Below are 72,089 nucleotides of genomic sequence, written 5' to 3' on the forward strand. Positions count from 1 at the left end.
AAGCGGATGGATTTTGAGTTTGTTTCGATCACTGATGGTAAAGAAGCAGTTGCTAAAGCAGCTAACCTACTCTTTGAAAAGTATTATGTAAATGGAGATTCAGAAAAACCGTTCTTTACTGAAACACACTTGACCGAGGCATTAAAAACCCTAGGTTTGTTGTTTTGTTAATGATTTCTTCCCATTCGATACTTTTGTTCATATAATGAGAGTATAAATGATATCTTGTGTCTTGCTATGATTTACTATTAGGTGCCGTAGAGCCAGATCCCGATCTTATACTAATTTATGGGCCCGCAAGGTGCCACCTTGGTTTTCCAGCATGGCGTATTCGTTACACAGAGATTGTGTAAGCCTACTTTTTATCTCTTGGTAAAACTATGGTAACTTTTACTTTGTTAGTCTACCATGTTGATGAAAGTTGACATTTTTATATTGCAGACACATGGGACCACTCAAGTACAAGAAATACGGTTTGATTTTGAAAGCCATTCATAGGTTCACTAAGGTGAAGCAAAACTACGGTATGTATTTATTGTTGACTCTATTTTTATTTGGAGATAACGGTTATATATGAATGTTACAATCTCATTACTCAAAGAGACACAATTAAAAAATCACATTGGTGTTTCATCTTTTTACTGGCCAGGGACTTATGTGTAGAGGTGGTAATTCCTACTCATTTATTTATAAATGTGTATGTAGACTTGGTTTTGTATATCTGAAGGAGTCACGTAAAACACATTAGATACAAAAAGGAATGTGTTAAATGGTTGAAAGTGTAAAAAATCGTACAAAGTGTATTTTTACTACTATCAACCTTTTGAATCGTACATTATGAAATGCCAAGTGGAGTGAAAGTGTTTACGGGTACTGCAACCCAGCCCGAAGGGTAGAATAACACACTTTGACGTGAACCCATTTTAACCCATTACCCAACCTGTTTATTTTGCCACCTAGTGGCAGAATGAACACTTGCAGTGCGAGGTACCAAATATAGGCTATTATGAAGAAAAGTAGTTCACTAAGAAAAAGATTCGGATCAAATTTGTTCTTTTTGGAATTTGGACAAAACAAAGTACCTGGGATGGCCTAGTTTCCTATACTGACAACTCCATGTTTTTATTTCATAATTAGCTAATTTATGTATTTTGACGAAAAGGTTTTAAACATTTGATTATGAGTATATAGGTGCAGCAAATCTTAAACCCATTCGGCACATTTCCCCCTATATGACATGTTTTACGTTTTCGAATAAACTTAAGGCTTAACTGTACTTTTACGTATATGGGTTTAATTTCTCCCAAAAACCTCAATTTTCATCTTTTGAGCCAAGTATAAATTAGTTTGTGGTTCTTCTGTCACTGAAATATTCCTATGCGAGTTTATGTCTATGTTAGAGAATTCATAATTTTTACTCACATATTGTGTATCATTATGTCCATCAGGTTCTTAAAATTCAAATACAAGAGAGGTTGCTATATGAAGGGAGCATATGTATGTAACTGTTACATGAAGCCACTTCCATCTATAAATTCTTCTACATAAGGTTAAGATCAGCAATATTGAAGTCTAGGGTCCTTACAGTGGGGATTAAGCTATGATTGTGTGCTATATAAGTGGATCGGTTCTCTTTAATTTAGTTCAAGTGATAATAGGTCCTGACTGTATAAAATAATGTTTGAATTGTATTTCATATGATTATATATTTGTTGATAGCAAGTAAATGGTTATTACAAAGTTATCCTCTATGTTTACAGAAGTTTTGCTTGATGGCTACAGTTTTGTTTTTTTTTTTTTTTTTTGTTCTTGATGTACACAATGTTTACCAGGAACATCAATTCGAAAACACCAAGGTAAAAGGTAATGAAAACACTAATTTTGATTACAAGTACTCTAACGACTTTTGCAATACATCATAATTGTCGGTCATCTTCCTTGTTTTCGTTTGATACATTACAATGAACGAACATAGTTACTCTCAGTTTTTCGAGTGAAATAATATTAGAACAACCTGAAGTAGTCCTTTTGCTCTAAACTAGAAAAAAATTCGACCGCGCGTTGCTGCGGTTGTATTCAACGCGCGGTCGAATTTGAATATACGTTGTTTGGTACCTAATATATCTAGTAGGTTGGGTTGCTTGTTGGACGCATATGTATATGTATGAAATATAGCCCAAAATATTTAGTGTTTTTTTAACGACTTCCGTTTCGCGTATAGTTAGTCGCATTGTGTTCGTAAAATTATTTCGAGTTGAATGGTGGTCTCGAAAAAATTTAACTCGCACCGAGCGAGAATATAGGGCCCGTTATTTAGTGTTTTTTAACGATGTCCGTTTCGCGTATAATTAGTCACGTTGTGTTCGCGAGATATTTTCGAGTTGAACGGTGAGCTCCGAGAAATTTAACTCGCACCGAGCGAGAAGATAGGGCCCGTTATAAATTCTGGTGGAATTAGGTTTTTATTTTTATTTTAATAAAATTATATATTTACACTTTCTACTCATGAAAAAGTGTAAACCCGAGGAGTCGTTGTGAACGCAAACCCAAAACGACGATGCGGTAAAACTGAAACGACCAAAAAGCCGATGGGTTTTAGTATATAGGAGTAAAGTAATAATAATGTTTGAGCACTTGAGCAGTAATGGCACTTGAGCAGTAATTGCTGCGAAATTCGAAATACTGATTGCTAATTCCCGGTAGTTGGTATGGCAATTACCGTTACAAGATGTGGATGAGTACATGATAGGGTTTCAATGAGTATAATGATTTTTAGGAAGGTCAAGGATTAATGAAGTTGTTGGTAAATTTACTGCTAATGTGGTGGAACATGAAAGGTTCCCCAGTAACAAATACGTGTATGTCCAGATTACATTAAGGCTAATCTGAAAAGTCGAAGTTGACTGGTTGGAAGTGTGATAAAACTGGATATTTTGAAAAGAATTGTAAGATTATTTTTGGTAATAACAACGCTAAAAGATCTTGCACAGTTTTGAAGTCAAAGTATAACTTTGAAAGATGTAGAGATCTAAGAATGATGTTACTGGTTCAGAGTTATGACTTGGATTCTGATCCGTCAATATCAGAATATGTAATTGAATTTGTATGAAAACGATTGTATATCGTTGTGAGTATTGTTAATAATTTTTTTTTTTTTTGAATCAAAGTTGAAGAATGTACAGTGTAACATATTAATTGCGAACTTAAATATTTTTCGGGTATTACCTACCCGTTAAAGATTTCACAAGTAATATTTTGTACAAAAGAATTTTCATTACAATCTTTATGAAAATATATGTATGTATATTTTCTTCAGATGTAATACAGATTTAATGAGTTAATATCATATTAAGCTCATTTAATTTTCGGCTGGATTAGAAATGAATAATCTCTAAAACATTAAAGATTTCATAATCTTCGTGGAGTATTTTACTAATGTAATCAATACTTCGTTATTCAGTTTTATTGATATTTCCTCAGTGAATCATGTTGGTGCTTATGGAACTCTTGCTAACTTCGCAAGGTACGAATGATATTTTCTAGAAAGTTTCAAGTACATCGAAAATGAAAGTGTTAAAATCAATCATGTATTTGAATAATACACTTGATTTATTATGAAATGGAATCTATTAAGTCGAAGCAGAGATTATAGTTAACGATTGTTAAGTCATTAACGAAGAATGTATAGCATATTAGTAACATGAACTAACCGAGTAGTACCTACCAGTTATGATTCACATGTAATAGCTTAGTACGAAAAGATTTATTTTGATTTCAAATTTCACATATATATATAAAATATACATATAATTTCTTCAGAGGAAATGAGTTAATACTTCATAACTCGTTGATACAATATATGCGTTGTTGATTTGTGATGATGTTGGTGATTATGGAACTGGTGGAAATCGTGATGTTATAGGTGCTGCTAGTGCTGACGATGCTGATAGTACTGACGTGCTGGTGATGCTGACGGTACTGTTGATGCTGCTTGTATAACAAGTCTAGCTTGTAAATTGCGCACTATTCCTGTCAGGGTTTCACTTTATTATTTCTATCCGCCCACTACTAATTTACAATATATAATCTCTAAAACTTTTAGAAACTATATATTCTCTGCAGAATATTTATTCGATGAAGTTATGAATCAATACTTCATCGTTTGTTGTTGTTGATATTCCTTGGTATCTATAGGGCGTATGACGTTGATGCTCGTGGGACAGATGGTGAAGTTGGGGCGTGTGATGGGGATGTTGTTGTTGGTGGTGGTAATGGTACTGTTGGTGTTGTTATCGGTGGTACTGTTGTTGCTGATACTGGTGGTGCCTGTGATGCCTGCAAGTTGCGCATCATGTTCTCCAAAGTCACGACTCGAGCGCGAAGCTCGTTGACTTCTTCTACTACCCCCGGATGATTGGCGGTTCGGACAAGCGGATGAATAAGATTTAGAATATTGGATATTACGTAGTCGTTGCGAGCTGTTCTGGAAATGAGGGTGAAAATGGTGTTACGAACAGGTTCGCCGGTAAGTGCTTCAGGTTCTTCGTCAAGAGGTGAATGTGGTGGATGGAAGGGATCACCTTCTTCTTGTCTCCAATGATTAAGTAGGCTACGAATCCATCCCCAATTCATCCAGAATAGATGATGGCTAATTGGCTGATTCATTCCGGTTATGCTACTTTCGGAGCTCGAGTGAAACTCTATATCGGAATAGCTGTCGGAATCTAAGGAATTTGAACTAGATACGAGATCCATCTTGTGTAATCAGGGAAATGGTTTTTGATATGAAATAGATTGTAGGATTTAGATTGGTATTCTTCAATACATGATTTACATATGTATATATAATACCAAAATTCCATAAATCACGGAGGAATCTTCGGAAGATGTCAGGCAAAGTTTACTGTAATAGATATGCCAAGATATGAATTTTGTCTATACTATCTATGCAATCAACGCAATAAGACGCATTTAGACTTAAGATGATAGACAAGTAATTTTCGATAAGAAATGATAAGCAAAACTTTTGACATGCAGACACGGTTAAAGTCCAGACTTACTAATGCATCTTAACAACTATCAGTTAGACACACTCATGCAAGACCTGGTTCGCTAGGACCAACGCTCTGATACCAACTGTGACGATCGCTCCAAATCCATATGGACGAACACGTCATTCATCGATTTCATTGCGAGGTATTTGACCTCTATATGATACGTTTTGTAAACATTACATTCTTTTGAAAAGGCACACCATAAATGAATATTTAAATCAAAGATTTTCGACATCTAATGATTTCTACACATAGACAATCACCGTAAATAATAGTTTACAATAGTACTTCCGTTTGACAATGCAGTCAAAATAAGATACATGGTGATGATTTGGTGAATGTGTGACGACCCGGAAATTTCCGACCAAATTTAAACTTAATCTTTATCTAAGTTCGACACGATATGCAAAGTCTGTAATGTTGAGTCTCAAAATTTTGGAACTGTTTCATATATTCAATTGACCTTCGATTATTTCTGACGATTCACGAACCACTGTTTGTAAACATATATATAGGTATATATATAAATATATGTATATATAATAACTTGAAACATGTTAAAATAATAATTTAGGTTATGTATATTATAGGTTTGTTAAAAATATATTCACTAGCTATTGATAAGTTTTAATAGCTCTTCTCACATTTACTTGTATCAACTTTTATTGAATTGGAAAAAATGCCACATACTACATACCAATTTATTGTTATGACTCACTTCAAAATTATATTCTAAAAACAGAATGAAACCATTGATGCGAATAATGAATTAAATAAATGTCCCAAACATCTCGTATCGTATCATTTAATTTCCTTTTTCTCATTGTTTCCTATTTCTACAACTTGCAAGGTTCTCTCTAATTGATAAATTAAAAACTAGAAGCACATATGTCAGGTTTATAAAATATCGGACAAGAATTCACGGGTTGGTAAATGTTTTTGATTTCTTTTGTACAACCATCACAACTTTACAACTGTTAATTGTTTCTTTCTTTGTGACCTTCTACTACAACTAAGAGAGATTCTTTTATGTATTGGATCCCACATAAAGACTTTTGCACATATATATTTTTACATACACGCATCGATAGGAAACTCATCATCATTCATCAATATATACTACTTCTACTTCTAGCCTAACCCATTTTCCATTCTTCATTACTACTACTTGAATCACATAAACAACCCCCATTTTTTTAATCACCTTCGAAACCACCATAATCAAACCCCACTTCCAGGTTTTATGTTTTTGTTTAAGTTCAAGAACGAAACTACCAAGTAACCACCATCCGAACTTATCACAACCATCATCAACTGCTACTTGATGTGACCTTTTATGTGTCGATAACCATCTACCCCATCATCGTCATCAAACCCGAAACCATCACCTCTAATCGATAACCACCTTCAATATGAAAACCATCTTCTATCACCTTGACTGCCACCATTAGGATCACAATCATCACCATCATCAAAGAAACCACCATCGAGTACAACCACACTCGCCACCACCTTATTTTCTTTTCTATTTCTTTCCTACCATCGTGACTCATCCATACACCACCATCGACATCATATCAACCACCATCACCATAGTTAATTTTTTTTTCTGTTTCTCTTCTTGATAAACCACACCATCGTCTTCAACCAAGAACTAAATCACCACTCTTGTTTGATCACCTCACTACCATCACCACTCGAAACGCCATCGCCACCAAGAACCACCTTCACCTTCTCTCTCCCTCCAAATTTCTTTGTGAACTCATCACGACAGCCTACAATTATAACCAACGTAAACCTTACAGCCAATAATGAATCAAGTAAGAACTATTTTAAGAGAGCAATTTTCTATTATAAAATTTTCTTCCTTGATGGCCGATAGCCTTTAATCAGACAAACCCCACACCCATTAGCTATCCTTTTATTGTTTCTTTTCTATATTCTGCAATGACAGATAAAGAATGATTATAATTAGTGAATGGATGATGACACAAGGATGATGCATAGATGATGCTATTCCGTGTTCCTGTTCAACTAATCGAAACCCTTTAATTTTCCTTATATCCTGCAGCTTCGTGTTTTAAACTGGACAATGAAACCTAATACAACTTGGGCCACTATTTAGTAATGAACTATCTATTTTGGTTGGGCCGTGATAAAGCTTTTGGGCTGTAAGCGTGATTGTTGGGATGCTATGTCCGATTTACATTTTAAGTATTGAACTAGGCTGGTGAACTCATGAAACCATTATTAGACTGAGACCCATTTTTTTTTTGTTGGACTATGAATGATGATGACAAGAGTAACATGATATTGGAGAAGTGATGTTAAAATGGTAACGTGTTGATGATGACAATTTTTGTGTTAGTAAAGATTAAATGATAATGGTGATCGAGATGCAAAGATTATTAAGTTGAAATAATGAGTTAGTGATAATTATAATCATGATTATGATTATGATTATGATATAGACTATGATAATGATGATACGATATCATGATCATGGTTAGATAATGATTAGGTTATGATAATGGGAATGATATGATGATGATGACAGTATGACGATTATGATAATTATGTATATGATGTTGGTAGTATGATAATGACGATTAAGATGATTGTGATGATGATAATCTAGTGGAGACGATTATGAAACTGCGATGATGAAATGTGATAATCTTTCATAATGATGATAATCGATCAATGATAGTGATTATAGATGATGATGTATAGAAGTGGGTTAGTATTTAGATGAAGATAGTAAAAATCGAGTTAAAAATAATAAAGTAATAATAATTTCATAAAGAAACAAGATGGAGTAATGGTTAAGGGATGTTATCGGGTTAGCGGGAGGTCGCGTGTTCAAACCCGGACTTGGGCATTTTTTAAGGGCTACTTCTTTGAGGTAGTTTACTCAATTACTCATTAGTATTATTATTATTATTATTATTATTATTATTATTATTATTATTATTATTATTATTATTATTATTATTATTATTATTATTATTATTATTATTATTATTATTAATGTAAGTAATATTATTATTGAAACTAATTTTTTTTTATCATTTTATGATTAGAACTATTATTATTATTATTATTATTAGAATTACCATTATTTTGTTCATTATTATTTTCATTATCATTTTTATTAATATTTTAACACTAACATTATTATTTTTATCATTATTATTACTAGTATTATTAATATATCAAATAAAGATTTTCTATATAAAAATATATTATTTACATAAAACATAACTATATTAATAAGTTTGTAATAAATATTAATTACCTATTTAAAGTATATAAAAATAAATATAGTTAATTTAGTTATTAATGAAACGTACATATTACTAAGGTAAAAATTAATAATAATATCTAAATTTGTTCGATTACCATTATATGTGTTAATATACATATAAATGATATAGGTTCGTGAATCCGAGACCAACCCTACACTTGTTTAATGACGTCATATGTATTTGACTACAAAATACAGTATGGTGAGTTTCATTACTCCCTTTTTAAATGCTTTTGCAATATATATTTTTGGGACTGAGAATACATGCGCTGTTTTTATAAATATTTTACGCAATAGATACAAGTAATCGAAACTACATTATATGATTGAATGATCGAAGCCGAATATGTCCCTTTTACTTGGTAACCTAAGAATTAGTAAACCAGTCTACTAATTGACGCGAATCCTAAAGATAGATCTATTGGGCCTAACAAACCCCATCCGTTGTAGCGGATGCTTTAATACTTCGATGTTGCTTTATATCATGTTCGATGGATGTCCCGGAATGATAGGGGATATTCTTATATGCATCTAGTTAATGTCAGTTACCAGGTGTTCAATCCATATGAATGATTTTTGTCTCTATGCATGGGACGTATATTTATGAGAAATGGAAATGAAAATCTTGTGGTCTATTAAAATGATGAAAATGAATGATTATGATAAACTAATGAACTCACCAACCTTTTGATTGACACTTGAAAGCATGTTTATTCTCAGGTACGAAAGAAATCTCCCGCTGTGCATTTGCTCATTTTAGAGATATTACTTGGAGTCATTCATGACATATTTCAAAAGACATTGCATTCGAGTCGTTGAGTTCATCAAGATTATTATTAAGTCAATTATAGTGGGATATGTTATGAAATGGTATGCATGCCGTCAACTTTCGATGTAATGAAAGTTTGTCTTTTTAAAAACGAATGCAATGTTTGTAAAATGTATCATATAGAGGTCAAGTACCTCGCGATGTAACCAAATGTAATGTATTCGTCCAGATGGATTAGGACGGGTCATTTCAGTTGGTATCAGAGCGGTGGTCTTAGCGAATCAGGTCTTGCATTAGTGTGTCTAACTGATAGTTGTTTAGATGCATTAGTGAGTCTGGACTTCGACCGTGTCTGCATGTCAAAAGTTTTGCTTATCATTTCTAGTCGGAAATCATCTACTTATCATCCGTAGGAAATTACCTGCTTATCATTCTTAGTCTAGACACGTCTTACTGCCTCTATTGCACAGACAGTGTATAGATAAATTCATATCTTAGTGTATCTGTTATTATTACCTTTGCCTGATAGCTTCCGTAGATTCCTCCGTAACTTATGGGATTTTAGTATTATATATGCATATGTAAATTATGTATTGCAGGGTACTAATCTACATCCTATAATCTAATTCTTATCGAAAATCCTTCATCTGATCGTACAAGATGAATCCCTCAATCAGTTCGAATTCCTCAGATTACGACAGCTATTCCGATATGGAGTTTCATCTAAGCTCCGAAAGCAGTGTCACCAAAATGAATCAACCAATCATCCATCCCCAATTCATCTGATGAGTTCGTAGCCTACTTAATCATTGAAGACAAAAAGAAGGTGATCCTTTTCATCAACCAAATTCACCGCTTGGCGAAGAACCTGAAACACATACCGGCGAACCTGTTTGAAACATCATTTCCTCTCTCAGAGTATCTCACCACGACTATATCATAACTCAGATTCTAAACATTATTCATTCGCTCGTACCTATCGACAATCATTCCACAATAATGGAAGAAGTCAACGAGCTTCGCGCTCGAGTAATCAAATTGGAAAACTTGGTGCAAAACCTACCAGCTTCAGCAACATCACCAGTGCCAACAGTACCATCAACATCAACACCAGTACCACTAACAACCCAAGTCTCAACATCACATGTCTCAACATCTCATTTTGTACATCGAGTATAATTATCGTTCTACATGACGTTCTACATCATTTATCGTCGTTCAACATGATGGTTATGTAACCTATAATGTTTTAGAGATTATGTACTCTAGTTCTAAACGTAAACCAAATAAGTTTAATATCATTTTAACTCATTAAATCCATGATTACATCTGAAGAAAATATATACGTATATATGTTTTCATAAAGATTGTAATTAAAAATTCTTTGTACAAACTGTTAATGGTGAAAATATTTTAACGGGTAGGAAATACCCGAGGAATATTTAGATTTCACCTTAATAAGTTACACTGTACATTCGTCGAAGCTGATTCAATAGTCATTTACTATCCTACTTACAACCACCGATATACGAATCCGTTCACCGCAGAATAACCATTTTCATTCAATTTCATATTTGAATTTTGACCTATCAGAATCCAACAAGTGGCATAATGAAGAAAACATATGACAAAATAAAATTTGTTAAAAACAGACAAATTAACTATGAGAAATTTTGTTAAGAATCCACGCTAACTGTTCCTAGCTAACTGATTACATTTTATTTATCGCAATTTAATTATCGCAGTTTATATTCTCGCAATTTTATTTATCGTCATTTAATTTATGTTATTTATTTTATGCATTTTAAATATCGGGACACGTATACAAGGTTTTGACATATCATATCGACGCATCTATATATATTATTTGGAATAACCATAGACACTTTATATGCAGTAATGCTGGAGTTAGCTATACAGGGTTGAGGTTGATTCTACAATAATATATATACTTTGAGTTGTGATCGCGTCTAAGACATGTACACGGGTCACGATACGTATTAATTAATTCGAATATTATATATTAAACTATATATGAATTATTGGACTGTTAACTGTGGACTATCAACTGTGGACTGCCAATATTGGACAATTAAAATGAATTAAAATATTGATTATAACATATGAAACTAAATAATTCTTCAAGTTTGCCACTTGATTTCATCTTAAACCTCATTTGTATCTTGACGATTACAATCTGCGTTCAAACCTTTCGTAATTCTTGCAAACACCTCAATCGAGAGAATAAACCAACCGCACTTCATCTACGTAAGAAGAGATTGATGCAGATAGTTATGCACTTGAAAACTCTCGGAATCTGAATAAACGTTTAACACATATCTGTGCTAGCTTCTTTGGCGTTGTTATTACCGAAAATAACTTTGTAATCCCTTTCCAAATTAGCCAATTTTGTCACAGCTCCAGCAAATCAACTTCGACTTTAATTCAGATTAGCCTTATTATAACCTTGATATATAAGTTTGCCTTCATCATCGTTACCGGAGAACCTTTTATATTCCACCATATTACCATCAGCGTTTAATCATCTAAAAACACAATTCTCTTGACACCACCTCATATTGATAACCGACGATTCAGATATAGCTGCATTAAATGCAGAGGAAATAGTAAAATTGTAGATGGCCTAAATGGTCAAGAGTTTGATGATAAAGAATGGAGTGTTGGGAACGCTCGATAGAAAATTTGGTACTGAAAAACGGATTAAGCTAACCATGAAGGAGACTAAGGACAAATACAAGGACCAAACCCTATATTCAAAGAATCCAGGTAATTCTGGATCCGATGAAATCTTTAGAGAATATCTTGCTCCGAAGTCATGTTAAAATCTTGAGAAAAATTTTTCTTCATCAATCTTCAAACTTAGAAATTCCAAAATATCATCATAAATATCTTTGATATTTCTGAGGATATTTTCATAAATATTCTTGTCCAAAATTATCTACCTCTTCGTGTTTTATGTATTCTATTATATTGGAAACTTCTGTAAAATCTAAGTATAAATTATGAATGAATTGTGGAGAAGTGTTGGGAATTGAAGAATGGGTTAGTATAATATAATGACGCTTGGCCAACGTGATTATATTACAATAAGTCATGCTGAGTTTCTAATGAAACGTGATAAAGGATCACAGATCATACCTTTATCATGAATCATGTTACATAACTCTTTCATTCTACTTAACCTCTGAACATATCAAGAAAATATATTCTTGATAGTTCCATCCTCAGGGATTCTGGTAATTTGACAAATTAAATCGTGCTAATACATTCCTTTCTACTTAGAATACTATAATCATTCGAAAACTCCATACTTACAAATTCTGTACCACTACTCGCTTTACTAGAGGTCGAGAAGAGATTAAAAAGGCAAAGAACTCCAAAACACAAGGGAGGTTATAAAACTCGACAACAACACAGAAATCACAAACCGTGTGCATTAATACGAATAGCAATATAAAGACACGGGAGTATGATAAACACAATAACCCCAAGAGTGAAGTAGAAGTAAACAGATTCCTCCGGTGGTAGATGAAAAAGGAGAATGATCGATATGAAAGTCAGGAATATATCCAGAATTAAAATTGGATGAAGCATATTGACTGACGATTTGAAAGTATGAATTAAAATATAGAAAATGGGAGTGGTGGGAAGTAATGGAACGGAAGAAGTTCATTTATAGTGAAAATACCAGACAAAAATAATCGAGACAGATGATCGCATTTAATTATAGACATCTTAATTTCCATAAATCCCAGAGAATCAGATCTTATAGATTTCCAAGATTTTCTTTTTAATTCCTTGATTTCCGGAAATCAACTGTGATTACGTCAGAAAGTTAAATCTCTATCTTTTGTGATAACTTCACTCGTACTCTTCATAAAAATCGAATTATTTTATCCCTATTACTCAATGGTAATAAAACTCTAATTTCTAGCTTGTATGTGTCATGAAAACATATTTATTGTTAGCCATGACTATCTCACTCAAATTTCGGGACGAAATTTCTTTAACGGGTAGGTACTGTGACGACCCGGAAATTTCTGACCAAATTTAAACTTAATCTTTATATAAGTTCGACATGATAAGCAAAGTCTGTAATGTTGAGTCTCAAAATTTTGGAACTGTTTCACATATTCAATTGACCTTCGATTATTTCTGACGATTCACGAACCACTGTTTGTAAACATATATATATGTATATATATAAATATATGTATATATAATAACTTGAAACATGTTAAAATAATAATTTAGGTTATGTATTGATAATGCTAAAAACGAACATATATTTCATAGCATTATCCCTCAAGAAAGACAAGCTTTTAGTTACAATTGTTCTATTTACAAGTGATATTCGTTTAAATAATAAAAGGTGAAGACAAAAGACAGATTCGACGAATTGAAGACGCAAACGACCAAAAAGCTCAAAAGTACAAAGTACAATCAAAGTGGTTCAAATTATTGATGAGAAACGTCTAAAAGTTACAAGAGTACGAGCCGCAAAACGCAAAGTACAAGATATTAAATTGTACGAATGGACGTTCGAAAATCCGGAACCGGGACCCGAGTCAACTCTCAATGCTCGACGCAACGGACTAAAAATTACAAGTCAACTATGCACATAAATATAATATAATATATAAATAATTCTTAAAATTATATATATATATATATATATATATATATATATATATATATATATATATATATATATATAAACCGTCGGCAAATAAACAAACAAAAGCATGTGAGCTGGAAAAGCAGGCCATGAGATCGCATGGCCTGAAAGTGAAAAATCCATGCGGTCGCATGGTGAACAGTATCAGCTGACATCCTATAAATTTCGCGTGTTTTGGTAGAATGTTTTACACTTTTTCTATCCTCTCTATCTCTACGATATATATATATATATATATATATATATATATATATATATATATATATATATATATATATATATATATAATTTTAATTTTAATTTTAATTTAATAATAATAAGGGTATGTTAGCGAATGTTGTAAGGGTGTAAGTCGAAATTCTGTCCGTGTAACGCTACGCTATTATTAATCATTGTAAGTTATGTTCAACCTTTTTAAATTAATGTCTCGTAGCTAAGTTATTATTATGCTTATTTAAATTGAAGTAATCGTGATGTTGGGCTAAAATATTAAGATTGGGTAATTGGGCTTTGTACCATAATTGGGGTTTGGACAAAAGAACGACACTTGTAGAAATTAGACTATGGGCTATTAATGGGCTTTATATTTGTTTAATTGAATGATAGTTTGTTAATTTAATATAAAGATTTACAATTGGACGTACCTATAAATAACCACATACACTCGATCGGACACGATGGGCGGGATATTTATAAGTACTAATAATCGTTCATTTAACCGGACACGGGAATGGATTAATAGTTAATGGATTTATTAAAACATGGGTGAATTACATACAAGGAAAATTGATGTAATTATAGTTTAAGTCCCCAATTAGTTGGAATATTTGACTTCGGATATAGGGATAACTTGACGAGGACACTCACACTTTATATTTATGACTGATGGACTGTTATGGACAAAAACTAGATGGACATATCGAATAATCCAGGACAAAGGACAATTAACCCATGGTAATAAACTAAAATCAACACGTCAAACATCATGATTACGGAAGTTTAAATAAGCATAATTCCTTTATTTCATATTTTATCGCACTTTTATTTACTGTCATTTTATTTAATTGCACTTTTAATTATCGTACTTTTTAATTATCGCAATTTTATTTATTGTCATTTTATTTATCGCATTTTTATTTATCACACTTTAATTTATTGTCATTTACTTTACGCTTTAAATTAAGTTATATTTATTTTATTTTACATTAGGTTTTAACTGCGACTTAAGTTTTAAAATCGACAAACCGGTCATTAAACGGTAAAAACCCCCTTTTTATAATAATAATTCTACTTATATATATATATATATATATATATATATATATATATATATATATATATATATATATATATATATATATATATATATATATAGTTTTAAAAATATAGCGTTAAACTTGGCTAGCTCCCTGTGGAACGAACCGGACTTACTAAAAACTACACTACTGTACGATTAGGTACACTGCCTATAAGTGTTGTAGCAAGGTTTAGGTATATCCACTCTATAAATAAATAAATAACTTGTGTAAAATTGTATCGTTTTTAATAGTATTTCGTAGTAAATATATAACTATTTTGTATACATCTCTACGCACATCATGTATATTATAGGTTTGTTAAAAATATATTCACTAGCTATTGATAAGTTTTAATAGCTCTTCTCACATTTACTTGTATCAACTTTTATTGAATTGAAAAAAATGCCACATACTACATACCAATTTATTGTTATGACTCACTTCAAAATTATATTCTAAAAACAGCCATGAAACCATTGATGCGAATAATGAATTAAATAAATGTCCCAAACATCTCGTATCGTATCATTTAATTTCCTTTTTCTCATTGTTTCCTATTTCTACAACTTGCAAGGTTCTCTCTAATTGATAAATTAAAAACTAGAAGCACATATGTCAGGTTTATAAAATATCGGACAAGAATTCACGGGTTGGTAAATGTTTTTGATTTCTTTTGTACAACTATCACAACTTTACAACTGTTAATTGTTTCAATCTTTGTGACCTTCTACTACAACTAAGAGAGATTCTTTTATGTATTGGATCCCACATAAAGACTTTTGCACATGTATATTTTTACATACACGCATCGATAGGAAACTCATCATCATTCATCAATATATACTACTTCTACTTCTAGCCTAACCCATTTTCCATTCTTCATTACTACTACTTGAATCACATAAACAACCCCCATTTTTTTTAATCACCTTCGAAACCACCATAATCAAACCCCACTTCCAGGTTTTATGTTTTTGTTTCGGTTTAAGAACGAAACTACCAAGTAACCACCATCCGAACTTATCACAACCATCATCAACTACTACTTGCTGTGACCTTTTATGTGTCGATAACCATCTACCCCATCATCGTCATCAAACCCGAAACCATCACCTATAATCGATAACCACCTTCAATATGAAAACCATCTTCTATCACCTTGACTACCACCATTAAGATCACAATCATCACCATCATCAAAGAAACCACCATCGAGTACAACCACGCTCGCCACCACCTTATTTTCTTTTCTATTTCTTTCCTACCATCGTGACTCATCCATACACCACCATCGACATCATATCAACCACCATCACCATAGTTATTTTTTTCTGTTTCTCTTCTTGATAAACCACACCATCGTCTTCAACAAAGAACTAAATCACCACTCTTGTTTGATCACCTCACTACCATCACCACTCGAAACGCCATCGCCACCAAGAACCACCTTCACCTTTTCTCTCTCTCTCTCCAAATTTCTTTGTGAACTCATCACCATGACAGCATACAATTATAACCAACGTGAACCTTACAGCCAATAATGAATCAAGTAAGAACTATTTTAAGAGAGCAATTTGCTATTATAAAATTTTCTTCCTTGATGGCCGATAGCCTTTAATAAGACAAACCCCACACCCATTAGCTGTCCTTTTATTGTTTCTTTTCTATATTCTACAATAACAGATAAAGAATGATTATAATTAGTGAATGGATGATGACATAAGGATGATGCATAGATGATGCTATTCCGTGTTCCTGTTCAACTAATCGAAACCCTTTAATTTTCCTTATATCCTGCAGCTTCGTGTTTTAAACTGGACAATGAAACCTAATACAACTTGGGCCACTATTTAGTAATGAACTATCTATTTTGGTTGGGCCGTGATAAAGCTTTTGGGCTGTAAGCGTGATTATTTGGCTGCTATGTTCGATTTACATTTTAAGTATTGAACTAGGCTGGTGAACTCATGAAACCATTATTAGACCAAGACCCATTTTTTTTGTTGGACTATGAATGATGATGACAAGAGTAACGTGATATTGGAGAAGTGATGTTAAAATGGTAACGTGTTGATGATGACAATTTTTGTGTTAGTAAAGATTATATGATAATGGTGATCGAGATGCAAAGATTATTAAGTTGAAATAATGAGTTAGTGATAATTATGATCATGATTATGATTATGATATAGACTATGATAATGATGATACGATATCATGATCATGGTTAGATAATGATTAGGTTATGATAATGGGAATGATATGATGATGATGACAGTATGACGATTATGATAATTATGTATATGATGTTGGTAGTATGATAATGACGATTTAGATGATTGTGATGATGATAATCTAGTTGAGATGATTATGAAACTGCGATGATGAAATGTTATAATCTTTCATAATGATGATGATCGATCAATGATACTGATTATAGATGATGATGTATAGAAGTGGGTTAGTATTTAGATGAAGATAGTAAAAATCGAGTTAAAAATAATAAAGTAATAATAATTTCAGAAAGAAACAAGATGGAGTAATGGTTAAGGGATGTTATCGGGTTAGCGGGAGGTCGCGGGTTCAAACCCGGACTTGGGCATTTTTTAAGGTCTACTTCTTTGAGGTAGTTTACTCAATTACTCATTATTATTATTATTATTATTATTATTATTATTATTATTATTATTATTATTATTATTATTATTATTATTATTATTATTATTATTATTATTATTATTATTTTTAATGTAAGTAATATTATTATTGAAACTAGTTTTTTTTATCATTTTATGATTAGAACTATTATTATTATTATTATTATTATTATTATTATTATTATTATTATTATTATTATTATTAGAATTACCATTATTTTTATCATTATTATTTTCATTATCATTTTTATTAATATTTTAACACTAGCATTATTATTTTTATCATTATTATTACTAGTATTATTAATATATCAAATAAAGATTTTCTATATAAAAATATATTATTTACATAAAACATAACTATATTAATAAGTTTGTAATAAATATTAATTACCTATTTAAAGTATATAAAAATAAATATAGTTAATTTAGTTATTAATGAAACGTACAAATTACTAAGGTAACAATTAATAATAATATCTAAATTTGTTCGATTACCATTATATGTGTTAATATACATATAAATGATATAGGTTCGTGAATCCGAGACCAACCCACACTTGTTTAATGACGTCATATGTATTTTTACTACAAAATACAGTATGGTGAGTTTCATTACTCCCTTTTTAAATGCTTTTGCAATATACATTTTTATGACTGAGAATACATGCGCTGTTTTTATAAATGTTTTACGCAATAGACACAAGTAATCGAAACTACATTATATGGTTGAATGATCGAAGCCGAATATGCCCCTTTTACTTGGTAACCTAAGAATTAGTAAACCAGTCTACTAATTGACGTGAATCCTAAAGATAGATCTATTGGGCCTAACAAACCCCATCCGTTGTAGCGGATGCTTTAGTACTTTGATGTTGTTTTATATCATGTCCGATGGATGTCCCGGAATGATAGGGGATATTCTTATATGCATCTAGTTAATGTCGGTTACCAGGTGTTCAATCCATATGAATGATTTTTGTCTCTATGCATGGGACGTATATTTATGAGAAATGGAAATGAAAATCTTGTGGTCTATTAAAATGATGAAAATGAATGATTATGATAAACTAATGAACTCACCAACCTTTTGGTTGACACTTGAAAGCATGTTTATTCTCAGGTACGAAAGAAATCTTCCGCTGTGCATTTGCTCAATTTAGAGATATTACTTGGAGTCATTCATGACATATTTCAAAAGACGTTGCATTCAAGTCGTTGAGTTCATCAAGATTATTATTAAGTCAATTATAGTGGGATATGTTATGAAATGGTATGCATGCCGTCAACTTTCGATGTAATGAAAGTTTGTCTTTTTTAAAAACGAATGCAATGTTTGTAAAATGTATCATATAGAGGTCAAGTACCTCGCGATGTAACCAAATGTAATGTATACGTCCAGATGGATTAGGACTGGTCATTTCATAATGTAACATTTCCTTGAAAAAAATATGCCATGTAAGACTCCATGCACATAACTTGTATAACATATAAGCAAACAGCGGAAGACTTCTAGGGAACCTGAGAATAAACATGCTAACAAGTGTCAACACAAAGGTTGGTGAGTTCATAGTTTTAATGTTTTGCATAATCTGTACGTAAAAGTGGATCACAAGATTTCAGTTGTTTCATCCAGAAACGTTTATCAAAATATTCTACAAGATTGAGCACTCTGGTAACTAAACTTTAACGTCTATATAATAAGTACCCCTGTTTTAACATACATGCAACCAACATGTATAATACACGCAAACCAACGTGTACTAAACTCAAATAGCATACGTATGTTTTATAGTTCAGGTTAGGGTTTCTATACCTGGAACAGACGGGGATGTCAAGCCCTATGGATCCATATATAACTACTCGCGCCCACCAGTTCTTATAACCGACAGTTACTAGTTACCAAAGTTAAGGGATTTTCGGTTCAAACTCGGTGTAGAATTTAGTATGTAATTGTATCCATTGCGTTTAAAATAAAGTGCATGTATTCTCAGCCCAAAATATAGATTGCAAAAGCAATTAAAAAGGGAACAAATGAAACTCGCCTTAGCAGCACATAAAGTCGTTCACCGAAATGTGACCGAAAACTCGGAATACCAAATAACCGTAGATCTCAACCTAGAGAACATATGTTGGTCAATAAATGTCTATCAAGCTAGGTCCGGTCATAGTGTATCATAATCCTAATGCTCGAGATCGACATACAAAAGTTATCCAAAGTCGTTTCAAAAAGTCAATTTTGACAATAGTTCAACAAAACGAGACGTACCTTATATAAGGATTCATTTACTCGGTTGGTAATATTCAAAAATCCAATTTATCAATCTTACAAACAAGTTGTTTAAATATTAATTGCAGATTCAAAAGGAATTCCAATTAACGTCAATCATAATTCAGTTGACCATATCTTTTAATTCGTTCATCGAAATTACGCGATTTCTAAATGAAAAGTTATTGATTTTTCGCCAGCTTTCCAAAAACATGTATATCATATACCTTTGACCAGTAATATATGTATTAAATTCGTGATTCATCATAAGCTGTTTAACGACGAAATTTAGCATACAAGCATGCATAAACATATATACTCGAGCACTAGACATGGATACACTATTAATATATAAAAGATAAGATATGAATGCTCACGTATCAATATTGTGATTCAATATTGCAGGAAAATACGTAGACGCAACAGAGATGATAAACACTAGGTTTGACTTGCGAACAATACCCATGAACATTACCCATAACCTCCATAGCTATAACCCATATTTTCCTTAGCTCTATCCCGCTTGAAAACCCATTTTGAAAGTGACACGCTCATGACTTCGTCGTAGTATTTTATGTATAATACTACTAATAAAAATAATAAGATTAATAATAATAATATTAATCTTAATAATTATAATAATAATAATAATAATAATAATAATAATAATAATAATAATAATAATAATAATATAAATATATATACGAGTGTAATATGTATGTGTGCAAACAAAATGGAACGAATTCGACTGAATTTATAGATCCTGACATGTTCCAGCCCTCCATGCGATCGCATGGTTTATGGGCATCATGGCCATGTGATCGCATGGCCCTATGATCCAACTCACAATTGTTTGTCTCGTTGTTTGTCGACATAATATTTAATTATATTTATAATATAATTAATTTATATAATTATTTATATATTATATTAAATTCACGTGCATAGTTGACTTGTAATTTTTGGTCTGATGACTCGTACGTTGTCACTCGACTTATGTCCCGGTTCCGGTTTCTCGAATGCATTTTCGTACGCTTAGAAAACTAGTACTTTTCGTTACGCGACGTGTACCTTTATCAAAAATTAAACTTAATCATTGATAAACTATGTCACTCGAAGTGTAGCTTTAATCAATTAAGTGTTTTGGTTATTTGCTTCTATAAATCATCGTCTCGTAGTATATACATATACATATATACATTTTTATTTTGAAATAGTGTTTTATTGCAGCAAAGTTACTGTAGCAAAGTTTTTTACTGTAGCAAATAGTGATTTTCGAAAACACTGTAGCTTTTCGGGTACTGTAGCAATTCGAAAATACTGTAGCAAATTAGTGTTTTACTGGTTCATCTTAAACGTTTTAGTTAACTTATCTAAATATCAATCGAATTAATAATCGAATGTTACTATCGTTTACTAAATAACTTGAAATCATATATATATATATATATATATATATATATATATATATATATACATTAAGTTATATATATTGTTCGTGAATCTTCGAGAACAGTCAAAGAATAATTGATTACATGAATATAGTTTCAAAACTTTGAGACTCAACATTATAGACTTTGCTTATCGTGTCGAAAACATTAAATCATTTAAAGATAAAGTTTAAGTTTGGTCAGAAATTTCCGGGTCGTAACAAATTAGTTTCTTTTATTTTAATAAAATTAGATATTTATGCTTTCTACCCCTGAAAAAGTGTAAACTTGAGGGGCCGTTTTATAAATTGAGTCAAACTTGAGGGACCGTTTGTAGTGCGAACGTAAACTCAAAACGACAACCCGTTAAAACTAAAACTACAATTTTTTGGGTTACTTAATTTTTTGGGTTACTTTTAGTATGTAGGTGTAATGTAATGTAATGTAATAATGTAATGTAATGTAACTAGTTGTGGAACCCTCGCTTCGCGCCGGGAGCTCCGTTTTGAATGCGAGTTAAAAAAAAAAGTCTTGATCTATTTTGTAAAAAAGAATTTTTTCGACATCTAACATTGAAGGGTTGTTCCTTTTGTGAAAGTTGCTTCTTTTAGCGTTCGGTTTATTTTTTTTTAAAGTTAGTTGATCTATTTTGTAAAAAAGAATGTTTTCGACATCTTTTGGTAGCATTGAAGGGTTGTTCCTTTTATGAAAGTTGATTCTTTTATCGTTGGAGACAAAAAAAAAAGGAAAAAAAAAATTAGCACAGTAGTAGCCTATGTGAGTCCTACTGTTTGAGCGCAGTGTACAAGTCGGTAAAGCGTGGTGAGTGTTATTATTCAGTATTTTTGGTGCTAGTGATGAGATAAATAATAATTTACTAATATAACTAATAGACAAAATATATGTAGAAAGTGTGCGAACGTTGTTACTCTCAGCTTTTCGAGTAAACCAATATTAGAACAACCTGAAGTAGCCCTTTTGGTCTAAATGTCTAATTAGCAGTAATGGCTATAGATGAGCAAGTAATGTCGTATGGAGTAATAATTAGTACTCCCTCCGTCTCATTCCAATAGTCCACAGACAAAAAACACGCAGTTTTAGGAAATTCCACTAACTTCATTTCTCCACTAATGAAATATTTTCTCTCTCCAGATCTACCAATGAAATATCTTCTTTCCTTTCTATTTATGGAAGTGGACTATCAGAATGGGACAGCCCAAAATGAAATACTACCCTATTGGAATGAGACGGAGGTAGTAGCATATTAAATAAATACTAATGTGGATGGGAAAACCAATTGTATTTCGCAGTTAAACTTGTACGGAGTAGTATTTGTTAGTATGCTACTCCATATTATATTATATTATTTTGTTATGATGAGATTATATAGAAAATGCAGTAAAATGATTTTGTGAAGTTTTTGGGTATCCCACATCGGTGGGTGAGGTAAACATGCAACGGGGAGTTGATGTATAAAATGAGAGGCCCTATAATGCAATAAGCATACCTTTCTCGGCCTTTTGGCTAAGATCAAGTGTAGTATCTGTTCTTATCAGTTTAATATCTGATATGTGAACCATCGGTTCACTCGATATTAATCTTATTTTTTATGGAGGAAGGCCCATCACACTAGCTTGCTAGTGGGGTTCTTCATGTGTCGCCTTGGCGTTGCACTACAGCCTTGGCCCGGCGCACCCCTCCAATTATTAGTTCAAATTTTTCCTTCTTAGTGTTATTGTTTTTGAAGGTTTTTTAACAAAAAAAAACATATAGTGATTTTAAGATTTTTTCTGTGTCAAAAAAAAGTTACTTTGTTAACCCTGATCAAAAAGAAAATCCTAAGATGGGTTCCTAATTAATGAAGGGACCTTGTTACTGACCATTCTTCCTACCTTCCAATCTATTAGTGGAAATAGTAATGAGAATCAAGACACTGATCATTTAATCAGCACTACATTACTAAATAACTGTACTTTGGATACCATAACTTTCAGGTGAATTATATGTCAAATATTCTTGGCAGTGGCTTTAATACATCCTCATTGGGAATCTTGTTGATCAACTCCTACCTGGCTTGTTTTGACCATGCTACTAGATGGGAAAAGTGGGTTCCTATCAAAGTTAATATATTCATTTGGCGCCTTATCCTTGACCGACTACTTTTTAGGGACCAACATTCATCAAGTGAATATATTCATTTGGCGCCTTATCCTTGACCGACTACCTTTTAGGGACCAACATTCATCAAGTGTAGTCTCGCTTCTTCTCTATGGCAGCTCATCATAGCGTGGATGGATCTTCCATGGCCCAACTTCTCTACGGTTGAGGATCTTTTTCAATGGTGTGATCTCCTTTCAAGTCCAATTGCAAAAAAGGCGAAAGTTTACGCCATTATTACGGCTACCTTATGGTGGATTTGGCGATTTAGAAACGATTGTATTTTGGCACGTTTAATTTTAGGAGAGGAAATATGTTCGATAAGATTCGACTTACCACTTTCTCTTGGCTATCTTCTATAGTTTTACTTGTAACTGGAACTCATGGCTGAGCCATCCTTTGTAATCCTCTAGCTCCTTGCTAGTTGTTTTTAATATACTTCAAACGTTCAAAAAAAAAAAAAAAAAAAAATCATATGTCGAAGAAAATCCTTAACATCGTTCAAAAAATAAGAAAGAAGGCTCCACTAGATATAACAAATTACAAATGTTTGAGTGGATAAATATCTTCTTGAATCAAGCTTTCATAAATGGTACAGGACTTTCAACTTGCAGACATACCATTTGCCAAATCACCAAAGTGACATCTTCCTAATCATCTATTAATGTTCCACGGATAATTGTAAGATTAATCAATTTAGTATTCAGTTTCGAGTATTCCATCAATGAGTCCAAATTCCAAAGCCTGCAAATTTAGAAAAAATATGAGGGTTTAACAATTGGTTAGTTCATACCTCCATCTGAAATCATTTCATCCCAATTAAAAGTCGCGAAAAAATGGCAGGTGGTAAACAGATCAAACGGGGTATAACACATGCGATTTTTTATACAGGGTGAAATGTGTCGATGTAACCTTCTATATTCGATTAGTATGTTGAATAAGATCAAAAAAACTACATTACCACATATACACTCGAGTTTATGAATATAAAGACTAGATTGTATTCCTAGATAATAATAAGTCTTGGCAGCTTTCAACCCATATAACCAGTTTCCTTTTACCCATTTCATGAAGAGCCCATTTCGTCTTATAGAGTGCCAAGGTGACACATTAATAAAAATTTGACAGTGGATTAACTACATCTTCTAAAAGGTGGGTTCCTCTTAAAAGATGAAAAATAGGTAGAAACATTAGTTTCTGGTTAAAGGTTTAATATGTGATAAACGAACTTCTAGAACTAAAGACGATAAACGTTGTCTCCATTTTGGGAATAGAGGGTGGGAGAAATGGGAAGCAAACACAACATATGATGGATCATTTGAAAGGTACCTCGGAAACAGATAAGAAACGGTCCCTCTCTGTGTATTGTTGCACCTTCTCCAGTGGTTGACCAGTAAATGCGGAATACATCAAGTCAATTTTCTGCATAAACAATGACAGTCTGGTTATATTATATCTAAAATCAAATAGAATATAAAAAATACTGCTGTTATTGCACAGTTAAGTTAACATGATAATAAGATATATAAATACCAACGTTATTAGAAGACGCTTTTCAAAAAAATAAAAATAAATAAATAAATAAATAAATAAAATAAAATTAGAAGACAAGCAGATAGTGGAAATTCAAATGGAACAAAATATACTGACATGGCGAGACTGAACAGCTTCGTTAACTTGACGCCTTACATCCTCAACATGACCCTACAAAATCAAAGCAGAAAGCAAAAACATCATTTTTGTCGTTGTAATCATATGATACATCCATCATTATCAAATATGAAGTATGAACATATCATGCACATGCATAAACAAAAAGCAGCAATTGAGGCATACCCCACATCCACTTTGGGGTTGATGTATCATAATACGTGCATTTGGCATTGCATATCGCATGCCCTTCTCTCCACCAGCAAGAAGAAGTGCCCCTTCACTTGCAGCAACTCCAAAACATACTGTGCCAACTTTAGGTTTTATCTATAGGGAGTTAAGACATTGATATTAATATTAAAATAAAAACTTAGATTTAAAGGTAAAGGATATAGAAGGTAAATGAAGAAAAATAAAAATAGAAGGTGAGTCCGTTCAAACTTATTGCTGTTGAGATGTAGGCTTCGGTATTTAAGCCCAATAAGAACCGGCCCAGGAGTTTACTTGGTGACCAAGTCAGGGTCTGGCCAACCCTAATTGGTTGGGCCGACTTTTATTGTTCTTTCTTAGTCTATATATAGTCTCTCATTGTACTTGTAAATAATCACCTCCAAATTAATAAAATACTCTCTAGTTCCAAAGTGGATGTAGGTTTCACCTAGAAACCGAACCACTATAATTCTCGTGTTCTTTTTTATTCTGTGTTTATTATTCGGTTTGCTTGTTTGTGACTGATAATCGATTAGGGTTCTACTCTGATAGAAGGCAGGTTCTAGCCTTAACAACTGGTATCTAGAGCTCAGGTTCTAACCCTAGCCGTCAATCATAGCTGTTGCTGTTACAGATCCAGTCGCTGCTGCTGTTGTTGCTGTTTTTTACAGATCAGGTTGCAGGTGCTAAACCCTAGCCGCCACCAGACTCTGCTGATCAACCCTAGCCGCCACCAGACTATTGTTACAGATCAGATTGCAGATCAGATTGCAGGTGCTAAACCCTAACCGCAACCAGACTCTGCTGATCAACCCTAGCCGCCACCAGACTCTGCTGTTACAGATCCAGATCAACCCTAGCCGTCACCAGACTCTAATGTTACAGATCTACTGCTACTGTTACAGATCAGATTGCTGTTGTTCTCAGATCCAATAATTTTTTATTTTTTTTTACAATGGCAGAAGAAGGAAGGATCAAAATCGACAAGTTTGATGGGCAAGATTTTGGGTGGTGGAAGATGCAGGTTGAAGATTTGTTATGTCAGAAGGATCTGATCGATGCCTTGAATGAGAATAAACCAGAAGGAATGAAAGACGACGAGTGGAAAACACTTGACAGGAAAGCCCTAGCAGTTGTCAGACTCACGTTGACAAAAAGTGTTGCCTTTAATATTGTGAATGAAACCACTACACATGGTTTGATAAAGACCTTATCGAATATGTATGAGAAGCCGTCTGCTTCAAACAAGGTGTTTTTGATCAGACAGTTCGTAAACACCAGGTTGAAAGAAGGTGCTTCGGTAACAAACCATATCAATAACTTCAACAATATTATCTCTCGATTATTGTCTGTTGATATCAAGTTTGATAACGAAGTTAAAGCTCTTTTGTTATTATCTTCATTACCTGAAAGCTGGTCAGGTTCAGTCACAGCTATCAGTGGATCCACAGAGTCCTCAAAGCTAAAGTTTGAGAGCATTCGTGATTTTATTCTTGGAGAAGATATAAGAAGAAAGAGTTCAGGAGAACCATCAGGAAACTTGCTGAGCACAGAAGAGAGGGGTAGGAGAAAAGGCAGAAGTAACACCACCAGGGGCAGGTCAAAGTCAAGAAGGAGGAGTGTGTCGAGAACGAGGAATGATATTAAATGTTGGAATTGTCAGGAGACTGGACACTTCCGAAACCAGTGCACTAAGCCAGTAACATCATCAAAGCCAAAGGAAGTTAATGTTGCAGTTGCAACAGATGATTATGATAACGTCCTTGTTTGCTGCATTGAGAATACAGTTGATGCATGGGTTATGGATTCAGGAGCATCGTTTCATGCTACCCCAAGTCCACATTTGATGAAGAATCTACGAACAGGTAACCTTGGTAAAGTTCGTTTGGCTAATGATCATTCTCTTGACATTACAGGGATTGGAGACTTAGAGCTGAAGACCTCTTTGGGCACTAATTGGACCTTGGAAAATGTCCGAGTTATTCCTGGCCTAAAGAAAAAACTAATCTCTGTTGGACAGCTTGATGATCAAGGATATAGTGTGCTATTTGGTGAAGGTCAGTGGAAAGTAATAAAGGGGAACTTGGTAATAGCCAAGGGTAAGAAGAGAGGCACTCTTTATATGGCAGAAGTTCCAGCTAATGAAGTAAATACAGTTTCCAATGATCGAAGCTTAACCAGTCAGTGTCACCAACGTTTAGGTCACATGAGTGACAAAGGAATGAAAATGCTAGTGTCTAATGGTAAAATTCCTGGTCTAAAGAGAGTTGAATCGGACTTTTGCGAGTCATGTGTTCTAGGAAAGAAGAAGAAGGTCACCTTTGCAAAAGCAGGCAGAACTTTAAAGACTCAGAAGTTGGAGCTAGTACACACGGATGTGTTCGGGCCTACTCCTGTTTCTTCATTGGGAGGAGCACGCTATTATGTTACTTTCATTGACGATTCAACACGCAAGGTATGGGTTTACTTTCTTAAAAATAAATCTGATGTATTTGAAGCTTTTAAGAAATGGAAATCTGCTGTTGAATTATGTTGTGATTTGAAGGTAAAATGCTTGAAGTCGGATAATGGAGGAGAATACATCAGCACCGAATTCGTTAACTATTGTGCTGATCATGGTATTCGGATGATCAAGACGGTTCCAGGTACTCCACAGCAAAACGGAGTTGCAGAAAGAATGAATCGCACTTTAAATGAGAGAGCACGTAGCATGAGACTTAATTGTGGGCTACCAAAGACTCTATGGGCTGATGCAGTAAGCACTGCCGCTTATTTGATCAACCGTTCTCCATCAACTCCGCTTGATTTCAAAATACCCGAAGAAGAATGGAGAGGTAAAGCAATCAGTTATGAGCATCTAAAAATCTTTGGGTGCAGTGCATATGATATTAATAAAGATGGTGACAAACTTGATGGAAAAGCAAGGAAGTACGTGTTCATTGGTTATGGGGGAGACGACATGGGTTACAGGTTATGGGATAACAAGGGAAAACATGTTATCAGAAGTAAACATGCCACCTTCAATGAAGCAGAATTGTACAAGGATTTCAACTCAACACCAAAAGAAAAAGAATCAGTTGAATTTGAGGTTGACACAGAGACAACTAGAGAAGATGAAAGGGAAACTCCAGAGTGTGAAACTGAAGTTCCAGTGGGAGTTCCTAACAGTGAAAGCTCGGAGTCTGATCACGAGCAGACTTCAGATAGTGGGAGCTCAGATTCTGATGATGAGCAGACCCCACAGCCCCCATCACAATCTGACCAGTCCAATTGGGTCAGGAGATCTACACGAGTCACAAGACAGCCAGAGAGGTTTAGTCCAACAGTCAACTATCTTCTTTTGACAGAAAATGGGGAACCAGAAAGTTATTCTGAGGCAATGAAGGTGAAAGATTCGTTCCAGTGGGAGCAGGCTATGAAAAGCGAGATGGAATCTTTATTGAAAAATCAAACTTGGAGGTTAACCAAGTTACCACCAGGAAAAAGGGTCTTACAGAATAAATGGGCTTTCAGAGTCAAAGATGAAGGGGATGGTTCTAAACGATACAAAGCAAGATTAGTTGTCAAAGGATTTCAACAAAAGAAAGGAGTCGACTATGCTGAAATCTTTTCTCCAGTAGTGAAGATGACGACTATCAGATTGGTTCTAAGTATGGTTGCAACCGAGAAGTTACACTTAGAACAGTTGGATGTTAAAACAGCCTTCCTGCATGGCGACATTGAAGACGACATTTACATGTCTCAACCAGAGGGGTTTCGTGTCAAAGGAAAGGAGAGTCTTGTGTGTAATCTAAAGAGAAGCTTGTATGGTTTGAAACAAGCTCCTAGACAGTGGTACTTGAAATTTGATAATTTCATGGAGAAGACAGGATTCGCGAGAAGTTCTACAGATCATTGCTGTTATTTGAAGAAGTTCAAGAGCTCCTATATTATATTGCTTCTTTATGTCGATGATATGCTAATTGCAGGTTCTGATATGGTTGAAATTCGCAATTTGAAGAAGCAATTATCTAGAGAATTTGAAATGAAGGATCTCGAGCCAGCTAAGCAGATTCTCGGTATGAGTATATGCAGGAATAAAGATGGGTCAGTTTCTTTATCTCAAGAAAAGTATATTCGGAAGGTTCTTGAAAAGTTCAGAATGAATGGTGAGTCTACAAAGCCAAGAAACACACCGTTGGGAAGTCATCTAAAGCTTTCTAAACATCAGTCTCCTAAAACTGAAGTAGAAAAAGCAGAAATGGCTAAGGTTCCTTATGCATCCGCAGTGGGTAGTCTAATGTACGCTATGGTGTGTACAAGACCTGATATAGCACATGCAGTTGGGATGGTTAGTCGCTTTATGTCAGCTCCGGGGAAAGAACATTGGGAAGCAGTGAAGTGGATACTGCGGTATTTAAAGGGTACTCCCAAAGTTGGGTTATGTTTCAAGGGCAGGGATACTACTCTCAGGGGTTATTCTGATGCAGATTTGGGTAGATGCAATAATACCTTCAAGAGCACCACCGGGTATGTATTCACTATAGGAGGAACAGCAGTGAGTTGGATGTCTAGGCTTCAAAAGAGCGTGGCTCTATCTACTACTGAAGCAGAATACATGGCCTTGACTGAAGCCAGTAAAGAACTAGTGTGGTTGAAGACATTCATGAAAGAACTGGGCAGCAAACAGACAGAATTTGTCTTATATTGTGATAATGAGAGCGCAATCAAGTTAGCAAAGAATCCAGTCTATCATGCTAAGACGAAGCACATTGGCATGAAGTATCACTTTATCAGAGAACGGATAAGCAAGGGAACGTTTAATCTGGAGAGCATTCCAGGTTCAAAGAATCCGGCAGATATGTTCACCAAACCAGTAACGCTGGATAAGTTGAAGCTGTGCATAGCTTCAACTGGCCTTCAGGAACATTGAAGAGAAGGCAGGAACTAGAGAGAGAAGGGATGAGATGAGTCTTGCATTGCAGAAGTACAAGAGTGCAGATCGATGTTATTCGAAGCCTCCAAGTGGGAGATTGTTGAGATGTAGGCTTCGGTATTTAAGCCCAATAAGAACCGGCCCAGGAGTTTACTTGGTGACCAAGTCAGGGTCTGGCCAACCCTAATTGGTTGGGCCGACTTTTATTGTTCTTTCTTAGTCTATATATAGTCTCTCATTGTACTTGTAAATAATCACCTCCAAATTAATAAAATACTCTCTAGTTCCAAAGTGGATGTAGGTTTCACCTAGAAACCGAACCACTATAATTCTCGTGTTCTTTTTTATTCTGTGTTTATTATTCGGTTTGCTTGTTTGTGATTGATAATCGATTAGGGTTCTACTCTGATAGAAGGCAGGTTCTAGCCTTAACAATTGCATCTTCTTGTTTACGAATGACACAACTTTATATGTTCAATATATTCAGCTAAATGAACGAATAACTTCAAATTAATTTCACAAACAGTCGAACAGAAATGAAAACAAAAATTTCAATCTTACCCAAGACATGCAATCATAAATTGCTAACACAGAATAGGTGCTCCCACCAGGACAGTTCACATACACCTGGGAAGACAACAAGAGCTGTAAGGATTGAATACTTGAAGTTCTGTACTCTGTAACTATTAAAAAGGGGGAAATTTGACCCGTTTACTTATGATATCAAAGATTCAGTCGGTGTTGTAAAACAAACGGGTAAGATGGGTCAAAGTGTCAAACAGGTTAAGTCACCAAAGTCTACTTCTCAAAACATACTACTCCTAAACTTGTTTCAATAAAAGTTTTAGTATAATAATGCAAATGGTATTTTATTTATAATCATAGGAAACATTATCTATTCAAAGTTTTATCATTAAGAGAGGGACAAAGAAGTGATTGTTTCGACCCAAACTATCTTTTAACCCTGCCGAAGTCGCCCATTTCTATTTGCAGCCTTTCAGAAGAGCTATGTTAAACATTGCAGCAAACATGACTAAAAGTAATTAACCAAACCAGTATATCTGCATTCTCGTCTATTGTGGCCAATGTAACAAGCTGTGATATAACTCGCTGAGCTACTTGTGAATTGATTGGTTGGCCAACAAAAATGATACGATTCCTGAATAATACGGTAGAAAGATCCAAAGGTCCCCCTGGAGTCATGACAGCTGGCATAATAGGTGGAGGAGCCCCTCTTCTAGCTATAACTGGACTGTAACTGCTTGATTTAAATTAAAAAAAAAAAAAAAAAAGAAGGAAAAAAAAAAGGAATCAGGAACAGTATGAGAAATTGTAATTCAGAGCAGATGGCCTAAGCAAATTTTCTAGCCTATCCAAAGCTATATATGAGCGAGCAACTTCCAAGTGCATAAAACTGGCAGATAATATTACAGTTTGATCCCGCATATAACCGCTTCACAATTTGTGCTAACTAATATGCCATATCCTTTCTACAATAGTTCTTACAAATATCGTGCTTACATGTCTATTTATCATCATGATAATTGTCGATAACATGTGAAATAGATAAGCATAAAATCAAAACAGTGTAAGAGAAGTATAGAAGCTAAACCTTGAAGTAATAGGAGTGAGTAAGTTCATATCCTCATGTGTTAACTCAAAGTTTTGTGCTTTACTCGATAACCCTGTCGACACAACATATAGTAAAAATTTAATACAAAACTATAATATCTTATTTAATAATCACGAACCTATAACTAGGTTCAAACCACATATACTTCAAAGCTAAAAAAGCATATCTATTGCTTCACAATCAACCTATACCTAAATTTCCAGAAATCCTAAATTTATTTAACAATAATTCTTCAATTCAAAGCATACCGATGTTAGATAAATCACCATACGGACTCGGTAGCACACAGACTATTGATTTCAACTTTGAGCTTCTGCGGAAAAGTAAACAGAACTTAGATTTGAAACAGAAGAATCAGGTGAGTAAGAGTGATATATAAAGTATACATGTATGGAATTAAATTGAATAATTAAAGACCTTTGAGAAAAAAGTGAGGTAGAAGAAAACTGTTTGTGTTGAGAAACATTGGAGAAGGTGAAGGACGTTGATAGGGCGGAAGCTGCCATTATTATTGTTATTGTTTTGCTTCGGGTTTTGCACATGAAAAGGAGAGAACAGATAGGGGCGGAACGATGTTCTTCTACCTAAGCTTTCTGATTTTACCTGATAGATCCGAGATCCGACCCGATAACATCTACGATAAAAATTTTAACTGGTGGATCCGACGATCCGACCCGATAACATCTATAGTAAACTAGGTATGGTCCGTGTGACTGTGGACGACTGGACGTGTGGTTGATTTGTATACAATAATTAACCACGTTTTTTTTTTTTTTTTATTGTTTGCATTCAAAATGACTTAGTTTAGATTTTAGAACCAATGTTTAGTCTTTGTAATTCGAGTAGCGGGTCATTTTGTCATTTTTATGAGCCATGTACAATAAATAAAAATGAATCTTTTATATACGTAGGTTTTTCATATAAAGCAACAATAAGTTCAATAAAATGTCATAAATAATAAACATCAATTAAAATAACAGTTGTGAAAATGTAATCTCAAATCAAAATGGATCTAGGTATGTAATGTTGAGCTATACTTGTTAAGCCACTTTTGAATATCGGGCCATGAACGATTACATAGCTTGCACGCCCCAAATATATATGGTCATGTGAATTAGTCATACATGATTACATATGTTTATAACCCAGGAAACCAATGCTCAAGTTCGTTATTAGAGTAATGAAATGTGGATCAAGTAGATAAAACAAGAACATCATGTTGCAGAAACCATTAACAAGAGAAGCATGCGTAGATATATTAAAATAGAATTTTGATAACGACAACCCTTCCTTGTCGTTAAAGCGCAAAAAATGTTTGTACAATTAAATAACCGTCGTAAAAAAGTCAACAGTAAGTTCTATTTGTTAAAAACCCTAAAGGCGTCGTTAACAAAATCCACAAAAATAATCCACATTCACAAATTGCTACTAATGATCTGAGGGTTGCTACTAATAATCCAACAACGCGGCAAACAAACGCTGAAAGCATAACAGTTGCGATAGGTAACAACAATGTTCAAACCGAACACATAAAAAAAACATTAACTGGTCACACTTTTAACATCAACTTAAAATAGAATGTGCATCAATAATAGGTTAAACACGGCCTCCACAAAAGCAACATCAAACCAAATTTAGACCATCCACACAGACGAATACCAAAACGCAACAAAGATGTTTTTAGTATATAGTACACAGAAGATACAAAGTTTAAAAAAATGGTGATTGATTCTAGCAGTCGCACCCGGAAGCCCTCTGTTGACTGGCGCTTCCTACATCAATGGTATCCGGCAAGTATCTTCGATTTCCACACAGCCAAAATATAAACAAAATCAATGTTAGGGTTACATACTCGACATAATAATGCAGTAATTTGTACCAGTCAAATCATAATCATAATGTATTATTAAATATTAAATTAAATAATATTTAATGTAATATAAATACCATAATAAAAGCTTTGAAACTTACATTTCTTCCTCTTCACCACTCTTCAAGGCATTCTTAGCTATGACTTGAAAAGCTTCTTCAACGTTGATTCCTTCCTTGGCGGAAGTTTCAAAATATGGAATATTCCCTTTCGAGGCACACCAAGCCCTAGCCTTTTTCTCAGAAACCTGTATTATTAATTACGGTAATAACAAACAAAATTACTTTAGGAAAACACGCAAAAGTGACAAATGTAGAGTCCGAGTGATAATACATACCACTCTACTGTTGCCACCGTCTACATCAACTTTGTTGCCTAGAACCACAAACGGGAAATTATCTGGATCAGAAGGACTAGCCTGCAACACATTTCTTACAACTTTGTATTAGTTCACAAAACAAATTGTGGACTAAATATCAAGCCCTAAATTGATGATTTACATTCACGATACATTTAAATCTGATCTCCATGTTCTTATGCTATTAGTTTACCTGAATAAGAAATTCCTCCCTCCAATTGTTGAGATCATCAAATGACTTCTGCACATTCACATCGTACACAAGAACACAGCAATCTGCACCACGGTAGAAAGCAACTCCAAGGCTCTGAAACCTTTCCTGTCCAGCCGTATCCCAGATCTGCAAAACATAAAATCCATTACTTGTTTAGATTACAGCCAACTTCAAGAAAATCAGCAGAAAATGAAAGCTAAAGGTAGTTTACAAAAATATCCATTTGCAAACACGATCAGACCACTGGGTTGCTTGGTTTTGTTCGTCTATGTGGAAAATTCAGAAGAGGCTTAAGCACACGCTTTAGATAAAAAAAAAACTCATGTTCTACGTTAGCTATCTGACTTTGTATAAGAATATTGAACATTTTGCTTTCAGCTTTATAAATGATAGCTGATAATAAATGATACAGGTTATATAAATGGTAGAAGAAATTGGGTAGGTTTGGGCAGATTGGCGAGGTTGGTTCAATTGACACGAAACACTTTTTATTTAATTGTTTAATACTTGTGTATGAAGTAATAACTAGTTTGTTAAAAAATGACAGCATAATATATAATGATATTCTTCTTTATTAAAAAATACAGTAATACTTTTGGAACAGAAATATTTAACAAATTGTAAGCATTGAGGGATACATCAGTCTGCTTTCGACGAATTCAACCCATTTGATATGTTAATGTTATCAGCTAAAAGTTTTGTCTTGACAGCCAGAAATGAAATATAACCCAAATTGACACATTCAAAAATGAATATAGGCGGAGATTTCCACTTCTAAAGCATATTTACTTTCTTAAAAATAGCAAGTGGTCTATAAGCATTATATATGCAAAAAAGAATCCGTGTTAATGTCAATAAAAGCAAGACGAGCAAATATACATCTGTAGCAAAGATCAACAACATGTTATCAGCAGTAAATACCCAAGTACGATGAAAATAACCAAACAAAAAATAAAAACAACTATTATGGTTCTTACACATTGTAAGTACGGAACTAATACTAGCTACCCAAATTACACGTTATAAGTTATAACTGCATCACCCATACAAATTAATCATCGTACGCCCTTCAAGCTCATGATTTATGTAAAGGCTACTTCTTAACTATGCACTAATCTGAGAGGGTTTGAAGGTATAACATAGTAAAAGAAGTTGAAAAAAGCGGACAATAGGCATTAGATTCGAAAAAATAGTTACTCGATTTTTATACTATTCACGTACTAAGAATATACAAAGTTATTACTCCAAAATAAAACAGCACTTACGAGTTCCTATCTACGAGACGGAACAATTCAATCAAACATTAGAAACCAAATCTAGATTGCTTTTAAAAAGAAATAGATCACCAATAAAGCAGTTCATCACCGACTAACCTGTAGAGTGAACAGCCTGTCCTCAAACTCAACTTCTTTAGTCAAGAAATCAGCACCTATGGTTGCCTTGTACTGGTTGCTAAATTTCTTGTTCACGTATCTAAAATTTTATATTAAGGACCAAATGAATTTTCCCCAATAACAAACTTTTAGTTGCTAAAGATTTAATATTCACCAATTAATTCCAGAATTTTAATTTTAAGGGTGTCTGGATGAGAGTTACCAAAGTGATAGATACAACATGAAAAACAATTAATTTTTTCGACACAAAGTATTTACATAATTAACCATAATCAATTCACACCGATCCAAACAACCTCAAGAGTTTAATGCAATGGAGATGCTCTTATTTCCTGTATACAAAAACTTCAAAGTGTGTTTTGGTTTCTAAAATACGCAATAAGCCTATGCAATTAACAAATGCAACCCATAGATTTAGATTAAATAAGATAATTGAAGGTAAGATATTTGTCGAAAACAAATAATGAAATAAACCCTAATTAATAATATTAAATTAACATAATAAAGGATACTGATTCATCAAGGATGTTTTTCCAACCCTGCATCACACAAAAAACAACAAACTAGTATTAAACAAAGTAATCGGTTTACATATGAGTGCATGCAATCAATCAATATACACCATCTAATAATAATATCCGTAAACCTAAACCGCAAATCAAAGTACATAATTCAAAGTCAGATCAAACTTTGTTATCATCATGTAATCGAGATCGGCTTACAGTGAAATTAGATTCAAACTTTAATCAAGTATATAACCCTAAAATCAATCAATTAGATGATGATAAAAACAACTGACCCGCTGTCACCGAGGATGATGACTTTGAGAAGGGTTCTCCTTCGTGAAGGCATCTTAATTGGATCGAATTTGAAGTGAAACTGATCGATTAACGAAATTGAAAGCAGTAGCAGATTGTGAGAATAAGAATCTTTCAAATAATATTCAGGTCGACAAAAAACCCCAGTTGGCAAACCCGTTTGGTGTATGATCGATCGATCAACCCGATTCCTGATTTCTTTTTATTATTTATGAATTTATTTATTTTATTTATTTATTATTTAGGACTTTAATTTATCTTATATTTTTTTTTTAGTCGGAAGTGGACGGACTTTCTAGTGTTGGGCTTTATTTTGGATTGCTTAAAATAACCCCTTTTTATTTTAAACTAGTTGTTGAACCCTCGCTTCGCGTCGGAAGTTCGGTTTTCAATGTATTTTATTGCGTTTAATTTGTAAAATTATTTTGTGGCTAAAGAATGATGTCGTTGAAATGCAATTCGAGTCGAACTAAAAGGTATAATGTGACAACCCAAAAATTTCCGGCAAAATTTAAACAAAAATCTTTATATGATTTCATTTAACTTCAAATGTTTCCGACGATTCACGAATCTTGTGTGTAAATAAAAATGTATGTATATATATATATATACACACACACACACACATATAATTTCTATACATAATAAATATCATATGTATATTGTAATAAATATATAAAATGTATAAGTATTAAATATTCAAGATATGTTATATATTATATATAATATTAATATATTGAATTTAATTACAAGTTAACATATAAATGTTATATTATCATTATTAACATTTGTATTAATTTTTATTATTGTAAAAGTAATATTATTATTATCATTAATAATATTATAATTATAATCATCTTCAATATTATTAATATTACATATTATTAGCAATATAATTATTATTAATAGTATTATTATTATTAATATTATTATTAATTCTATTATTATTAGTATTAGTATTTTTATTATTAATAGTATTATTATTATTGATATATCAATTAATAATTAATTAAAAATTAAAAATAAATTAAAAAGTCAAGATTAATGTACGAATCAGATTAAATATTTATCAGATCTGCTTTTTAATTTTTTATATAATCGTGATCAGCTTTTATTTTTTTATTCCATCGTGATTATTTTTTTATTTTATCTGCTATATTTTTTATTCTTCTGATCATCCTCATCGATCCATTATCACTAAACAATGATAAAATTTCTGCTTTACACATCTAAATAACATCATCATTATCGTTATATATATGGTGTATTTGCAGTAATTGAAAATCAAAAACAGAAAAATAAATAAAAAGCTCGAAGCATCTCTGTTCTTGTTCTATTTTACAAAACCACAAAATCGAATTCTATTTTAAAATCTTTAAATGCAGTATTGTTAGGAATTCTCTAAACGATCTTTCTGCAAAATCCTAGCTTCCAATTCATTATATCGAGCTTTAATTTTCGAGTCAAAGTTTATTTTTCAAAAAGTCAAACCGAGTGTTCATCGTAAAATTTAAATTTGTTTTGATGTTTCTGGATCAATTGACGATTCAAGAAGTTTATACGAACGATTTACAACCTATTTCATGTTGAACTCGTGATCTAAAAAGCTATTAATTTCAAAATAAAGTTTTTTTTTTCTTTTAACGAATACAGCATCAGCAGTTTTAATTTTTTTTTGTTTGTTTGTTTTGTTTTTTTGTTAATTACAATCACACAACATATAACATTTAAATTACAATTAAAAAGTCCAAATTGTCGTTAGAATGGATTAGGGGTCTGTGGCCGTTTGAATTATAGAAGACGAAAGACAGATAAAATATACGAGATATATACTTTGGGTTTGAGTATTAAAACCGAAAGAAACATACAGCAGAATAGTTATAGTGGGTGTTGGGTAGGGGTGTTCATCGGTTCTGTTTTCGGTTTTTTGGTTTATTCGGTTCGGTTTTTTCGGTTTTGAAATTCTAAAAATTAAAATCAAAAACCAAACCGAAACCAAATTCAAATATCAAAACCAAAACCAAAACCGAACCGAAAACCAAATTTGAATTCGGTTCGGTTTCGGTTAAAACCAAATTAACTTCCACATCGATTTTTTTTCTCACGATATAAATAACCATTATATTATTAACTTTGTAAGTATCATGCTAAAATAATATATATAATCGAACATATATACAAATTTTAGAAAATAAAATAAGCTTATATAATATCATAATACAATACATTTTATATCAAAAAAATAAACAAAACCAATACCAATAACAAAACTAAAATTTTCTCTGTTTTAGTCATAGTGTATACTTTCTAATAATAAAATGTTGTAAAGCAGTGTATATAAATTTGATTGATTCAACGTGCACCCACACATAAATTGAACTGAATAGCAAATCGACTTGAAATGATTACAGTTTCAAAAATGTTGAGTTAAAAGAAAAATTATGAAATTAAAGATTAAAATAGGATTTCAATCCAAGTAAACCTAATTTGACTTGACGAGTTAAAATATCTATTCAAAATCGTTTCTCGTACATGTATACAATAATATAAATAACTTAAAATATTTATTTAATATTGTATAAATTGAATTCGGTTTTATATTCGATTTTCGGTTAACCAAATTAAAAATTTTCAAAACCGAAAACCAAACTGAAAACCCGAATTAAAATTCGGTTTCGGTTTTTCTCAATCCGAAAACCATTTTTCAAATTCGGTTTGATTTTTTTCGATTTGGTTTCGATTCGATATTCGGTTTAAATGGTTTCAAACCAAATGGTGCACACCCCTAGTGTTGGGTGAGCGAGAGGTCTCGGGTTCGAGCCCGGGCGGTGGCATTTTTTTTGTTAGAAAAGCTCCTAAGGTAGTTTTCTTACTATTATTATTGTTAAATTAATTATTATTATTACTAATACTAATACCATGATTATTGTTATTATTATCTTTAATATAATTTATAATTCATACTATTATCATTATTATTATTATGATTTTAATTATTATTGTTATTGTTATTATTAGTATTACAACTATTTTAATTATTATTATTACTAATAAAAGTTACCATGTATTAGTATTAGCACAATTAAAATTAAAATTAAAATTTACTATTATTAATGTTACTACTAAATTTATGATTACTAGTATTATTAGTGGTATTATTATTGTTATTACAAAATAAAACAATTCATTATTCATTATCATTATTAATATTATTAATATTATTTTATCAAATATATATATATATATATATATATATATATATATATATATATATATATAGGGGTCTAATCTAGAGGGAAGTGATAAATAGGAGGGAAGGGGAAGTGAATGTGAGCCTTATATCTGATCAAAACTTAAAAAAGGGTGGAGGGGCACGATCGTCATTTGTTATGTCATATTATTAAAAACGTAATAAAAAAAGAAAACAACCCGCTCCGTATTTAAGACATTTAGGGTTCATCAAAATTCATCGCTGATGATTACCAAATTGAATAAATTAGGTTTCAATTGCCAAATCAGTTCCTTAAAATTTATCAAATAATTACGATGAATCTACAGTTAACTAAATCGATGTTGAAATTAGGGTTTTTGATCCGAAATTTCTAGCGCGCATCATCAATCCATCATTCAGATGAAAAAAAGGAAATCTAAAGACAAAGAAGTAAGGCAAGTATACTCTCAATTCTTGTTGATTTTTAGAATTGATTCATCGTAATAATTGATTGCTGAAAATAGCTTCATCTTAGAATTAGTGACAAGTTACTGTTAGTTCTAGAACTTATTTAGAAAACACGAGGGAAAACTAATATGAATGCTCGAAAACTGGAAACATTATTACATATGCCTGTGATTACAAGATTAAAAATTGAGGCTCTTATGTTAACAACATAATAAAGTGCCACTACAGCTTTAACATTTCACTCGAGTAATGATTTAAATTTGTTACTTTATGCATTGCGAATCCACGTCAAGGAAGAAGTATCGACTATCGGATCTGATTTAGAGGCAGTTAAGGTATTTGTAGAAGTTTGATATAGACCTTTATGATGGTTTATTATTGTGTTGCATTATTAGTTCACAGTAGCAACATGCATCGTAATTTCTTCGTTTATGATGGTTTATTATTGTGTCGTATAATTTAATATCTTATTTTTGGATGAGACTTGTTCTTGAATCCTTTTATACTAGCCTTGTGATCATAATCAGTTTGTTTTCTCCATCTTTTAATCATTTTTGGCGCAATTTAGGCTCACAATTTATACATTTCTTAGGTTGAGAGTTGGGTCAGAGAATGAAAGTTGACTCAGTTTGAAAACTGAGGTTTAGATTCTTCAAACCTATTAATATCGGGTTGATGTTAAGTTATAATCAAAACCAGGCCATAATGACTAGCTTTAAGAAACCATTTACACTTATACATATGCAGTTCATAGTGCTTGATATAGTCAAGAAGTTTCTGTATAATGTTTCATTTATTTTCGTGATGTTATTTGTTTGAAAAATATGCAGCAAGTTAGTGAGCTGGTGCACAAGGTTTTGATGATGAGATCAAAATGTAGTTTGATTAGAGTTGTAAGCATATGATTTTACCTTTTTTCAAAGTTGTTGATTTGTTATTTGAATTCTAATTGATGAATATTGGTGTTCTGTGATGAATATTAATTTTTTTATTAGCCCAATAGTTAAGTTGGATGGGTGTAGGGCCCATGGCTATGTGGACAGATGAAGGTTATGGTTTAGTTATTGAGGAATTTACTCACATGAACAAGTCAGGGTTTCTTTTTTAAAATAGACGTTGATTTCGCCGGAATGAAAAAAAGAACCGACAGTCCCGGCGGTCAATTCAAATTCTTGGGTTTTGTGCACTTCTTCAACATCAATGATAGCAGGTGAAGTATAATCCACAGAAAACCAACAATTGCGAGGAACGTTAAATTATTGTGTTTAGAAAAAGCAAACAACCAATTGCATATTTCTCATGATGAGTGAAATCTGTACGTTTAGATATGAGAAAGGGAATACCAAGTGGTCTTGGCATTGGAACTTTCATGGCATCATCATCACTATAACTTGTTGTTCATCGCCACCATCATGACCGATATTGGAACCTTCATTTCCTTTTGTACACAATGATGTTTAAAACATTACTCAGATGTAATGTTATCAGAAAAATATAGAACACATAAATATTAATAATTATTAAAATTTAAACAATCAAAATTTAATTGATTAATCCATAAAAGTCTAGATAATTTGTAGTTAGAATTTAAAACATTATTCGAATGTAATATTTTTAGAAAATAAAATAGTATAACATGTTTTGATATAATTAATTATAATAATTTAAATCATTCATCATGTGTAATGTTACCGATGTATAAATGAATTCATCAATAAAATATTCAAATAAAAAATTACAATGAAACTTATAATGTAACAACCCGAAAATTTCCGACCAAATTTAAACTTAATCTTTATATGTTTCCGACACGATAAGCAAAGTCTGTAATATTGATTCTCAAACTTTTTGAACTAATGTTATATATTCAGTTAACCTTTGACTATTGACCGACGATTCACGAACATCTATTTGTAAAAATATATATATATATATATATATATATATATATATATATATATATATACAATAAGTTGGAATATTAATTATTCATAAATAACTTGCAATATGTATTTAAAAACTGATTTATGTATATTAAATAAAGATATATACATATATATAATTTCAAGTTATTTAGTAAACGATAGAAACATTCGTTTATTGATTCGAATGATATTTAGATAAGTTAACTAAAGCGTTTAAGATGAACAAGTAAAACACTAATTTACTACAGTATTTTCAAATTGCTACAGTACCCGAAAAGTTACAGTGTTTTAGAAAATCACTATTTGCTACAGTAAAAACGACTTTGCTACAGTAAAACACTATTTACTACAGTAAAAACGACTTTGCTACAGTAAAACACTATTTGCTACAGTAAAACGCTATTTGCTACAGTGAATACTATTTGCTACAGTAAACACTATTTGCTACAGTGAATACTATGTCGACAAACAAGAAAACAAAACATAGTAGGTGCGTACCAGCTGCCCATGCGATCGCATGGCAAATGGGCATGAAACCCATGCGATCGCATGGGTGAAGAAATCAGCAAACATCTATAAATTGAGGAGTCGTGCACTGGTTACATACACATATATTTCTATCTATATTACTCCGTATGTTATTTATTTTATTCAAATTATTAATATTATTATTAAGATTAATATTATTATTAATCTTATAGTTAGGAGTATTATAATTGTAAAGACTCGTCCTAATCCATAAGGACGAATACAATAACATATGGATACATTGCGAGGTATCTGACCTCTATATGATACATTTTACAAACATTGCATTCGTTTTTAAAAGACAACTTTCATTACATCGAAAGATGACAGGTATGCATACCATTTCATAATATCCTAACTATAAATGACCTAATCTGTCATTTAATTAATAATAATCTTTATTGAACCCATTGACTTGAATGCAACGTCTTTTGAAATATGCCATGAATGACTCCAAGTAATATCTCTAAAATGAGCAAATGCACAGTGGAAGATTTCTTTCATACCTGAGAATAAACATGCTTTAAAGTGTCAACCAAAAGATTGGTGAGTTCATTAGTTTATCATAATCGATCATTTCCATAATTTTAATAGACTACAAGATTTCATTTTATAGATAGCCATGCACTCGCAAGTGTATAAAAATCATTCGTATGATGAACACCTGGTAACCGACATTAACATAATGTATATAGAATATCCCCCGCATACTCGCAAGTATGCCATAAATATTGGCAATCGCAATCACTATATAAATCGAAGTACTAAAGCATTCCAAATTCCAGAATGGGGTTTGTTAGGCCCATAGATCTATCTTTAGGATTCGCGTCAATTAGGGGCCATTTCCCTAATTCTTAGTTTACCAGACTTGAAGGGGCAATATTCAGTATAGTAATCCAACCATACAATGTAGTTTCAAGTACTTGTGTCTATTTCGTAAAATATTTATAAAAGCAGCGCATGTATTCTCAGTCCCAAAAATATATATTGCAAAAGCATTTAAAAAGGGAGCAAATGAAACTCACAATACTGTATTTCGTAGTAAAAATACATATGACGTCATTGAACAAGAGCAACGCTGGCCTCAGATTCACGAACCTATATTAGGTATATATATTTATATGATGGTCAATATCCGTCTAACAATTTAGGTCAGATCATAGTGTACTACAATCCTAATGCTCGAGATCGATATGCAAAAGTCAACAAAAGTCAAAATGACTTCCAGAATCTATACATGTTTATTATATAACTTAAATATAGTCGTTATATATATATTTAAATATATTTACCAGATTTTATTAGAGTAAATAATACAAGTCATTTGTTAATAAAATTTTATATTAAAATATATATATGATAAAAATATACTTTTATATATCTTAAGTAATAAAATTTATAAAGTTCACTTAATATCATAAAAATATAGTGGTATGTATTATTAATGTAATTATATTACGTGTGGTAAAAATATCTTTGTATCACATATTTATTTGATAAAATAATATTGATAATAATAATAATAAGTAAAAGTTGTATTATTTTGTAATAATAATAATAAGTATTATTATTCTACTAATAATAATAACAATAGTTATATTTACTAATGATGATATTAATTATGATAATTCTACTCATTATTTCCTAATTGATTTGTTTAATAGCTTTTAATCCTCTTTTATATCGCATTCATAATAATGAATATAATAGCAATCATAATAATTAGGTGATACTAATATTAGTTTTAATGATAATGATACTAATAATAATAAATATTATAATAACATTAAGGATAATACTAATAACTATTTTAATGATAATAATAATAATAATAATAATAATAATAATAATAATAATAATAATAATGATGATGATGATGATAATGTTAATAATAATCTTAATGATAATAACGATAGTAATACTAATAAAAATGACAATTTTTAATGATAACACTTATAACGATAATGATAATAATAATAATAATAATAATAATAATAATAATAATAATAATTACTCGTATGTAAGATGGAAATATAAAAAAAAATGGAAGAAAGACGTATTTGGTTGATTAATTCGTATGTTACAGTCTCGTAATTGTTTAGTCCCAATCTTATTTAAATAAAGGTATCATTTTACTAATTCACGTCATATGTTACTGAGTAGTTTCCATATTAATGAATTTATCACTCTTGATTTGCTGAGTCCACCTTCCATTTATCAAAAGAGTAATATTGGAACATTTGTGACTTTTTATTAATATTTTGGGTAAGGGACAATTATTTTGGGACATATATAAATAGTAATGTAGACACTTATTTTGAGACGGAGGGAGTATTAGATAATAATAATAACAATGATAATAACGATGATAGTAATAATAATTATTAATTATTTTAATAACAATACTAAAATTCAGTTGGTCGTATCTTTTCATCCGTTCATCGAAATCACACGAGTTCTAAATGAAAAGTTCTTAATTTTTCGCCAGCTTTTCAACGACATGCATATCATATACCTTATCTCATTAGCATTTGTATCTAATTCATGATATATCATAAACTATTTAACGACAATATTAAACGTACAAGCATGCATAATCCTATATACTCGAGCACTAGTCATGGGTACACTATTAATATATAAAAGTTAAGTTATGAGTGCTCACGTATCAATATTGAGATTCAATATTGCAGGAAGGTACGTACACGCAACGGAGATGATAAATACTAGATTGACCTTACGAGCATACCCTCGAACATTACCCATCACCTCCATAGCTATAACCCATAATTTTCTTAGCTCTATCCCGCTCATAAAATCCGTTTTTGAAATAACCCGCTCATGACTCCATCGTAGTATTTTATGTATAATACTAGTAATATCACTCCTATTACTTATACTAATAATAATAATAATAATAATAATAATAAGATTAATAATAATAATAATAATAATAATAATAATAATAATAATAATAATAATAACAATAATAATAATAATAATAATAATAATAATAATATACATAAATGTATACAGAGTAATATAGATGATTGTGTGTGTAACAACTGCACGAAATTCGCTCGTTTTATAGATGTGCCCAATCATTGACCCTCAATGCAATCGCATGGGGTCTATGGTTTACCATCATGCGTTCGCATGAATGAAATGAGCTGGACACCATTCTAATTTTCTCATTGCCGACACTTTTGAAGTGTTATTTTTATATAAATATTATTTAATTCATGTAATTAATTATATATTATGTTATATTCTCGTGCATAGTTGACTTGCAATTTTTTTTCGATGACTCGTACGTTGTCTCCCGACTTATGTTCCGGTTTCGGTTTCTCGAACGCATTTTCGTACGCTTAGAAAACTAGCTCTAAATGATACGCGACGTGTAACTTTATAAATAATTAGACTTACATTGTCAATAAACTATATCATTTTAAATGTAACTTGATCATTTGAGTGATTTGGTCATTTGTTTCTATAAATCAACGTCTCATTGTGTGTACATATTATTGAAACGTTTCATGACTAAGTTAATATATATATATATATATATATATATATATATATATATATATATATATATATTCATTTCAAAATATGAATTTAAAATATTTATTTAATAATATAATATATAGTTTTTTTCAAAACTTATGTATTTTGAAATCGTTTAAATAATAAGAAATATTATTTCGTAATATTTGTATTTTTTTAATCAAATTATTTTATATTCAAAACCATTTTATTACAAAAGTTATAATAGTAGTAGTTGTTATGTTATAATACGTTCTTAATAATAAAAGTCTATTATATCGAAAAACGTTTCCGTTTAAGAAACATATATATATATATATATATATATATATATATATATATATATATATATATATATATATATATATATATATATATATATATATATATATATATGCTTTATAATATAAAGCTTAAATTCTACTAATTCTATATAATCAATTTACCTTTATAAATAACAGATTATAATAATTCAGTTTTTGAATCGTTTTCTTACGTTTTAAAAAAAAATAGGTTAGTCGAATATTATGAAATCCAGTTCTCTACTAACTTTTGTCTAACGTTCGTAAATTGAAACATTTGTTCTTACATGTAAATCACTTTACCAAATATTCCGAATACCGTTAAAAAGAAAAGGTTTCCTAAATCAAAGTGGACCTCTCAACAGTGACTCGTAATCATCATTCAATGTATCTGATAATTCATTCATTTGATATTATCTTCTAATTCCACCGATAATTATATTTTGAAACAAATACGTTCATGTAAAGTATCATACGTTTAATACTTTGTTAATATTCTCAAGTTATAATATATACATATATATATATATATACATATTCATATCCAAAAATGGTTCGTGAATCGTCGGGATTCGGTCGAGGTTAAATGAATGTATGAACATAGTTTAAAATTCTTGAGATTTTAACTTAACAAACTTTGCTTATCGTATCAAAATAATATAAAGATTAAAGTTTAAATTTGGTCAAAAATTTCCGGGTCGTCATAATTATTATTATTTATACATAAAATACTACGACGAGGTTCTGTTCGCGTGTTTATGAACTGGGTTTTCTAATGGGTTAGAGCTAAGGAAATTACGGGTTATAGCTATGGAGGTTATGGGTAATGTTCGAGGGTATGCTTGTGAGGTCAATCTAGTGTTTATCATCTTCGTTGCGTCTACGTACTTTCCTACAATATTGAATCACAATATTGATACGTGAGCATTCATATCTTATCTTTTATATATTAATAGTGTATCCATGTCTAGTGCTCGAATATATATGTTTATGCATGCTTGTATGCTTTAATTTTGTCGTTAAACAGTTTATGATGAATCAAGAATTTGATACATATGCTACTGATATAAAGTATATGATATGCATGTTTTTGGAAAGCTGGCGAAAAATTATTAACTTTTCATTTAGAAATCGCGTGATTTCGATGAACGGATTAAAAGATATGGTCAACTGAATTATGTTTGACGTTAATTAAAAGTGTGTTTGAAACTGTAAATTAATATTTAAACAACTTGTCTATGAGATTGATAAATTGGATTTTTAGATATTACTAATCGAGTAAATGACTTTCTATATAAGGCACGTCTTGTTTTGTTGAACAATTGTCAAAGTTGACTGTCTTATCAGGTTTTAAAACTTTATAAACACTACAGTCTGATTTTACAAGTATTGAAAAACTATGTGAAATAATAAAATATTTTCGATTGTGATGTTAAAGCTAAGGGGTATAAAATACTATTAAATTTTATTAGAAAACACTATTTAATACGATACAATTTTACACAAGATATTTATTTATTTATAGAATGGATATACTTAAACCTTGCTACAACACTTATAGGCAGTGTACCTAATCGTACAGTAGTGTAGTTTTTAGTAAGTCCGGTTCGTTCCACAGGGAAATCTTTAAACAAAGCTCAACGCTATATTAGTTTACTTTTATAAAAATACAAATATATATATAAGTAATATTATTATTATAAAGGGGGGTTTTTACCGTTTAATGACCGGTTTGTCGATTTTAAGACTTTAGTCGCAGTTAAAACCTAATGTAAAATATTAAATAAATAAAAGACGTAATTTAAAGCGTAAAGTAAATAACGATAATGAAATTGCGAATAATAAAAGTGCGATAAAATAAAATGGCGATAATTAAAAAGTACGAATATTAAAAGTGCGATTAAATAACAATAAATAAAAGTGCGATAATTAGAAGTGCAATTAAATATAAAATAAAGGAAATTAAATATGAAATAAAAGAATTATGCTTATTTAAACTTCCGTAATCATGATGTTTGACGTGTTGATTTTAGTTTTATGCCCATGGGCTAATTGTCCTTTGTCCTGGATTATTCAATATGTCCATCTGGTTTTTGTCCATAACAGTCCATCAGTCATAAATATAAAGTGCGAGTGTCCTCGTCAAATTATTATTATACCCGAAGTTAAATATTCCAACTAATTGGGGATTCGAATTGTAACAAGGTTTTAATACTTTGTTTAATGAATACACCAGGTTATCGACTGCGTGTAAACCAAGGTTTTACTACTTTGTTAACAATTACACCAATTACCCTTGAATGTAATTTCACCCCTGTTTTAATTATTCTAGTGGCTATTAATCCATTTCCGTGTCCGGTTAAATGAACGATTATTCGTACATATAAATACCCCGCCCATCGTGTCCGATTGAGTGTATATGGTAATTTATAGGGACGCCCAATTGTAAATCTTTATATTAACATTAACAAACTTTCATTTAGTTAAACAAATATAAAGCCCATTAATAACCCATAGTCTAATTTCCACAAGTGTCGTTCTTTTGTCCAAACCCCAATTATGGTACAAAGCCCAATTACCCAATTTTAGTAATTAGCCCAACATCATGATTACTTCGTTTTAAATAAGCATAATAATAACTTAGCTACGAGACATTAATGTAAAAAGGTTGAACATAACTTACAATGATTAAAAATAGCGTAGCGTTACACGGACAGAATTTCGACTTACACCCTTACAACATTCGCTAACATACCCTTATTATTAGAATTATAATTAAAATTAAAATTAAAATATAAATTATATATATATATTACGTATATATTGAGAGATGAGAGAAATAAGATATGAAATTTGATCAGAATTCGGTTTGCTTTATAGCCAGAGTTGAATTTTGGGGCTCCGCGACTCGCGGCAAAATCCCCTTCAAACTCCGCGAGTCGCGGAGATAGTATTTACAGATCAGTCCTTGTAGTTTTCTCTGCCGACGGTTTTTTATATATAAATATAATATATATATAATTAATATAATTAATTATATATTATATTATATTTATATACATAGTTAACTTGTAATTTTTAGTCCGTTGCGTCGAGCGTTAAGAGTTGACTCTGGTCCCGGTTCCGGATTTTCGAACGTCCTTGCGTACAATTTAATATCTTGTACTTTGCGTTTTGAATCTTGTACTTTTGTAATTTCGAGACGTTTCTTATCAATAATTGGAACCTTTTTGATTGTCTTTTGTACTTTTGAGCTTTTTGGTCGTTTGCGTCTTCAATTCGTCGAATCTGTCTTTTGTCTTCACCTTTTATTATTTAAACGAATATCACTTGTAAATAGAACAATTGCAACTAAAAGCTTGTCTTTCTTGAGGAATAATGCTATGAAATATATGTTCGTTTTTAGCATTATCAAATATTCCCACACTTGAGCGTTGCTTGTCCTCAAGCAATATTGTCTTGAAATACTAGAATCACTTCTTTATTCTTCACACTTTGTACATCAGTGATTTCTATACGGCGGTATAAACAATGGTAGTAACGATATGGTTTACTGTCCCACATGACTATAAAAATTTAGATCCATTAAGGAAATTGGATCTTTATAAAAACATTTGATCTTTTGAAAATTAAATCTAGTTTTTACCCTAGATAAGTTTTCCGGAATAACCCTTTACCGGTGTTTGCAAAATATTTTTGTGGGTTTGGTGGGTTTCAAATTTGAAAATTTTAGCTCAAAACTTGCGGTTTTGTGTCACCCACTTGCTAACCTTGTATTTGGAAAGCAACACGTCCAGTTTACTTGTTCCGTATATTACCTTTCGGCAAACTACCGTCCGGTTGTAAAGGAAAGCGTTGAACAAGCAACTGTTAAGGCAATGTCCCGTGACATGCTTTTGATTATGGTCTATAACGTGTCGGACGCAATTACTATCCTTGGTAGGAGCAATAGTAAAGCTCACCCTTATAATTTGTCGGTTTGGCACAAAGTCCTGTCTTTGACCATGTTATGCAACCACCGTTCTTACGGTTGACACCTGATTTAGTTCAGGTGACCTAATGAATTCCAGGTGAATTCCTAGGATTTTACGTTCAATGGTAATGAACGCATTGAAAATAGGGTTTTCAGAAAACAAATCGGTTTGTAATTTTTGATCAAAATATTTTCTCGTTCAAGCTCGAGTTTAGATATCATTGAATTCCATGAGTTTGAATTCTCAATCTTTAAGGTCAATCTCTAGGATTGAGTAATATCAGTCTTAAAAGCTGATTTTTAATCTTTAAGGAGATTATCCTTTCTGGGGATCTGATTCATTAGTCTTATCCAGCTAATTTGCATGGTGCCCCCCATTGTACGAGATAAATCCTTCTCATGGTTAGGATAAATCTGACCACTTGGCGACCCTGTTTAATGCTGAGGTCCGTGGATTTCCTGCTGATTTTAGTGATGACTTTTCTAGATTTTTCGTCAACCTACAGCTGGTCTGGACGACAACTTCATGACCTAAATCAAGAAGCGCGTTTCATTTTCGGAAGACTTTACTTCCTTTTAATGATGGAATTGATTCATCGTGTAGATCCATCTTTTCTTTTCTTTCATCGGGTAAAACAGTTTAGTTTAGTTCAAAGCAAAAGTATTTTCAGTTATTTGTTACAGATATATGTGACATATGTTTAAAATAACTTGGTAAATTTTCCCACACTTGGCTTTTATTTTCCTTTTTATCGTCCTCTATTCCATTTTAAATGAATTTTAACATTTTAGTTTGTTTCTCAATTTATGTCCTTTCCGAGGTAACAATAATTTCGGTGTTAAAACCTAGTTTTATCGTTCATAAATATGTATAAACATGATTTTGAATTCATTTAATTGAAAATTTTGAAAAATTTTACTAGAATTGGGTAGTCAGTATATAAGACTAGGGCTGTTCTTTTTTATCAGAGAGCACTAGATTCTAATACAACTACTGCTTTACTAGTATTTTTAATGGTAACCAAGTGTTTAATATAAAAATTTTAAAATCCGAAAGAATTTAATCCCTTCCCACACTTAAGATCTTGCAATGCCCTCATTTGCAAGAAATCAGTAACAATTTAAATTATTGAGGGTGATTTGTGTGAAAATGATTAAATTTTTACCAAAGTTTCCAAATATATTGGCGTTTGTTTGCTGAATGATAAATGGTGCACATCATTTGTTCATTCTGTCTTGTTGTTATTTCACATATATTTTGCATCTTGTCGTCAAAATTAGTTGCTTTTGCTGAACTTAATGCCAGTCTTTGAAAATGCGTTGTTTTACCCTGTTGTGTACATAAGATAAACTGCAAACATATATACATATTTTTGAAGTTTGGTATATTACCCCACGTTCAAAAATTATTAAAATCTAAGAATAAAAGTTAGATAATTATAAAAATGATTACAATATTAACAAAAATATTAAATGTATCAATAATTACAAATTACAAAATAAAAAAAAATAAAAAAAAGTAAACTAAGGATGATATTGGTACCAATAGGGGTTCCAGGCATAACCATAAGTGCTATAGAATGCTTCGGCAGGGTCATACGTAGGATATGGTGGCTGCATCTCTATAGACCAAGGAGGGAAGACGGGTTTCGGTGTAGGAATATAGTTTCTACCTATGTGTTGGCAATGAGCTATGATCTGGTTCTGATGAACTTGCCAATCTTCAAATGCTCTCTGTCTAGCATTTTCGTATTCCTGAGAAGCTATAAACCTATGCATTTCTTGCATCTCATTCCCCCCTCCTACATTACCTTGCTGCTGGTTTCTCTCCACCTGTGGATGTCTACCATGGTATCGTACTGCGGCGTTATTTCGCCTCTTCAAAACTTTCGCACCATGGTATACATTTAAACCTATAGTGTCGCGGGGTTCCGGCTCTTCTAGTAATAATCCCCCCCGACTTATGTCCACACCGAGATATTCACCAATCAAAGTAATAAAAATACCACCTCCTATTATGCTATGTGGTCGCATCCCCCGAACCATAGCTGATAAATAATAACCCACACAATATGGTATACTTACAGCGCTTTGTGGGTCTCGAATACACATATGGTAAAACAAATCTTGTTCATTTACTTTTTCTTTGTTCTTACCCCTTTGTGTAATCGAATTAGCTAAAAACCTATGTATCACTCTTAATTCGGCCCTATCTATATCCAAATAAGAGTAGTTTCCCCCTTTGAAACGGTGATGGCTTGTCATTTGACTCCACACACCGTGTGTATCAAAATTCTCATCTATCTTTCTACCGTTTAGTATCAATCCTCTACAATCGGCAGACGCTAACTCCTCAGGCGTATATATACGTAAAGCCTGAGCCATGTCCAGTAAAGACATGTGGCGCATCGAACCGCCTAACAAAAATCTAATAAAAGAACGATCGGTTAAACTAGCTACCCGATCATTCAACTCTATACTACATAACAACTCTTCACACCATACTTTATATACAGGTCTGCGTATGGTGAATAAACATATCCAGTCATTAAAAGAAGAATTACCATACCTCTGTACAAGTAATTCCCTAATTGGCCCGGCCAATTCTACAGCTTCTAAGGGTCCCCATTCTATGACCCTCGGTACCTCAACAACCTTAGAGTGAAGAGTATGCAAACCCCGTTGATATTTTGGATAATCTATCCAAAGTCTGTCAAATCTCAGGTTCGGGTGCAACTCTTCCAAATGCATATCGGAAAAGGTCATGACTGGATGAGGTACATCCTGCTTGTAGTAGTTATCCACCTCCTGTTGTTCCAAATTCTCAGCAGGAGCATTGCGGGCTTGGGATGAAGATTCACCCCTTTCATTCTGCAAAACACATCAAACACAAATTTTGTGCATCCAAATATGCATTAGTGTCAGCAAAATCATCAATCAAAATAATTACAATGACATTATCAATTTATATCAAACTTAAGCTTATTTTCACATTTTTATCAAATCTACACTTTTTCAAATAAGCATATACGAAAATTTTCGCCAAGTTCATAAGCATTCAACTCAAATAACATGTCAAAATAATCATTACTAGCAATCAAACAAGTCTCAAATGGCATTATCTTTCAAAAATCAAGTTCATGAATTTTTAGACTTGAAAAAGTCCACTTTAATTCTCAAAATCATGTTTAGGCTCAAAGTTTGGATCATTTAACTACCTAGACATGTTACACTACTCAATTTAGCAACAATTCATGACAAAAATCGGCCATAACCTGTTTATATCAAAAAGCCCCAAATTTGCTCAAGAACACAAACCCTAGATTACTCAAAATTTGAAGTTTAAGGCTTCTAATAATGTTAAACAGCATCAATCTAGGTTATACAAGCATAATACATAAACAATTTAAGCTTAATTACACTAAAAAGCATCAAAATCAAATTGGGGAAAAAAATAGCTCAAGAACACCTAATTTCGAATTAAATGGTGTTTAGGTGTAGAAATTTACCGTTTTTCTTGAGTAATTCTTAGATAGCATCCTTCTCAACATGATTTTAGCAAAAAATTTGGTGATTAACGGTTAAAAATTGGGATTTTTGGGGTGTTTTTGGGTGATTTTTCGGGGTTTTTCGCAGCAGAATTCGAGTTGTTTTTGTGTGGTGGAGTGTACTGATCGTGCAGCTCTTTTATTTTTTTTTTCTGGGTTTTTATCCCTCCGCGAGTCGCGGGGATTTACCCTCCAAACTCCGCGACTCGCGGAGTTTGCTCTTTTTTTTTTTTTTTTTTTTTTTATAATCATTAACTTATTAAAACAATTTAGTAATTAATTTTAAAATTTTGTTTCCCTTGTTATTTAGGACGAGGTCGTTTCGGATCGATGTCCTAGTCCGTTCTTCGACAAAATTTTAAAATTTGTCTTTTTGTAGCGATTGTTTTAAAAGCTAAGATTTTTGGGTTTTTTCAATGTTTTTGGCATACTCTAATTCAATAAGATTAAAAATAATGATAATAAAAGTCCTCGTCCCTCCCTCGGGTAAAGCAATTTCGGTTCAAAGACCTAGTCTTCAACTTACGACGAATTTTAAAAATCATATTCTTAACTTAATGAGATAAAGTAAATTTTTATTTTTAAATTCACACAACTTAAATATAAAATTCAAAATTAAAAATTAATAATTAAAAATTCACACCAAACTTAAAATTTGAAATGCATAAAATTAAAATTTCATATTTTAAAAATTAAAAATTCACACCAAACTTAATTTAAAAATTCATATTATAAATTCATACCAAACTTATATTAAATTTTCAAATATTTACAATTTTAAATATATTGTTTTTACAAAGTTTACAATATTAATTTAAGATTTAAATATTAATTTTAAAAACATGGTAAAAATAAAATTAAAAATCTTTTTGTCTTTTTATCCCACTTTAATCAATCAAATATTATTAAAAATATGCGCCCCTCTTTTCGGTAAAGTAATTTCGGTTCCAAGACCTAATTTAACTCATGACGAATTTTTGAAATATTTTGGGTTGATTGTTTAAAGATATTTATACCTTAAGAATAAACGTTAAATTTCGCAGTGATGTAATAAATTTTTGAATGATATCAATAATTTCGGTCGCCAAACCTAATTTTATTTAATACCAATTTAATACTTTTTAGCGAACAAATTAGCGTTTATTATCAAAAGGTTAAAAATAAAAATAAAAATAAAAACTGTACAGACATACCTGTGAAATAGATTTCTTAGTTATATGATCTATTCCATTCATAAGATAGTCGGTTTAATTGGTTTTCCATGGCTGCATAGGCGTAACCTCGAGCATTCAGTGTCTTTTCTTCTAAACATATGAACGGTCCGTCTCTGCATAAAGTAACAAATTCGGTATTTGAATAGGTTTGATTATTTGAACATTTACCTCCATGTGACCATTTTCCGCATTTGTGACATCTTTCTAGGTGTCGTGCTCTTCTTTTCGCTGCGGATTTTGATTTTCCTTTACCAAATTGTAACTTATTATCTTCGCATCTGGATTCTTTTCTAACTCCGTCCATTCTTTCTCTGATTACTGATACTAATTCACTCGGTAGTATGTCATTATTACGTTTAGTGATCAAAGCGTGTAGCATTAGACCATGGTTTAGTTCACAGGCAGTCTTCATTTTGTAAAAACCTAAAAAAAATAAAAATTCAGAATGGGGGGAGAAGACTAGTTCTTTAGGGTCTGCTAGGGAAAGACCATACGTGTTCCATTTTCGAGAACTACACGAAAACAGACAATCTAACTCTAACAGAAATATATATTATCCTTTAAAGACTTGATTCTCCCCACACTTAGTTAGCTGTGGTGTCGAAATTGTGATTAACTTCGTTGTCGACTTCCATCGGACCATGTATGTAATGTTTAACTCTGTGACCATTAACTTTAAATTCTATCCCATTTGAATTTATTAATTCTATCGTTCCGTATGGGAAAACTCTTTTGACTATGAATGGTCCAGACCATCTTGATTTCAATTTTCCAGGAAATAGCTTGAATCGTGAATTGAAAAGAAGAACTCTGTCTCCTTCTTTAAATTCTTTTGAACTTCTGATTCTTTTATCATGCCATTTCTTCGTTCTTTCTTTATAGATTAACGAATTTTTGTATGCTTCATGTCTTAATTCTTCTAATTCGTTTAGTTGACTTAATCGTAGACGTCCGGCTTCATGTAAATCAAGATTACATGTCTTCAAAGCCCAAAATGCTTTGTGTTCAATTTCTACTGGAAGATGACATGCTTTTCCATAAACAAGTCTAAAAGGTGTGGTTCCAATTGGAGTTTTGTAGGCTGTTCTAAAAGCCCAGAGTGCATCCTCCAATTTAATGGACCATTCCTTCGAATTTGATCCTACGGTTTTCTCTAGAATACGTTTTAAAGCTCGGTTGGTATTTTCAACTTGTCCACTTGTTTGTGGATGATATGCGGTGGAGATTTTATGAGTTACTCCATATCTTTTAAGAACTTTCTCAAGTTGATTATTACAGAAATGAGTTCCCCGATCACTTATTAAAGCTTTCGGTGTTCCAAACCTTGCAAAAAGACGTTTTAAAAAGTTGACTACAACTCGTGCATCGTTAGTTGGGAGAGCTTGTGCTTCCGCCCATTTAGATACATAATCAATGGCTACGAGTATATATAGATTATTATGAGATTTTGGAAATGGACCCATAAAGTCAATACCCCAAATGTCAAATACTTCACATACTTGGATGACTTTTTGTGGCATTTCATCACGTTGACTTATTTTTCCGGCCCTTTGACATGCATCACAGGATTTGCAAAGAAGGTGTGCGTCTTTGTAAATTGTAGGCCAATAGAATCCAGCTTCATAAACTTTTCTTGCTGTTAGTTGAGGCCCATAATGCCCTCCTGTTGGTCCTGTGTGACAATGGTTTAAAATTTTACTAGCTTCATCTCCAAATACACATCGGCGTATTATTCCATCGGGACAACTTTTAAACAGATGTGGATCTTCCCAGAAATAGTGTTTTATATCACTGAAGAATTTCTTTCGTCTTTGGTACGATAATCCTTTTTCAAGGAATCCACAAACTAAGTAGTTTGCATAGTCTGCAAACCATGGGATTTCTTTATAATCTATCTTCAATAGATATTCATCAGGAAAGTTATCTTGTATGGCCGATTCATTCAGAACTTCTAATTCGGGATTTTCAAGACGAGAAAGATGATCAGCGGCGAGATTTTCTGCTCCTCTTTTATCTCGGATTTCAATATCAAACTCTTGTAAGAGTAAGATCCAACGGATTAATCTTGGTTTAGCATCTTGTTTTGAAAATAGGTATCTAAGAGCAGAATGGTCGGTATAGACCACCGTTTTTGCTAGAACGAGATATGATCGAAATTTGTCAAAAGCAAAGACAATAGCAAGGAGTTCTTTTTCAGTAGTTGTATAGTTCGTTTGTGCTCCTTGTAACGTCTTACTAGCATAATATATAGGTTGAAATCGTTTTTCAATCCTTTGTCCTAAAACGGCTCCCATTGCAAAATCACTTGCATCGCACATTAGTTCAAATGGTAGATTCCAATTTGGTGTTATCATGATCGGTGCATTAGTGAGTTTCTCTTTAAGAATATTAAAAGATTTGATACACTCATCTGAAAAGATGAATGGAGCATCCTTTTCTAGGAGTTTATTCATAGGAGTGGCAATTTTAGAAAAATCTTTTATGAAACGTCGGTAAAAACCGGCATGCCCTAGAAAACTCCTAACTCCTCTAACATTGGTGGGATGTGGAAGTTTAGCAATTACATCTACTTTAGCTCTATCCACTTCAATTCCTTCTTTTGAAATTTTATGTCCAAGAACGATGCCTTCTTTAACCATGAAATGGCATTTCTCCCAATTAAGTACTAGATTTGATTTTTCGCATCTAATTAGCATTCGTTACAGATTAACTAGACATGATTTAAATGTATCACCGAAGACTGAAAAGTCATCCATGAATACTTCCATGCATTCTTCTATCATGTCGTGAAAAATCGCCATCATACACCTTTGAAAGGTTGCAGGGGCGTTACAAAGTCCAAATGGCATTCTTTTGTAAGCAAAAGTACCATAAGGGCACGTGAATGTGGTTTTCTCTTGATCTTCGGGTGCTATTGGAATTTGAAAATATCCGGAAAATCCATCTAGAAAACAATAGTAACTATTTCCGGCTAATCTTTCCAACATTTGATCTATGAAAGGTAAGGGAAAGTGATCTTTTCTGGTGGCGTCATTTAATTTTCTATAATCAATACATACACGCCATCCTGTTACAGTCCTAGTAGGAATAAGCTCATTTTTCTCATTTATAATGACAGTCATGCCACCCTTCTTAGGTACGCATTGAACTGGGCTTACCCATGGACTATCAGAAATTGGATATATCAAACCTGCATCTAGCAGTTTAATAATTTCCTTTTTAACAACATCTTGCATATTAGGATTTAGTCTTCGTTGACGTTGCACATACGTTTTATGACCTTCTTCCATAAGGATTTTATGTGTGCAATACGAAGGACTTATTCCTTTAATATCATGAATTTTCCATGCAATGGCTGGTTTATGAGCTTTCAACACATAAATGAGTTGTGTTTTCTCATTTTCAGTAAGAGAAGACGATATTATTACAGGTAATTCAGATTCACCATGTAAATAAGCGTATTCCAAATGGTTTGGAAGTGGCTTTAACTCTAATTTCGGAGGTTCTTCTATTGATGATTTATATCGATATCTGTCTTCTTCTTTTAGCATTTGAATTTCTTCTGTTGTTGATTCATATCCATTAGCTATAAGTGTAGCTAACATTTCAGCTTCATCAATTGGTTCATTACCTTCTCCTAAAGAACATTCTTCTGTTCCTTGTAATTCTGGAAATTCTTCTAACAATTCTGCATGTGCATCTATAGTTTGAATATAATAACATGTATCATCTGCAGATTGTGGTTGTTGCATTGCTCTATCAACTGAAAAGGTAACACTCTCATCCTCTATACTTAGGGTCAGTTTCTTACCGAACACGTCTATCATTGCTTTAGCCGTGTTTAAGAATGGTCTTCCTAATATGAGAGGAACTTGAGAATCTTCTTCCATGTCCAAAACAACAAAATCTACTGGAAATACTAAAGTACCAACTTTAACTAGCATGTTCTCCATTATCCCTCTAGGATATTTTACTGATCGGTCGGCTAGTTGTATGCTTATTCTTGTTGGTTTTAATTCTCCAAGGTCTAGTTTAGCGTATAGTGAATACGGCATTAGATTTATACTAGCACCTAAGTCTGCCAATGCTTCTATTGAACTAAGACTACCCAGAAAACATGGAATTGTGAAACTTCCTGGATCAGATAGTTTTTCTGGTATCTTATTCAACAGCACTGCTGAACAATTTGCATTCATAGTGACAGCCGAGAGTTCTTCCATTTTCTTTCTATTTGAGATTAGATCTTTCAAGAATTTAGCATATCTAGGCATTCCTGAAATCACATCAATGAAAGGAAGATTTACATTTATCTGTTTAAACATATCCAAGAATTTGGATTGCTCGGCTTCAAGTTTTTCTTTCTTCATTTTACTCGGGTAAGGAAGTGGTGGTTGGTATGGTTTAACATAAGGTTTATCCTTAACTGTGTTATCTTCATTAACCTTTTCAACTACCGGTTCTTTTTCCTTATCTTGATCAGGTTGTGGTTCTTGTGGAGTAGGAATAGTTTCATCAGAAGTTACATGTATTTCAGGTGGTTTAAGTGTTGTACCACTTCTTGTGGTAATAGCTTTAGCTGTTTCATTTCGTGGGTTAGCATTTGTATCACTAGGTAGACTTCCCGGTTTTCTTTCACCTATTAACCTTGCTAGGTTACTCACTTCTTGTTCCAGATTTTGAATAGAAGCTTGTTGATTTCTAAATGCTTGAGCATTTTGTTCATTGGTGTGTTTCTGAGATGTGAAAAACTGTGTTTGAGTTTCAACTAGCTTTGTCATCATATCTTCTAAATTTGGTTTTTTATCATCGGTTTGTTGTGGTGGTTTGTTTTGAAAATTCGGTCTTTGCTGATTGTAAGTATTATTGGATACTTGTTGATTGCTAGGACCTTGTTGGTTGTTGTATGGAATATTTCGGTTATAATTCTGGTTTTGATTGTAAATCGGTCTTGGCGGTTGATAATTATTCTGATAATTATTTCCAGGCCTTTGGTTTATGTATGAAATATTCTCTCTTTGTTCCATTGTTAATTCAATACTGAGACAATCTTTTGTCAAATGTGGTCCTCCACACTGCTCACAACTAATTCGTATTGAGTGAATATCCTTAGTCATCTTTTCCATTCGTCTCTCCACAGCATCTATCTTTGCGGAAATGGAATCTAAGTCATGGCTAGAATCGGCTCTAGCTGCTTTAGATGATCTAATGATATCTTTTTCTTGGTGCCACTCATGTGAGTGGGAAGCAGTGTTATCAATAATTTTGTAAGCATCAGTTTCGGTTTTCTTCATAATAGAACCACCAGCTGCTATATCTATGTATTTTCTTGTAGTGATGTCGCATCCTTGGTAGAATATTTGTACTATTTGACAGGTGTCTAAACCATGTTGCGGACATCCTCTTAACAACTTTCCATATCTTGTCCACGCCTCATATAGAGTTTCATTTGGCTTTTGTGTGAACGTAACAATTTCTGCTTGAAGTCTTACGGCTTTAGATGCAGGAAAGAATTGTTTAAGAAATTTGTCAATTAAAACGTCCCATGTATCGATCGCCCCTTCAGGTAACGATTCCAACCAATCTTTGGCTTCTCCCTTTAAAGTCCAGGGAAATAACATGAGATATATCTGTTCATCCTCCACTTCTCGGATTTTAAATAGTGTGCAGTTCCTATTAAAGGTACGTAGATGTTCATTTGGATCTTCCTTCGGCGCACCACTAAATTGGCATTGATTAGTCACCATGTGTAGAATTTGTCCTTTGATTTCATAATCTGGCGCATTAATGTCTGGATGAGTAATTGCGTGACCTTGGCCAGTGCGTTTAGCTCTCATTCGGTCTTCCATACTTAAAGGTTCCAGATTCTCCATAATTGAATTTGTTGAATCGGTATCACTAGATGATTCTGATTTAATGGTTCGTTCCTCAACAATCTCTGTTTGAATGATTGGTGGTTCCGGAGGAAAGTTTAATGGTTCAGGATCTATGAACCGTTCCTGAATATTTTCCGGATTCTCAATTGTGAGGTCGGGTTCAAAAAATGGATTATCGGAAATTTGAACTGAAGTACTTGGTCGACTGGATGATGATTCTAAAGAAAAATCAACGGCGGTTATATTTGTTAAACGATGTCTTGATCGAGTTACAGGTGGTGAACGTACAAAAGGTGATGAACGTCTTGCTCGGTGCATTCACTGAATATCCTATTAGTTTTAAAAAGGAAAGAAAAATTATAATAAGTTATCCAATCAATAGACTTTTCTGATTTTGCCCACGTTTCGAATAGCCAAAAGATGCAGCAGAGGGGCAGGATTCGTTTGGTCTCAATATAATTGAGGACTGTTTGGCTCCAATAACCCGGTCCACGTACAAATCCAACTATTACTACGAACCAGAAAATTTTGATGTCTATTAATTTAACCACTTAAAATAAATTTTCGTAATTTTAAGAAATTTAGATAAGAAGTAGAAAAAATTCTAAGTCCTAAAAACTAGAATAGCGAGAAATAAGAGAGAAAAAGAGTTCGTCGCAAAAGGTCGAAAAAGAAAAAATGGTTGAAAAATAAAAGGTGACGGAAAAATAAAAGAAACTTATAAAAACTTAAAAATACTTGACTAACCTAACCTTATTACTACAACTAACTTAAAATTATAATCGCAAATTGAAATTACTAATTGGAATGATAATTGGTACATAGTAAAAATCGTCTAAAAATATTAAAGCTTACAGGAAAAACTAAATCCCAAATGGAAATAACTTAAAAAGAAACTAAAACTTAAAAAGGCGTCGCAAAATTCTAAAGCACCTAAATCTTAGTCTAAAGAAAAAGCACTTAAGGAATTCTACGGCAAAGCCTAAAAATCTAGGAGTAAAAATAACTATAGCAAAAACTAAGTTTAAAATTAAATATGAGCTAAAAATACAAAAATTACGCTTCAACGATTAAAAAGGGACAAAATATAAAAATATACAAAAAGTTGTAAAAAGTACAATTTTTATAAAAATATTATTTTTATATTATTTATTTTATAAAACTACTAATTTTACAATTTAATAAAACTAATTTAACTAAAATATATAAATAAAAAGTAAAAGTAAAATTAAAACTAATAATAATAATAATAATAATAATTAGGTTTAAATAATAATAATAATTAAAAATAACCCGTAATTAATGCAGAATTAGGGCTTCTGTGCGCGTGTCAGATGATCTCCGCGAGTCGCGGCAATTAAAGAAGAAAACCCCGCGAGTCGCGGGGTTCAGAAATTCAGTTGACAGCTTTCAATTTTTACGCGTTTTTCTTTATTTTTTTTTTATTATTTTATGTTTTCTATTTTTTAAATAAATAAAAGATTTTAAAATAAAACTTATATTTTTATAAACTAAAATAGAAATAAAGAAACTTATAAAACTTAAATATTTAACAAAATCTTAAAAATACTTATAGTTTTGTTTTTCTTTTTATATTTTTAAAACGTATTTTTACAAAAACGAATTTTAATAAAAGTAAACTAAAAAATCCTTTTTTTTTTTTTTATTATTAGCGTTGCGCTTCCGGCTTTTAATGTAACGACCCGGCTTTTTCGACTTGCTTTTGTGCCTTGTGTTTTTGCGAAACTGCGTATTTGTGCGTACTGTGTTACTTTATACTCTGGAAACTTGATTTACGTGATTTACTTCCATTTATATGTTAAAACGTGCCTTAGAGTACGTAGGATACATAACTTGATCATTGTAAGCCTTTATAACCGTTAGTGTTATTTGACGTTTCGAATAAACCGCGAACTTGCGCGCACGTTTAACTTTTGTCATAATCGGAATATTATGACTGCGAAATATTAATTATTATTTTATAATAATAATTACCTGGGTTTTTGGATGCTTAATTACGCGTAGTAATTTAATTATGCACAATAGTTAGTCTTGTTGGACTTTCTACCTTGTTGGGCTCAAGCCCACCCTACTCTAGCTAGTGACCAATTAATTAGCCCTTGTCCATGTCATCAATCCTTGTCAAATTCCTTGCTTATAAATACTAGCCCTTGTCCATGTCATCAATCCTTGTCAAATTCCTTGCTTATAAATACTAGCCCTTGTCCATGTCATCAATCCTTGTCAAATTCTTTGCTTATAAATACTAGCCATTGTCCATGTCATCAATCCTTGTCAAATTTCTTGCTTATAAATACTAGCCATTTACCTCTCATTCAAATCACTTGCTCATTTGGTTTTCACACACACTTGTTCTTTCTTTCTTTCCTTTCTAGTATTGCTTGTAAGTCTTCTTTTTCTTCTTCTTTTCCTTTCATTTTCGTGGCCATCATCATCATATTATGGAGATCAAAGTTCCTTTTAGCTTTGATCTTGCTTATATCTTGTTGATTCAAGCATGAATCTTTCAAGAACATGGAAGATTCAAGCTTTCTAGCTTTGAATCTTCACCAACTTTGTAGATTCATCTTTCTTTTACATTAATTTTGTTATTTTGTGATAAAGATTCAAACTTTTGTTTGTTATCTTCATATATCTTAAAGATCCAAGCTTTATGCTTCAAAGATCTTCAAGAACACTAAAGGTTCAAGCTTTCTAGCTTTGTGACCTTATAAATTGTGTGAAAGGGATCCAAGCTCTCTAGCTTAGGGTTCCATCACCTCTTTTTGACTTGGATCATGTTCATACTTGTTTGATTGATGTAAAGTTTGTAACTTTGTTTGTAAATAGGACTTGTAATTGTGTTAAGACTAAGGATATGATGTAACATTGGTTCATCATCCATCTAAGACTCTTAAATGAGTTGTGTTACCACTTGGTCTTAACATATTGTGTATTGATGGTAGAATCTTGGTCAAAAGTGATGCTAAACCATCAACGAGTTGTACACTTGAAGCTACAAGTATCAAGGATGAGAACCGTGATGAGCATCAAGCACCAAGAACCTCACCGGAGCACTTGTCCACTGATTTTCGTATCTGATCAGACAACCTGGGCTACTAGAAAGTTGATTTTCAGTTAGTTCGGTTCGAGTAGATGATTTTACATTTAGGCCTCGTCTTAATCCGAGTTACGGTTTAGGATTTATGGCCCTCCGAGAGTCACTACACCCTATTAACGTTGTGCTGAAATTTCTGACCTACTCGCACTTAAACCGTCGCCACGGTCAAACGAAGACGAGTTAGGTTCTGAAAATTGGTCAGAGGTTAGGGGACTCACATACGGAGCCATAGCCACTGACTATGCATCTTTTCAATTTATGTAGAGGTCTCAGCAGCTGACCGAAGTCAGCCTATTGTTTCCATCTCTATTCTTGTCGAACTTACTTAGCTTTTATGATGATGAATGATGATGATGATGACACTTAAACTTATTTTATGCACTATTAGAATTTATAAAAACAACCTACTGACCTAGTAACCCTTTATTTAGGTTGACGACCTTTCGGACCGACTTACTACTTGCGTACTTTCATTACCGACTTTACCGCTTTTATCACTGTGAGTTATAGCTTTCCCTTTTTACTTTAACTTATTTTGGGAACTGAGAATACATGCGCATTTTATGTTTTACATAATAGGCACGAGTACTTAAACTTTATATATGTGTGGGTTATATAACGGCAGAAACATTCCCTTTAGCTCGGTAACGTTTAATCATTGGTTTTTGAACCGTGAACGCGAATCTTAGATATGGATCCATAGAGTTTGACATCCCCACTCGGGCTAGTCGCGCTAGCATTTAACGGGTGTTTAATACTTCGTGAACATACGCACTCGCCAAGTGTACTTTCAGGGGGTTATAAACGTTAAGTCTAGTTACCGGGTGCCCACGGCTATACATATACTTTATCATACTGATTTGAATTACTGATTTGAAACGCTTATTTGAAGCACTGAAATCTCGTAGCCTACATTACATTACTGAATACAAACAAACTATAGCTCACCAACATTCGTGTTGACTTTTTAAGCATGTATTTCTCAGGTGTTTAGACGTTGTTGCTTCTGCTGTTAGCCTTGCTGTTCTAGTCTCGGTGTATAGACTTGCTGTTACAGACTTGCTGTGTTAGACTTCCGCTGCATTACTTAGAGATGTCTGAAGCATGAAACTTTTACTTTGCATTCCCAACTTATGTTATTTTCAAAACAATAGCTTTGTAATGACCTTAGTATCATGTACTCATGTTAATGTTTCCTATTCATCTTTTGTAAAACGTTATCTGTTCATGAATGCAAAACTGGTTTTCAAACAGCATATAGTGTTTGACCTTGTAATGATCCTGTTGTTGATGTACCGTACATGATGATTTTGTACGGGGCGTCACAATTGGTATCAGAGCATTGGTTGTAGGGAATTAGGTTGCATTAGTGAGACTAGGACCGACCCGAGTAGGATTCACTAATAGGACTAATCTACAACTTGCTAGTTTACTTGTTTCTGCGGAACCTGCTGCATGCTACTGTGTTATATTACTACATGTTACTGCTTACTACTACTGCATGCCACTGCTTACTTTTACTACCGTATGAACTTGCTGCATGCTACCGTTTCCTTTTACTGCTATGTAAACTCGCTGCATGCTTTTGCTTATTCTAGCTACTGCATGCTACTATCTGCTTTCGATTGCATGTTACTTCTGTTTAGTACTGTTAATATTGCCATGCTATATACTGCTGTAAACGAGCTAGGTTTCTGTAGTGCCTGATTACGTGCTTGCTTCATGCCTGCTATTTGCAGCACCGACTTGGAAAAACTTACCTTTCCTAGTTCAGATGTTCTTCTGAACCCATTTCCCACACGTCTAACCCTAAGAATTAGTATTGTAATCCACCTGTTACTACTGTTCCATCGTTCCAGAGATCAAAACGATTCTTCACGCAATCTAGGAGGAGTACCCCTCGGATTACAGGCCCACTAAAGTCGATCCTCGGAGGAGGAGATATTGGAGGATTTGTCGGAGTAACCGCACCCCGAGCTCACTCTAAATAGCCAGGTACGACGTGTGAACATTCGAAGGTTGTTCAGTTCCTGCAAGATGGCTCGTATCTCGTACGCTTTCATGACCGTCACTTATCTCTTTCGTTCTTCACCACTACTCGACGATCTGACGACATTTCTGGATTTAGTACCCTAACACTCTTAGGCATTGGGGAAGTCGGGAGGACATCTCCTTTCACAAGGTCAGAGTGCCTTCTACTGATGCTCAACCATACCCAAAGACTTGGGAGTCGCCTCAAGACATATCGTACTACTACTTGCTACACATACAACTCGACGCGAGACCCAGATTGAATTTCTAGAAAGGAACCTAACGATGTTACCGGAACCTGAACATTTTGAAGAAATTTCGGGACATTTAGGCATTGGTGCATGACCTACGGAACTTACGCACCCACACCGAGAAACTGTGAGATTAATTATGTAGATTTTGTTTTGAGATAGCATAGATAAAGCACCGTTGGATGAAATTGAGTAGAACTAAAAGTGATCACGTTACATTGACCATATGGAGTGATATTGGAATGAACGTACGATTTAGTACAATATAATGACGCCAGGCCAGCGTAATTATACTGAAGTGAATCATGCAGAAGTCCCAATGTTACTACATAAGGAATATGAAGCGATTCAAAGGAAATTTTGGTAGGAACCACTTGAGTATACGCATTATGGTCTGATAAAGGCAGGAATAACCACTTAGTCTAGATACTGTACGAGAAGGGCCTGGACTGCAGAATTGATAACCCGAAGATTTGTTATAGATATAGACACCCTGGATACTTAAGGAAAAAGTTCTCAAATAGGAAAAAAAAAAAAAAAACTTTGGACTCACATACGATAGAGCAATCATTATCTCAGCTATGGAGACTCGCATGGATCCTGATTTTAGTTAGGGTACGTTTCTTCACAACGATTTATCGTCTCAGAATTGTTTAATACTAGAGTGATAGAAACCTTATATCTAAGAATCCTAGTGTGATGACTAATAAGCCATTAACAACCATGAGAGTTAAGTATTCTATAGGACAAGCTAATGGTAAGTTGGCAGAGATAGAGGAGTAATTTAAGATAGTACCTTAAAAATTAACAGGTGGGTCATTTGGAGATGACCTCATGCCAACAAAACTTGAAAGTTTTATAGTAGTAGTTGGAAAGGATTAGTTACCTGCGCACAAGCAGATGTTATTTGAGAAGGTTGATAAAAATTTTCACGGCAGTATAATAAGATTTGGTTGGAATGGACCTTAAAATTAACCTAATACTCATCGAGTTAGAAAGCTTTGAGGAAATAGTTGGAACGGACTGACTTTCAAGGACGAAAGCGAAAGTTATTTATAGTAGGAAGATTATTCGTATACCTCGCGAGAATGGTGAGCCAAAAGCCATCTGGATTACTTCAACAACCCGAGATTCCACAATGGAAATGGGAAGGGATGACGATGGATTTCATTCTGAAACTACCGAAAACAGTCGGCAGTTATGACACTATCGGGGTTATCGTTGATCGCCTCACCAAATCTGCTCACTTTCTAGCCATGAAAGAAACCGATACAATGGACAACGATACATAAAGGAAATTGTATCCCGTCACTTCAGCAATTCAAATTCTATACTACCCAAGAATCGTATTTGATGCTCATTCTTATGCGACACTGAATCCTAACTTATTCCGAGAGAATTCTTAATCAATGATAATCACACCATCACCCTTCTTACTTCGATATTAGTCATACCAGTTCGGAATTTCCAAAATCAATGGGTAGTTAATCCCCGTCCTCATACTCTCCCTTTCGTGTCTCACTTATAAGCAACAACTTTATACTTAAGCATTTTTGGTCGAAGGACTTATGCCCTAGTAATAGTCATCAACCACATTAAAATTCAACAGTTTTCATTACCTCGTAACATTTTTGCTCAAATATCACCGGAGATTTTCAAAAGTCTTTTACTCGATTCTCATCAATCTTTTTCCAACTTGTAACCTCCGAAATATGAAAATTTTGTTTGCCAAAATTTTACTTACACTATTTTACTGTGCGATCCTCTCAAAACTTAATAAAAATAAATTTATTTTATTTGCCATTCGTGCAAAATTTTGAAATCGTATACGTTATATAAAATAAAGTAAATAATTACTTCTTTTTGACAAATACATATGAAATTTTACTTTCACTTTTACAAATCAAATCTTTTATTCAAAGGATATTTTATCTTAAATGGTACGTGTTGTACATAACCCTAGTTTGCTAAGAACTTAATTTCTTTTCTTACATCGTCACCTTAAACGAATTCTATAAAATTTTCGTTGCTTGTCAATATAAAATTTTTCGTTGCTTATTCGTATCCAAGTCATCATGAAGACAGACAACTGTCGAATCTAAGAGATTCATGTGTGTGTATGTGATGAAGGCACTTACTACCATATCATGCAGAGCCTTCGGGCATCCACAAACACTTAAACCATTCAAAATTACTGCGTTACCCCAGGGATCTTATTCTTCACACCTGTCGGAGCGATGCTCTATCTTACATAACTCAAAGTCCTGACCTATTCCAAGGAAATTCTCATCTAGCGATATTAACATCATTAGTATTCCGACTTTAACTTCTCATCCTCATGCTCTATCCTTCATACCTCACTTTTTAGCAACGGCTTCGCACGTAAATATTTTTGGGCCAAAGACTTAAGTTCGGATAATCATCAAAACTACATTTAATTCATTAGTTTTCATTACCTAGTAACATGTCAACCGATGATTCAAAGATTTTTCACTCGACCTTTTTCAACTCGTAACCTCTGAAATACTAAAAACTATGTTTATCAAAATTTTTACACGTTGATTTAACGTTGCTTATCTGTGCAGTGCTCATGAGATTTATGGACAAATGGAAGTACTAAAAACTTTTCTATCACTTACGCGATTTATAAAATCATATATGTATAAATTTACCCTTACTTATTTTGGGTTAGTACATACTAAGTTATACCTTCAAGATGATTAAAAATCGCTCCTTTATTGAGTTGTTTTAAGTCAAATAATTTTGTGCAAATGGTACTCGTTATACATACTTCTAAATTTACCAAGAACTTCGTTCCATTTATGTTGTCGCATCAAACGTTTAAAGATTTTTCAAAACTTCCTCGGTTGATTTTATTAAAGGTTTCCGTATTAGACTACACCATGTAGGGATCACACTTCTTCTCTCCCTCCGTTAGGGATGAAGCTTACTATTAAAATCCTTGTTAAAAACGCTTGAGCCACTTTGGGTGGCAGATTTATAAAAAAAAAAATTTGTTAGGAAGTCTTTATACTCAAAAAATGTTCCTTTTAAGGTTAAACATGGCAAAATCGAGGGCTGATAAATCAGTTTTCTGAGGTACACTCAATGGTCACCCCATTGTAGGAAGGGCACTAGGTGGGTTTCTATTCTCAATATTTCACTGCTAATCGTAACATCCTCGTAAAAATCATCTCTATGAATTAGTAGGTTGAGGTACAAGGAATCGTTTTGAGATTCTTTTCACTTAGAGTAAACCGTTCTTTACGACCAAGGGTCCACGTATCTTCTTGTCCGCGCATCTCCTTAAGTATAAGGATAAATTCAGAACAAACCGCTCGAAGAGTTCACCCTGGTTCAAAGATCACACCTTTCGTTCGATTCTCTTTCGGAAATGCAAAGTAACATACTTTAGGAATCTATGAATCTTGTTATCCTCTTGGAAGGGACTGCTTAAAACATCTGTAATACGGATATGGTTACTCTACACATTCCTTTCTTCGTTGGTTGCAACTATATGTTGTTCTAGTTAATGTTAACCCTAACTTCAACATGTAACTGAAAGGATAAAGTTACATTATGGAACTGTTCTTTCATTCCATCTAAGGATAAGTTCACCTGCAGTATGGTAAACTGGGTGATATCCTTCATTGTTCGTTCAGACCGTCCTGAAGGCACTATAGATAATTATGGCTTGCATTGCATATAAGTCCAATTATTCACTTTAAGCAAAAGTTTCAATTCATATAGTCAAATGAAACGTTCTTAAATATCGAGTTCTTTATGCCTATGGTCTCTTTCCGAAATCAAGGGGTTAGTAAAATCCGTGGCTAACACTATCCAGACATCAAATCGCATGGTTATGATCACCATGTTTTCCATCCTACCTGTCAGCTTTGTATTGCGACATAAGCGCTCAATGTTTTAGATGAGTTTAGTAACATTCATGATGTATTTCATGCATCCAGCTTACTAAAGATGCCTGTAAGGCTAAAAACATCATCTTTCCTTTTGTGGATATATTCAGACAACATACTCATATTAACCAGAAACGAAATCAATTTGTTGATCTCCTAAAAGACTTAATTAATAGCATATACCTATTCTTACTTTTATACGCCCGAGTACCTTTCAAGGTAAATAGCTCACTTTTTAGCCCACGAATCTTTCAGAACTTTGATACGCTACTTCTTATTTAAATACGGTACCATTTTTTTTTGTGTCACTCCTCAAATTTCGGGACGAAATTTCCATTAACAGGTGGGTAATGTAACGACCCGGCTTTTTCGACTTGCTTTTGAGCCTTGTGTTTTTGCGAAACTGCGTATTTGTGCGTACTGTGTTACTTTATACTCTGGAAACTTGATTTACGTGGTTTACTTCCATTTATATGTTAAAACGTGCCTTAGAGTACGTAGGATACATAACTTGATCATTGGAAGCCTTTATAACCGTTAGTGTTATTTGACGTTTCGAATAAACCGCGAACTTGCGCGCACGTTTAACTTTTGTCATAATCGGAATATTATGACTGCGAAATATTAATTATTATTTTATAATAATAATTACCTGGGTTTTTGGATGCTTAATTACGCGTAGTAATTTAATTATGCACAATAGTTAGTCTTGTTGGACTTTCTACCTTGTTGGGCTCAAGCCCACCCTACTCTAGCTAGTGACCAATTAATTAGCCCTTGTCCATGTCATCAATCCTTGTCAAATTCCTTGCTTATAAATACTAGCCCTTGTCCATGTCATCAATCCTTGTCAAATTCCTTGCTTATAAATACTAGCCCTTGTCCATGTCATCAATCCTTGTCAAATTCTTTGCTTATAAATACTAGCCATTGTCCATGTCATCAATCCTTGTCAAATTTCTTGCTTATAAATACTAGCCATTTACCTCTCATTCAAATCACTTGCTCATTTGGTTTTCACACACACTTGTTCTTTCTTTCTTTCCTTTCTAGTATTGCTTGTAAGTCTTCTTTTTCTTCTTCTTTTCCTTTCATTTTCGTGGCCATCATCATCATATTATGGAGATCAAAGTTCCTTTTAGCTTTGATCTTGCTTATATCTTGTTGATTCAAGCATGAATCTTTCAAGAACATGGAAGATTCAAGCTTTCTAGCTTTGAATCTTCACCAACTTTGTAGATTCATCTTTCTTTTACATTAATTTTGTTATTTTGTGATAAAGATTCAAACTTTTATTTGTTATCTTCATATATCTTAAAGATCCAAGCTTTATGCTTCAAAGATCTTCAAGAACACTAAAGGTTCAAGCTTTCTAGCTTTGTGACCTTATAAATTGTGTGAAAGGGATCCAAGCTCTCTAGCTTAGGGTTCCATCACCTCTTTTTGACTTGGATCATGTTCATACTTGTTTGATTGATG

General features: G+C 32.7%; 3 protein-coding genes and 1 non-coding gene across 4 annotated transcripts in view; 2 read left to right on the forward strand and 2 right to left on the reverse strand.

The window, feature by feature from the left end:
• Positions 1-1,764, forward strand: part of LOC139842801 (uncharacterized) — a 2,884-nt gene extending 1,120 nt beyond the window's left edge. Inside the window, exons 4-7 of the mRNA XM_071832906.1 lie at positions 1-154; positions 253-349; positions 442-524; positions 1,449-1,764. The exon at positions 1-154 is cut by the window's left edge and continues 33 nt beyond it. Coding sequence (XP_071689007.1) covers positions 1-154; positions 253-349; positions 442-524; positions 1,449-1,456 — 342 coding nt within the window. The 3' untranslated portion in view covers positions 1,457-1,764. The remainder of the gene's footprint in view (positions 155-252; positions 350-441; positions 525-1,448) is intronic.
• Positions 1,765-22,986: 21,222 nt separating this feature from the next.
• Positions 22,987-23,183, forward strand: LOC139846321 (U2 spliceosomal RNA). The gene has a single exon (XR_011759042.1). It is a non-coding gene; the product is annotated as a U2 spliceosomal RNA (small nuclear RNA).
• A 963-nt stretch (positions 23,184-24,146) lies between these two features.
• On the reverse strand, positions 24,147-32,614 carry LOC139839715 (ATP-dependent Clp protease proteolytic subunit 6, chloroplastic). Its single transcript, XM_071829853.1, has 9 exons — positions 32,466-32,614; positions 32,297-32,361; positions 32,028-32,100; positions 31,469-31,673; positions 30,977-31,042; positions 25,477-25,617; positions 25,291-25,344; positions 24,970-25,062; positions 24,147-24,384 (listed from the first exon to the last, which is right to left on the reverse strand). The coding sequence occupies exons 1-9, from the start codon at positions 32,588-32,590 to the stop codon at positions 24,337-24,339; spliced, it is 870 nt and encodes a 289-aa protein (XP_071685954.1). The 5' UTR covers positions 32,591-32,614; the 3' UTR covers positions 24,147-24,336.
• A 964-nt stretch (positions 32,615-33,578) lies between these two features.
• Positions 33,579-36,919, reverse strand: LOC139845425 (ras-related protein Rab7). The gene is made up of 7 exons (XM_071835685.1): positions 36,684-36,919; positions 36,397-36,423; positions 35,864-35,963; positions 34,470-34,616; positions 34,256-34,336; positions 34,020-34,165; positions 33,579-33,846 (listed from the first exon to the last, which is right to left on the reverse strand). The coding sequence occupies exons 1-7, from the start codon at positions 36,734-36,736 to the stop codon at positions 33,780-33,782; spliced, it is 621 nt and encodes a 206-aa protein (XP_071691786.1). The 5' UTR covers positions 36,737-36,919; the 3' UTR covers positions 33,579-33,779.
• Between the last annotated feature and the right edge of the window lie 35,170 nt (positions 36,920-72,089).

The sequence above is a fragment of the Rutidosis leptorrhynchoides genome, chromosome 4 (assembly GCF_046630445.1).
Source record: "Rutidosis leptorrhynchoides isolate AG116_Rl617_1_P2 chromosome 4, CSIRO_AGI_Rlap_v1, whole genome shotgun sequence".
NCBI lineage: Eukaryota > Viridiplantae > Streptophyta > Magnoliopsida > Asterales > Asteraceae > Rutidosis > Rutidosis leptorrhynchoides.

Excerpts from the sequence above, each read along its gene's own strand:
- LOC139839715 (XM_071829853.1), bottom strand. The coding sequence starts at position 32,590 with ATGTGCAAAACCCGAAGCAAAACAATAACAATAATAATGGCAGCTTCC. Across the intron at positions 25,618-30,976 it reads TTTATGATTGCATGTCTTGG|ATAAAACCTAAAGTTGGCAC; the intron begins GTAAGATTGAAA and ends AACTCCCTATAG. Across the intron at positions 25,345-25,476 it reads AACCCCAAAGTGGATGTGGG|GGTCATGTTGAGGATGTAAG; the intron begins GTATGCCTCAAT and ends TTGATTTTGTAG.
- LOC139845425 (XM_071835685.1), bottom strand. The coding sequence starts at position 36,736 with ATGCCTTCACGAAGGAGAACCCTTCTCAAAGTCATCATCCTCGGTGAC. Across the intron at positions 36,424-36,683 it reads ATCATCCTCGGTGACAGCGG|GGTTGGAAAAACATCCTTGA; the intron begins GTCAGTTGTTTT and ends TGTGTGATGCAG. Across the intron at positions 33,847-34,019 it reads AGTGGTGAAGAGGAAGAAAT|ATACTTGCCGGATACCATTG; the intron begins GTAAGTTTCAAA and ends TGGAAATCGAAG.